The sequence below is a fragment of the Solanum lycopersicum genome, chromosome 9 (assembly GCF_036512215.1).
Source record: "Solanum lycopersicum chromosome 9, SLM_r2.1".
Taxonomy (NCBI): domain Eukaryota; kingdom Viridiplantae; phylum Streptophyta; class Magnoliopsida; order Solanales; family Solanaceae; genus Solanum; species Solanum lycopersicum.
This window is the reverse complement of record NC_090808.1, coordinates 7,315,922-7,387,369: the sequence shown is the minus strand read 5'-3', so window position 1 is coordinate 7,387,369 and position 71,448 is coordinate 7,315,922. Positions and strand designations below refer to the sequence as shown.

Here is a 71,448-nt window from a genome sequence, read left to right as displayed (position 1 = left end):
CAAAAGGCCAAATCCACCTTTTGTTACAAACCTCACCAAAGCCCAACTCTACAAGAAGCCAAACCCACTTCTTGTACAAAGAATCGTAACTAACACTCAAGAATGAAACAAGAAAATAGTTTTACACGTTCAAGACTTTCTAACTCAAGAACTTCTTGAACTTAGCAAACCTATCGATCTTGAAGACTTCTACTTGATGAATAATTCTCACTTTTCTCTCTATATGAAGTCGTACCACTTCATCTGCGTTTTTCCTCTTTTTATAGAGTTTTCTTCTTCCTTGAATCCTTATCAAATATGGTAAGGAAATTGTAATTGTATTTAAACAAGGATTACTAATTTTACCTTATATTGTACAATCCTTTTTATATACAACTTTCTTCCTTAATATATTAAAGTTTCCTTATTTGTATCAACTTGTATCTTTAATAATTAAGGTTTCCTTATTTGTATCAACTTGTATCTTTAGCATTAATTGGACTATGTCAATCTGTTGCATTGAATTGTTATGTGACAATTACTCCAATATCTAACTGCGTTATTTTACTGCATCAATTTGCTGACTTGTATATTTACTTGCATTTCTTGTCTATCATCAAAACACCAATTGTATCAACTTGTAGAATTACTCAGATTCTATCACATATTATTTATGCACATTTAAATGGGAGTGTTATAAAATAATATAATATGAATGTCCATTACACACAAGAAGTTACTATGTTACTTCCCTCCATTATGGAGATAATCCACTACACCAAGAAGTCACTACATTACTTTCCTCTATTATGATAATTATTCTTGTAACCTTTAACCTCCATAACCTCTTTCTTTATATTCATGTTTAATGTCATGTTTATGACGAACCTTTTGTATGCACCTCTATGTTATACTATAAATAGAAGCATACGAATTCCTATTGAATACACTTGAAGAGTTGGTAGTATATTTGAAAAAAAAAGTTATCTTATATTGTTCCTCTTCTCTTATATTCTTCTTGTCTTCATCTTTATATTGTTCTTTAAGTTATACAACAATCATATTATTAAAAATATGTGAAACAATTATATACGTATATATTATATAACATATAACGGTTAATAAATGAAACTAATCGAGTGATTTCATTTATATGGTCATTTAATTATTCTCAGCATCTTTGTAAACTATCCAACCAATTCAAAAATTATCACTAAAATTCAAATTAGACCTAGCTTGACAATTTAGAATGCTGAATTTGATTTCTCAATCTCATTCGATCACCATAAACATTTTAATCCGTGTTGCACAGGTGTTTAATAACATTAATTTTGTATCTATAATTTATTTAAATCATAATTATAATTTACATTTAGTTATAAAATTTAAAAAATTTATTTAATTTTGTGAAATTAGATGTGTCGTGTGAAAAGATTATTAATCAAAATAAGATTCATTTCCTCCACAATATAATATTCAAATGGTTATAAAGCGATGTCTAAATATTTTCTTGTAAGCACTGTGCTTTTAAATGTAGATTAGCACATGAGAGGGGAAGGAGAAAAGAGGATTATTTAGGTCATTTTAAATATAAATTTTATAAGAAAATAATGTTTGAATATGCAAATTTAACTTAAAGTTATTTTTAAATATGGAAAATTATAACTTATAATATATTTTCCAAAATTCAATTTCAGAATTGAAATCGTATTTTAATACATTCAAATAAAAAAATTATTCTAAATATTTCTTTTTTTTAAAAAAATATAACCACACAGAATCGTATCGCCAAATTCGTAAACTTAACTTTGTAGTAATAATGTGCATTGCCACACCAAAGTGCAAGACTTTGATACTGTCTTGGTCAAAAGGAGACATTATTTTCTATTCCGCACTGCGTGCAGATATTTTGGCCATACATTAGCTCACATTAATTTAATTAATAGTAATAAAAGAGATATTTTAAAATCTTGATATATCAATATATTTATAGTTTAATATCATAATACTCTCCCATTCGGTATTAGTTAATCATATTTTTTAACACCTATTAATAAATCAAATATAAAAAAATAATTTACTAGTTTATCCCTTAAAATACTTCTTGAAAATTTTATAAATAAATGTGAATACTTTAAAAAAAATTAATTACAACAATAATATAAGAAAAAAATTTTATTAATACATTTTTGATTCAGTAAGATAGACAACTAATATGGATGAAGAGAACATTCAAAAATCTCCTTTAGTTTCTTTAATTTTCGTGTTAAATTGAATCAAATTTAAACGCATGAAGCATAACATACCGAAGCAAACAACAACCCCAACATTTCTTTTTCTATATAACTTTTAGTTTCTTATATGACGTTATCTTCATTTTAGTCCTGACTATTCCTAATTGAAGAAACCTTACCCCAGAACACGAACCAGGTTTGTGTAAGTTGCTTTTAAGTAAAGACAGAATAGAAACACAAGCACTTATTGAATTAAAAACCTTCCTCACTCAAGGAAGGAAAAACCTCGTTTTATTAATTCAACTATAAGATTTTGTGATTACAACTCAATAATCAAAAGTCTTATCTCTACTACTCCCTCGATTGACTCCAATCGATCTCTCCAAAAGGCCAAACCCACATTTTGTTACAACTCTTACTAACACTCAACCCTACAAAGAGCCAAACCCACCCTTTGTACAATAAACTGTAAACTACAATTAAGAACAAAAACAAGACAAATAGTTCTTCACGATAAAACCTTCTAACTCAAGAACGTTTTGTCCGTGGCAATCCTATCAATCTTGAAGACCTCAGTTTGATGATTAATTCTCTCTTGTTCTCTGCGTGAAGTCGTGGATATTTTCTCTGCCTCACGTGCTTCTTATAGAGTTTTTGCCTTGTACAGTCCTTACTAATAAGGTAAGAAAGTTATGTTTAAACAAGGATTTTTTTTAAATTAGAATCCTTATTATACACAACTTCCTTCCTTAATAATATATTTAAGGTTTTCCTTATTTGTATTGACTTGTACCTTTAATATATTATTTTGACTTTTACAAATAACTCTATTTTACTTGATCTTGGACTTCTTTCGCCGCGTACATTTTCTACTGTTCTTTGCGCTTTTTGTCTATCATCAAAACGAATTAACGATTCTATCACATTCTATCATATTCTCCCTTTTTGATGAAGACAAACATGTAACGTGTGATGCATGCGCAAATAACTCTTCCCCCTTTTGACGAATCAAAAAGACATAAGCAGTGGCTAATCAACACTAATCAATATCCATTGCAAAAAAATACGCCCAGCCAGGTGAGCAATGTAAATTGTTCTGGCAACAAAACAAGGAACAACAATGCAGAGTGAAACCAGCTAAGAGAACCAGGTTCAGACAACATGCTTTATCACTGTGGAGGCTGACCAGGCTTAGTTGAAGCTGAAGCCAGCATATCCAAAACTCTGTCAACTCTGGCATTGTTAGCAAGTTGCTGCTGCACCAACTGATCCTTCAACCTATGTATTTCAGCATTTGAGGAATCGAGCTCAGCACGTAGCTTCTGATTGTCTGATTCAAGAGAGGCGTTCTTCTCTTCAGCTACTTTAAGCTCCCTAAGTAACTGAGCAACAGGACCAGATGTACGTGGAGACGCAGTTGCAACCTGCTCTGACTCCATAGGAATGCCACAATCAGCAAGGATAGTTTGAGTGAACATGTCTGCACGAGTTAAGATCCTGCCTTCACCCAGTGGTACTTCAAAAGTATCAAACACCCTAGTCAATAGGTTGCCAAAAGCTAACTGATGGGAGCCTAACTGAGGATCCACAATTCTAGCAAGATGTTTAATAATCAATGTAGGCCAATCAATGCGCTCTTTGCACTCAAGTGCACTCATAAGTCCCATGTCTCGTATGGAGGCAATGTGACGTTGGTGACCTCGAGGCAGTATCACCTTATGAACTATCTCAAAAAGAAGCTTATGCAAAGATCACATTATTCCCTTTAAAACAGTTTGAACCCTGGAATTGACTCTACCTTGCGAGAATCGAGCTGGCAGACTTGAATACTCATCAAAACTCCAATTGTACTCATTTATACCTACAGATGGTATATGAAATATTTCCCCAAGCTTGGTTGCATTAAACACAATATCAACACCCTTTACACTAGACGACACCACATCTCCTTCTAAGATTACCAAGTTCGTGTAGAAATCGACCACTTCCTTTTCATAAATTAAACTAGGTTCTAGAAATAACTCCTCCCACCCTTGAAACCTTTGGAGTTCACAGACCTGCTTCACTAAATCCATTGACAGTATATCAGGATGAAAGGTTCTATCCCTAAGCACTGATTTGGTTTGGAAGTACTTTTTCCTTCCCACTTTTAGAAATTTATCTGCATTTCTTTTCGCAGATTTTGTTTTGGATTGAGGGGTTGCAGAATGTTTTCCCTCAGACATGGCATCAGTATTAGAAGCAAGATCCATTGGGGAGACTGATGAGGGGACAGGAGACTTACCCAAACGTCGACGCTTCACCCCAGATGTTGTATCAGCAGCTGGCTTGACCGCATGCGCACTCCTTGTTACTGGCCTGTGTGGACGAGCCTGTTTGACGGCAATATGCTTTCTTGGCCGCCGTGGTTTTGTAGGGTGAAGGGAACTCAAAAGAATATCATCATGGGTTTGAGAGGGTGGTGGGTTTTGAGGAGTGGTTTGGTGAGATGGTGAAGAAGGGGGGATGGTTGGGACAGTGGTTGTGGGAGATGTTGGGTTTGGTGAAAGTAGGGTTTCGTGGACCGGGGATGCTGGGGTTTCTTGAACTGGTGATGGGGGAGATTCGATGATGGGTGGTGATGGGGAGTCAGTAACGACAGGTGAAGATGCTCCTTTAACTGGTGATGATGAGGGGGTTACTTGTGGTGGTGGAAATGTAGCTTTTGGTGGTGGAGATGGAGTTTTTTGTGGTGGTGATGGAGCTTTTGGTGGTGGAGATGGAGTTTTTTGTGGTGGTGACGGAGCTTTTGGTGGTGGTGATGGAGTTTGTGGTGGTGGTGATGAGGTTTTTGGTGGTGGTGATGAAGATGTGGTTGGGAGTTGGGTTTCGTCCCCAAGATCGGGCACACCATCAACAACTTGGTTTTCTCCCCCCTGAAAAGATGCACTATCAGACGAGCTGTCGTCATCGGAGTAAGCAACAAGTGGATTAGTCATGGTTATGGAAGGGATTGTGGTTTCTTGGTTTTCTGAAGAATGAAGATGAGAGAAGGGTGGTTGCTAGTTTAGAGAGAGTGCTTTATTGGGAGTGGGTTTAGTGTGGTTATCAAGGGATTGGAGTAATGATGGGGGATTGACATCGAGGGGACGTGCACCGTGACGGTTGCACCTGCTTGTCAGGGGGCATGGGAGAGAGAAGATGAAATTGATTTCCCCCCCTTTTTTTTGACAATTTTTTTTTAAATATAATTAATTTTTTTTTGTAAGAAAAATTTAACAATTTTTTTTTAAAAATAAAGATTATGTGGAACCATCTTGACTGAACCTGGTTTATACCTCAGTAGAACTTGGTTGGGCATGGTTCATTCCAAGAAGATGAGCCCTAACTCAAGTCTATTTTTCTGAAATAACTCTCTTCCTAGTGCCTTGGTGAAGATGTCCGCAAATTGATTCTCAGTTTTGCAGAACTCCATAATTATGTTTCCTTTTTCAACATTATCACGAAGAAAGTGATGTCTAACATCTATGTGTTTGGTGCGCTTGTGTTGAACTGGGTTTTTGGCCATGTTTATAGCACTTGTTTTATCACATAGAATAGGAATACAACCTGTTTCTATACCAAAGTCTTTAAGCTGCTATTTTATCCAAAGAAGTTGGGCACAACAAGAAGCAGCTGCAACATACTCAGCCTCTGCAGTAGATAGAGCCACTGAATTTTGTTTTCTTGTTGCCTAGGATATCAAACATGGTCCTAAGAAGTGTGCCATCCCAGAAGTACTTTTTCTATCAACCATGTGTCCTGCATAATCAGCGTCAGTAAATCCCTTTAGATCAAAAGAATCACCAGTTGGATACCATAGAACCAGGTTTATTGTACCTTTCAAATATCTCAGGATTCTCTTGACAGCTTTTAGATGTGATTCCTTTGGACACGACTGAAATCTTGCACATAGACCAACACTAAACACTATATCAGGTCTGCTGGCAGTGAGATATAGGAGTGATCCAATCATACCTCTATATCTAGTGTCATTGACTGGTGAACCTGATTCATTTTTATCGAGCTTTGTTGTTGTCCCAATGGGGGTATCATTAGTCTTATCTTCATTCATATCATACTTCTTCAGTAATTCCTTGATGTACTTTTGCTGATGAATTGATGTTCCAACTGGAGTTTGCTTAATTTGGAGTCCCAAGAAGAAATTCAATTCTCCCATCATACTCATCTCGAACTCACTATTCATTAGTTGAGCAAATTCTACTCCTAGTGAGTCATTGGTTCCTCCAAATATAATGTCATCTACATATACTTGGAATATGAACAGATCTTTACCTTGTTTTCGAAGAAACAGTGTATTGTCAATCTTTCCTCTTGTATATCCATGTGTGAGAAGGAAGGTAGACAATCGATCATACCATGCTCTTGGTGCTTGTTTCAACCCATAGAGTGCTTTGTCTAGTCTGTATACATGATCAGGATATCTGGTGTTTTCGAAACCTGGAGGTTGTTTTACATACACCTCTTCTTGTAGGTAACCATTTAAAAAGGCACTTTTGACATCCATTTGGTAGAGTTTAAACTCCATGTGAGCAGCATATGCAACCAGTATTCTAATTGCCTCAATTCTTGCTACTGGTGCGAAGGTTTCATCATAATCTATACCTTCTTCTTGGTTGTATCCCTGTACAACTAGCCTAACTTTGTTGCGCACTATTTGACCTTGCTCATCGAGCTTGTTTCTAAACACCCACCTAGTTCCTATTACTGTTCTGTTTTGGGGCTTTGGAACCAGGTTCCACACTCTGCTTCTTTCAAATTGGTTGAGTTCTTCTTGCATAGCACCAATCCATTCAGAGTCTAGTAATGCTTCCTTTGTATTTTTAGGCTCAATCAGGGACACATAGGCAGAGAATGCACACATACTACGTAGTTTGGATCTTGTAGATATGCCTGAGTTAAGAGGAGTAAGAAGATTTTGCAGAGAGTGAGAGCTTTGATGTTTCCAATTATGAGTAGGAATACTTACTAGTTCTTGAGGTGCAGATGAACCAGTTTCGTTAGCAGACTTATCTCCTATTTCAGATGTTTTGTCAGATGGTATGGGTTCTTTTTCCCGTGTTTTTGGGTCTGACAGCTTGGAGCAGGTTCCCTCATCTTGTTCATCCTCTTAATTTCCTTCAACTTCACTAGTATGTTCATTAAAGACAACATGGACACTTTCTTCTACACGGTTTGTTCTTTTATTCAGTACCTTGTAGACCTTGCTTTGTGATGAGTACCCTAGAAAGATTCCTTCATCACTCTTGGCATCGAATTTTCCCAAATTGTCTTTGTCATTGTTGTGTATAAAACATACACATCCAAAGGCCCTAAGATATGCTAGATTTGGTTTTCTTCCTTTTAGTATCTCATATGGTGTTTTGTTTAACACTGATGTGATCATACATCTGTTTATTAGATAGCATCCTCTGTTTACTACTTCAGCCCAATAGAATTTTGGAAGTTTGCTTGAGATTAACATTGTTCTTGCAATATCTTCCAGTGTTCTATTTTTCCTCTCAACAACACCATTTTGTTGTGGTGTTCTAGGTGCTGAGAAGTTATGCTCAATCCCATTTGTAGTACAAAATTGTAGGAATTGTGAGTTCTCAAACTCCAGTCCATGATCAGATCTGATGCTGATTATTTCTTTGTTGAATTTCTTCTGAACCAGCTTTGCAAAAACTTCAAACATAGTGAATGTCTCGTCATTTGTTGCAAGAAACAATGTCTAAGTTAATCTTGAGTAGTCGTCAACTATTACAAACACATATCTTTTTCCACCCCTACTTTGTACACGCATTGATCCACACAAATCCATGTGAAGCAATTCAAGTGGCTTAGTAGTACTTACTGTCAACTTTGGTTTGAAGGATGACCTAACCTGTTTTCCTTGAATGCAGGTTCCACATACTTGGTTGTCCTTGAAACTTTTGGTTGGCAGTCCCCTAACCAGGTCTTTAGATATGAGTTTGTTTATAGTTTTCATGCTAATGTGTCCCATTCTTTTGTGCCATAGCATGGAGCAATCTGAGAATGCACTCAGACATTTAAGATTATCTTCCTTGGAGTCAACAATTCTTACTTTGTACACATTCTTGTGTCTCTTTCCTAGTAGAACCAGGTTTCCAGTCACTGAGTTTGTTACTCTGCATTCTTTTTCTGTAAAGAGAACGTTGTTTCCTTTATCACATATTTGCGATACGCTCAAAAGGTTATGTTGTAGACCATTTACATAATATACATTCTCAATTGCATGAGTATCCATTGTTCCAACCTTTCCAATTCCTTGAATTTCTCCACTTTTACCATTTCCAAAGGCAACATTTCCTCCTTTGATGTTCTTGAGTGAAAGGAAGCTTCTTTTATCTCCAGTCATGTGTCTTGAGCATGCACTATCCAAGTACCATTGTTGCTGCTTCCTCTTCACTGATCCCTGCAATTTATTGTTGGATTTTAGATTTTGGTACCCAAATCCACTTTGATTTAAGCTTAGGGAATGGGTGAATAAGATTTCTTCTGGCCCATCTAGGAAGAGACTTGTCTATAGAGATTTGTTTTTGCTCATTGGGTTTATCATGATGAGGTTTTCTCAAGGATTTCAAGTTTTTGTTATGAGTAGTTTGTTTCTTTTGACAATCCTGACTTTTATGTCCTACCAGTCCACAGTGCATGCATAAACAGTCTATGTTGGGATTTTTTACTTGAGAGCTGGTTCTATCAAAACCTATCCCATGTTTCTCAAATGTGCGATTCTTGTGAATGTTGTCAAGCAGTATGGAGGACCTGGTCCATCTCATTCCATTTTCTGCTTCAGTTTTAGTCACAAGAAGCTCTTTGGAGAGTGTTTCATTCCTTTTAATTACTAGTTCTAGATTTTTACTTAGTTTGGTATTCTTGGATAAGAGATGAAGATTCTGTTTTTCAAGACTCTTGTTTTCTTCTCTTAGTGATGCATAGTCTTTCATTATCAGTTCCCTTTTTGAGTCTATGGTTTTATATTCATCAATGAGTGTAGAGTAAGGATTCTAGCTCTCTTTTTTAGTATGAACCTAGATTGTCTTGTAAGTTATGAAGACTGACCTTTTCATTTATGTCTTCTTCTTCTTCTTCCTTTTCAGAATCTGATCCAGCCATAAGTGCTAGTATGGTTTCTTGTGATCTGCAAGTTTCCCTTTCTTCCTTGTTTTCCACTGCTACAAGGGCAAGAAAGTCATAATCATCTTCTTGTTCTAGTGCAAGAAGAGACTGGTTTTCTATCTCATCACCCTCAAACTCTTCATCAGATGAATTTCCCATTACTGCAAAAGCCCTCTTCGTTGACATGTCTGCCTCTTGAATTGTCATTCTTCTGTTTGAGGGGATAAACTTATTGTTGTGCGGAATTTGAGATAATACGAGAAAATATAAACGCGAAAAACAAGACAACAGATTTACGTGGTTCACCAATAAATTGGCTACGTCCACGGGAAGAGAGGGAGCAGTTTTATTATGGAGAGGCAAAAACAGAATTACAGAATAGGGTTTCCCATAGCGTCTATATATAGTGCTAAGCTACGCCCTAACAGGCTTGGGCCCAACATACAGAATCAACAGAAAATTAAGGGCCCAATACAACAACATTGTATACCGTCGGCCCGGGGGCGTCTCCGCCCCCCTGGACCCCCCGACTCGCTGACCGGGCAGCGAGACCCCCGTCCTTTCTGTTTGTAGCGGGTCCGATTCAAGGCATTCAACACTTATCCTTTTTGATATCTTTCCCTTTCTCATAGTTTACCTTTTTCTGTTCTACGGCCCAGAGTGGACAGAATTTGATGAAGTGATCTGGACTCCCACACTTATGACAAACCTGGTCTTTAGTGTTTTCAGATGGTTTTTGAAAAGCTTTCTTTTGAAAGGGTTGCCCTCTCTTTAGCATTCTGGTGAACCTTTTAGTTATGAGGGCAATGTTTTCATCTTCAAAATCATCTGATGCAGTAGCCTTTAGAACCAGGTTCCTTTCCTTTCTTTTTCCTCCAATTTCCTTTTCTTGGTTTTTCTTAAGTTCGTAAGTAATGAGATTACCAATTAACTCATCCATTCCCAGCGAGTCTAGGTTGCGGGCTTCAGTGATAGCCTCAACTTTGCTTTCCCAGGTTTCAGGAAGGACACTCAAGAGTTTCCTTACTGCTTTTCCATTAGGCACTATCTCTCCTAAAGAGTACATTTCATTGATGATGGAGGTGAACCTGGTGTGCATGTCTTGAATAGTCTCTCCTTCTGCCATCCTGAACAGCTCATATTGCCTGTTCAAGTTATCAATCTTAGACTTCTTGACTTGTGTTGTTCCCTCATGAGCTGTCTGCAGTGTTTCCCATATGGCTTTGACATCTTGACATGACGAGATTCGATTGTATTCGTCTGGTCCTATGCCACATATCAGAATTTTTTTGGCTTTGGCATTGTTTTGAATTGCAAGCTTGTCTTCAACATTCCATTCCTTTCTTTCCTTTGGGATTTTGGTGATTCCATCAGTTGCTGTTTTCATAGGTATGGTTGGGCCATCTAGAATTACTCCCCACAGATCAGGGTTTTCGCCAATAAGATGGTCCATCATACGATTTTTCCACCATCCATAATATTTGTCATTAAACAGTGGTGGTCGTGTTTGTGAAGCTCCTTCTTGTGGGGTAGGTGGTGCTGCCATTGAATCTTTTCAAGGTGTGAATCTTTTAACGAAAAGACCCGCTCTGATACCAATTGAAGAAACCTTACCCCAGAACACGAACCAGGTTCGTGTAAGTTGCTTTTAAGTAAAGACAGAATAGAAACACAAGCACTTATTGAATTAAAAACCTTCCTCACTCAAGGAAGGAAAAACCTCGTTTTATTAATTCAACTATAAGATTTTTTGATTACAACTCAATAATCAAAAGTCTTATCTCTACTACTCCCTCGATTGACTCCAATCGATCTCTCCAAAAGGCCAAACCCACCTTTTGTTACAACTCTTACTAACACTCAACCCTACAAAGAGCCAAACCCACCCTTTGTACAATAAACTGTAAACTACAATTAAGAACAAAAATAAGACAAATAGTTCTTCACGATAAAACCTTCTAACTCAAGAACGTTTTGTCCATGGCAATCCTATCAATCTTGAAGACCTCAGTTTGATGATTAATTCTCTCTTGTTCTCTGCGTGAAGTCGTGGATATTTTCTCTGCCTCGTGTGCTTCTTATAGAGTTTTTGCCTTGTACAGTCCTTACTAATAAGGTAAGAAAGTTATGTTTAAACAAGGATTTTTTTTAAATTAGAATCCTTATTATACACAACTTCCTTCCTTAATAATATATTTAAGGTTTTCCTTATTTGTATTGACTTGTACCTTTAATATATTATTTTGACTTTTACAAATAACTCTATTTTACTTGATCTTGGACTTCTTTCGCCGCGTACATTTTCTACTGTTCTTTGCGCTTTTTGTCTATCATCAAAACGAATTAACACATTCTATCACTAATTCAAAGCTGGACCTTATTTAAAGTTAGTGCTTTCTATTACAAATTTTTCCATATCCAAAACTTGATTTTGAAATCGTTGATTAAGAAAGTAGTAGCCCATCTATTACCCAAAACTCGAACTTCAAATCGTTGATTAAGAAAGTCGCAGTCCATCCATTAAGGTTTTTTAATTTCTAGGAGTACTTAATCAGTCCAATATATTGGAAATAAGTTGTGTATACATTCCTCCAAAATTACTAACCATGCAACTCAAACAAATTGCTCTGTTTTTTTCATTTACTTGCTCTGTGTTAACAATCTTGACATCAATCTCCGCCCATCCCACGGCGGACAGTCCTGTATCTCCTACTACAATCACAAAAGCCCCAAATATCGCGAAACCAGGATGCCCAAAGCAGTGCGGTAACGTTACAATTCCGTATCCATTTGGTATTGGATCAGATTGTGCAATGGACTCAAGTTTCGAGATCAACTGTACTGCAGGGTCTAGTGCAACACTCTATAGATCTAACATCAAAATCTACGATATCTCAGATTCTGAAATACGCGTATCAAATATGCTGTATCAGAGATGTTACTCAGAAACTGGGCAACTTTTAGTACCAGATAATCCAACATGGTTACGTTTCGGAAAATTAACACCATACAGTTTCTCAGCACTCAACATGTTTACAGTAATTGGATGTGATGAAACAGCTATAATGAGAGGAGATAACTTCCGTAACGGATGTTACGCTTTCTGTACTAATTCAAGTGGTGTAAATGTTGTTGAAGGAAGGTGTATGGGCACGGGGTGTTGTCAAATAGAAATACCTAAAGGATTGAAATACTTCAACACGACGATGGATAGTGTCGAAAATCACACAGGAATTTGGTCTTTTAATCGATGTGGATATGCGTTTTTAGGTGAGGCAAGTCGATTTCAATTCAGGGGTGAACATGATCTTACAGATAATGATCTTAGAAACAGGATTTTGGATCATGTTCCTATTGTGTTAGATTGGGCTATCGGAAATAATCTTACTTGTGGTGACGCACAAAAGCGCGATGATTATGCTTGCCTGGTTAATAGCCACTGTGTTGATTCGGATACTGGTCTTGGTGGATATAGGTGCCATTGTGACCAGGGATATGAAGGCAATCCATATATCCGTCCAGGCTGCTCAGGTAACTTGATTTCATATGAAGTCGGGATTATCACTAACGATTTCAAAATATTAATTAAGTAAAGAATCATTTTAAATATGCAATTTTCTTTTGAGGGGTTCGGATGAACCCTTTAAGCTTAAGTTGGATCCGCTCTCAGGCTGAGGCAAGCTAGATATCCGTCTAGTTTGCTCAGGTAACTTGATTACTTAGATCGAAGTTAGTGACAGAGTCGAATACTTATTAAAATTGGCTCCGCCCCGTGCTGAGGCAAGCTAGATAAACTTCAACGAATTATATTATTTGCATCTCTTTACTATAACGGTGATATTCTTTTCAAATATATTACTCCATCCATTTTCGTTTGGTATTTTTTAGTTTATTTTGAATAGAATTTTTTAATTTTTTCGGATAATTCTTTGATTTCAATTTTCTATACAATATTTCTAATAAGATCAATAAGGACATTTCAATACTTCCCCTACATATCTTGATCTTAAAATCAGAAAATTCAATTTTTTTTTAAAATTTTGTATCAATGCAAAATATATAAACAAGGGGAAAAACTCTAGTATGCCATTGAATTCTGAGAAAAAACTCATCTATGTCATCCGTTAAAAGTTTGTTCATCTATGTCATTTCTGTTTGAGAAAAAACTCATCTATATCATTAATAGTTAATTGAAAAGATTTTTGATTTCGCGATACTATTTTTTAAGGTGGTCAGATTATGATTGGTCACATAATTAATTATATTATTTTAAAAAAAGAAGGCTCAAATATGTCACAAAATTTTGAGAAAAGGTTCATCTAAGCTATCCGTTAAAAATTTAGCTCATTTATGTCATTTCAGTTAACAATTAATGACATGGATGAATCTTTCCTCAAATGAAAATTACACTAATGAGCCAAACTTTTACTAGATGATACAAATGAATATTTTTTAAAATTCGATGATCTATTTGAGAGTTTTCACTTAATTGAAATGGATGAATTAAAAAAAGTAAGATGTATAAATTGAAAATAAGGAAAGAAATACTTTAGTAGGTTGGTTGTCAAGAAGGGTAGGATATCAAAATCATAGGGACATTTATATTTATTGTAGGATAGTGAGTGCCTCTTTAACACCACATACTAGAAATTAATGAATTGAAGTATCTAATTATCTGCCTGATTGAAGCGTGGACATAACGATAGAGGTGAAATTGACTCCTCACTAATGTATTGCTCCCACATTCAAAATTTGACTAATTCAAACACTTACCAATATATAGTAGTCATCCATGAACTTGACTTGTGTTATAGTAGGGAGGTACTATTTCGGTGTTAGAGATTTTAAGTTTGAAATTCTGAGTATAAAGAAAATTTTACCTTAAAATGGGCCTTGCGATGCATCGTTTAAATTTAATCAGAACTCTAATATAAAAATCGGATATCAAATTTAAGAAGATATTTTCTTTATCTTGTATTTAAACTAAGTTAATGCATGTAATTTTACCAAAAAATTTTTGCCCACAAACTTTACAAGAGTCTTATATCACTTCTAATTTTTTTTTAAAAAAGTAGAATTACTCTACATTTTTTTATTTTGAGAAACATGGTTGTCCATCCTTTCTAAATGTGATTTATATGTTATGTATGGCCGTGCCTTTGGATATTTAAGTAGATTCTGAAAAAATTCCCTGTTTGGCATCATATTAGATATTGATGAATGTAAAAATGCCAGTACGTGTGCACACTACATGAATTGTATAAACAAGCCGGGGAGTTACAAATGTTATTGTCCAAAAGGATACACTGATGGTGGTGAAAACAATGGTCCTGTCTGCATTGCAACAAACTCCGAGTTCCCATGGATCAAGTTTTCTGTTGGTAAGTTTCTCAGATATATATATATATATTGAAGTGATCAAAGGAATTTGTGAAATTATAATCACCGATGCGAGACTTTTGTCATTTTTTAACACTCCACCTCATGCCTTTCTGCTCTCATACCATGTAAAATTAGGTATTAGGCCTAACTCACACCCCAAAAGCTAGTGGGGAGGAGGATTGCCTAAAGCCAAATATTACTAGCTCAAAGGGAGGAGATTGCCTAAGCCTTATAAGGAATCCACCCATCTCTTTAACCGTCGATTTGTCATTTTTTAACAGAATTCACTTACTTTAAATTTTTTTGTTATAAAACACAGGCATGGGAGTTGGCTTTATATCTTTAGTGGTTGGGACAATGTTGCTCTATTTTTGTATCAACAAACGAAAACTCATTAAAAATAGAGAGAAGTTCTTCCAACAAAACGGTGGTTTACTATTGAAACAACAAATCTCCTCTAAAAAGGGTGGTGTGGAAGCAACCAAAATTTTTACATCTGACGAGTTGAAGAAGGCAACAAATAACTATGCTAGTGATAGAATTCTTGGTCGTGGTGGAAATGGAATTGTCTATAAAGGTATTCTACCTGATAATCGCATAGTTGCAATTAAGAAATCTAAGATTGTGGATGAGAATCAAATTGAACAGTTCATTAACGAGGTACTTATTCTTACTCAAGTCAACCATAGAAACGTTGTGAGACTCTTTGGATGTTGTTTGGAAGCTGAAGTACCTTTACTAGTTTATGAATACGTTTCTAATGGAACTCTTTACGAGCATATCCACAACCAAAATGGCGTGCCTTGGTTATCTTTGCAAAATCGGTTGAGAATTGCTTCAGAGACAGCGAATTCACTTGCTTACCTTCATTCATCAGCATCGATGCCAATAATTCATAGAGACGTCAAGTCTAGTAATATATTATTGGATAATGGTTACACAGCAAAAGTGGCAGATTTTGGAGCTTCAAGATTAGTCCCTCTTGACCAAACACGTGTTGCTACATTGGTTCAAGGAACGTTAGGGTACTTAGATCCTGAATATTTCCACACAGGTCAATTGACTGACAAAAGTGACGTTTATAGTTTTGGAGTAGTTGTTGCTGAACTTTTAACAGGGATGAAACCTATTTCGAGGGACACAATTAGTGACAAGGACAAATGTTTGGTGGAGTACTTTGTTTCGTCGATGAACAAGAATAGCTTATTTCAAATTCTTGATCGTCGAGTTGTAAGAGAAGGAAGTCTTGAGCAACTTCAAAAGATAGCTGAGATCATTAAGAGATGTCTTCACTTGCACGGAGAAGATAGGCCTACGATGAAAGAAGTTGCTATGGAAATTGAGAGTTTAAGAAAGTTGACTAGCCTTTGGAGTAATGGAAAAGAACACGAAGATGAGAAGGAAGTCGAATTAACAGATCTTTACACCACTCCAATTGATTCTAATATAGGTATCGACAACTTCTCTGGACAATATCCGACCTCCTACACAAATAGTAGCATCTTTTCTGGACAATATAATTCGGATAGTTCTTCATTACTACACAATACAAATATACCGCGGTGATGAAGGTTTTTCTCTGGTTTTGTAAGTTCCTTTTTAGCTGTCTTTTCTTTCTTGTTCAATGTTGTTATTTGCTTCTGAATTTAATCATCAATATATTGTTGATTGTATTAGTGACAAGAACTCATGGTTCGAGTATTGAAGAACTACACTAGAACAAAACAAAAGATATCTTTTGTGGCAATAAATTTTCCTTTAGCGGTAATAGTAGTTGCCACAAAAACATTTACCTACCTTATAATCACCCTAATTTTGACCATGTATCGTCAAAAGCTAGCATGAATGAAGTAATTTTGTAAACTCATAGGTGCGTCATTAGACCCTGAAATAATATAAATATTAAGAATTAGGTGATATTTAAATTCATGCATCAAATAAGTTCTTAATGTAATCATATATTCATGAACTAATTGTGGGTAATGAAGAGTTTAATAACCTTCAATTTTAATTTGTAAGACAAGTGAGGTAATGAAGGGCCTATCAACCACATTCACCCAACATTATTTATATTTCTTTCTTTCATTCAAATTTATGATCATCTTGCATTCTAATTAGGTTAGTTTACATCATTTGTAAAATTTTCATTTCTAATTTGTAGTTGTAAGAATTATTACTGATACATTTATTTGTATTTTTTAAAATTTCATGTATATTCATCTTCTTTTTATTGAGAAATTAATATGTAAATTATCATAGTTACGAGATAAATATTCTCCAATATATGAAGTTGAAGTGAATTTTATTTTTCATATTTTCATCTTTTTTAGTTATCAAATATAGCTTCATACTTGAATAACATATTTTTGTATTCTTCATTTCTTCTATCTTTAGGATATAAATATAATAAAGCTAATTTCAATTTATATTTATAGTTAATTATTTTGAAGGTAAGTATTGTTGTGCGGAATTTGAGATAATACGAGAAAATATATAAACGCGAAAAACAAGACAACAGATTTACGTGGTTCACCAATAAATTGGCTACGTCCACGGGAAGAGAGGGAGCAGTTTTATTATGGAGAGGCAAAAACAGAATTACAATATAGGGTTTGCCATAGCGTCTATATATAGTGCTAAGCTACGCCCTAACAGCGAGACCCCCGTCCTTTCTGTTTGTAGCGGGTCCGATTCAAGGCATTCAACAAATCTCCACCTTGACTTGAATTCTCCGAACAGATTCTTCAGACGCACTATGATAGTGCCAGGCCTCCCCCTCTTCCTCAGAGTTGCCCCGCAGGGCAATTAACAGCTTCTGATGTTGAGCAAGTCCAAACAGTGTTGAAACTTGCTCTGTGGAACCGGCTTTGTGAACATATCAGCAGGATTATCAGCAGTTCCTACTTTCTTCACCTTGATTCTCTTCTCACTTCTCAGAAAATGATACCTTACGTCAATATGCTTGGTTCTCTCATGATGGACTTGATCCTTGGCTAGACAAATTGCGCTCAAACTGTCACAATACACCGTAGCCTGATCATGATGCAGACCAAGATCACTAACCAGCCCTTTCAACCAAATCCCTTCTTTTGCAGCCTCTGTCAAGGCCATGTACTCCACTTCCCTAGTAGACAAAGTCACTGTAGGTTGCAAAGTTGCCTTCCAACTGACGACAGATCCTCCAAGGGTAAACACACAGCCAGTCATCGATCTTCTTGTGTCAACATCTCCAGCATAGTCTGAATCAGAATAGCCAGTAACCAAGCACTGAGTATCACCTCCATAAATGAGACCAACGTCAGATGTACCTCTAAGGTACCGGAAAATTCTCTTCACAGCCTGCCAATGTTCTCTCCCTGGTTGTCCCATGAATCTGCTCACTACACTGACTGCATGTGCTAAATCTGGCCTTGTACAGACCATAGCATACATCAAACTTCCTACGGCACTGGCATAAGGGACTCGTGACATATACTCCTTCTCTTCTTCTGACTGTGGAGCGAATATGGCAGTGAGATGGATATTGGCAGCACTGGGGGTATCAATGGGCTTAGATGAAGACATGCCAAACCTCGCCAAGACCTTCTGAATGTAGCTTCTCTGTGACAAGAAAAGTTTCCTTCTCTCTCTGTCTCTAATGATCTCCATCCCTAAAATCTTCCGAGCGGCTCCCAGATCCTTCATCTCAAACTCAGCACTAAGTAAACCCTTCAGCTTCTGAATGTCATACTTCTTCTTTGCAGCTATCAACATATCATCTACATAAAGCACTAGATAGATGAATGAATCATCATTGAGCCTATTGTAGTAGACACAACAATCATATGAGCTTCGAGTATAGCCCAACTTCACCATATAGCTGTCAAACCTTTTGTACCACTGCCTTGGAGACTGCTTAAGTCCATATAAGGACTTCTTCAACTTGCAGACGTGATTTTCCTTCCCTGGAACTTGGAAACCATCCGGCTGAGTCATGTATATCTCTTCCTCCAACTCTCCATGTAGAAACGCTGTCTTCACATCAAGTTGTTCAAGCTCCAGATTCTGATGTGTAACTATCGCTAGTAACACTCGGATGGAAGTATGTCTGACCACTGGTGAGAAGATCTCATTGTAGTCCACTCCCTCTCTTTGGTTGAAACCTCTGGCAACAACCCTGGCTTTATACTTGACTCCTTCTGCTGGTGATATCCCTTCCTTCTTCTTGAAAACCCATTTGCAAGTAATAATCTTTCTCCCCGAAGGCTGTATGACCAGATCCCATGTCTGACTCTTGTGTAGGGACTCCATCTCATCTCCCATAGCAGCAAACCATTTTTCAGAATCAGGACTTAAAATGGCTTCTTTGTAAGTAGACAGCTCAGATGTATCTACCTCTTCAGCAACCTGCAGTGCATAACCCACCATGTCCTCAAAATCATACCTCGTAGGTGGCCGAACTCCAACCCTCCTTGGCCAATCTTGAGCTATACTCTGATGGATATCTGATGGCATAGATTCTGGAATATCAGTTTCTGTCTGTGGCTCTTGATCCTCCTCTTCAGGTTCCTTTAAATCGCTCTCGTTCTGAATGACTTGAAACTCCACCTGTTTGTCAAGACTCCCAGTTTCTGACGTAGTTTTAGGCTTCACAATGGTTCTAAGCAGAGAACTTTCATCAAAGACAACGTTCCTGCTCATAATAACCCTCTTTTCTGCTGGAGACCAGATTCTGAAACCTTTCACTCCATCTCCGTATCCCACAAATACTCCCTTTTTAGCTCTTGGTTCTAACTTACCTTCACTGACGTGATAGTAAGCCGTACAACCAAAAGCTTTCAGATTTGAATAATCAGCAGCTTTTCCTGACCACATCTCCATAGGTGTCTTGCACTGTATGCCTGTATGTGGTCCGCGGTTAATTAAGTAGCAAGCTGTACTAACCGCTTCTGCCCAGAATCTTCTATCTAGCCCAGCATTAGAGAGCATGCACCTTGCTCTCTCCAGAAGTGTTTGATTCATCCGCTCAGCTACACCGTTCTGCTGTGGTGTATTTCTGACTGTACGATGTCGAGCAATCCCTTCATCCTTACAGAATTGATCAAATTCAGACCAACAGAATTCCAGCCCATTATCAGTTCGCAACCTCTTGATCTTCTTCCCTGTTTGATTTTCCATCAAAATTTTCCACTCCTTGAACTTCTGGAAAGCTTCACTTTTATGCTTCATCATGTACACCCAAGTCATCCTTGAGTAGTCATCAATAATGGACACAAAATATCTGCAGCCTCCCAAAGACTCAACACGGCATGGACCCCAGCAATCAGAATGGATATAATCAAGTGTGCCTTTTGTTCTATGAATGGCCTTTGGAAACTTGTTGCGATGTAGTTTTCCAAAAACACAATGTTCACAAAACTCTAGGCTCTTAACCTTATGACCAGCAAGAAAATCCTCCTTTGACAGAATTTGCATCCCTCTTTCACCCATATGACCAAGTCTCATGTGCCATAACTTAGTCATATCCTTCTGGTGAAATTCTGACGATGCAACATGGGCTGAACCTGTAACCGTGGAACCTTGTAGAAAATACAAAGTACCACGCATGACACCTTTCAGAATCAAATTTGAACCCTTCCAAACCCGCAAGACTCCATCTTTTCCCGACCAGCTGAATCCCTTGCTGTCCAAAAGACTGAGAGATATCAAATTTTTCGTCATCAATGGAACGTGCCTGACCTCGTTCAATGTGCAGAAGCTACCGTCATGTGTCCTTATCTTGATCGAGCCTGTCCCAACCACCTTGCAAACAGAACTGTTGGCCATTGAGATGCTGCCTCCGTCTACCTGCTCATAAGTCGTGAACCACTCTCTCCTAGGACAGATGTGATAGGATGCCCCAGAATCGAGAACCCACACATCTGAATGATGAGTGTGCTCATCCGCAACTAGGGCAATATCTTCTTCAGAATTGGTGTCTTCTTCAGCAACAGCAGCAGACACTGATTGTTTTTCCGATTGCTTCTTCTTCTTCGGACAATCAAATTTCCAATGTCCCTTCTCCTTGCAGTAATTACAAACATCATCCAGCTTTGCACCCTTCGACATCGGCTTATTTTTCTTTCCGCCATTTTTCCTTCCCTTTCCGCTACTGGTGAACAGACCGGAAGGCTGTATGTCCGTACTTGTGCCGTTAGCCTTATGCCGTAATTCCCTGCTATGAAGGGCCGATCTGACTTCTTCCAGTGACACAGTATCTTTCCCAACAATGAACGATTGAACAAAATTCTCAAACGACATTGGGAGAGATACTAACAGAATCAGGGCAGCATCTTCATCCTCGATCTTCACATCGATATTACGCAATTCTAATAACAAAGTATTCAATTGCTCTAAGTGTTCCCTGAGTTGTGTACCTTCAGCCATTCGTAAACCGAATAGACGTTGTTTCAGAAGCAGCTTGTTGGTTAGAGATTTTGTCATGTACAAACTCTCCAGCTTCAACCACAGACCAGCAGCAGTCTCTTCATCCGAGACCTCCGTGATGACGTCATCCGCGAGACACAGCATGATCGTCGAGTGCGCCTTTTCCTCCAGAATCGCCATCTCAAGAGTAACGACGGCGTTCTTGTCTTTCGACAACGGCGCCCAGAAGCCTTGCTGTTTCAACAAAGCCCGCATCTTGATCTGCCATAAACTGAAACTGTTCCTCCCTGTGAATTTGTCGATTTTCACGTTCAAAGCAGACATCTCGAATTCTCCAAGAACACCGATTAACCGAGAGGCTCTGATACCAATTTGTTGTGCGGAATTTAAGATAATACGAGAAAATATATAAACGCGAAAAACAAGACAACAGATTTACGTGGTTCACCAATAAATTGGCTACGTCCACGGGAAGAGAGGAAGCAGTTTTATTATGGAGAGGCAAAAACAGAATTACAAAATAGGGTTTGCCACCGACTCGCTGACCGGGCAGCGAGACCCCCGTCCTTTCTGTTTGTAACGGGTCCGATTCAAGGCATTCAACAAGTATGTTAAAACCCGTAGAATATTTTCACACGCATAAAATAATAAGTCTTTGATAAACATTTATAGTTATGCCTTCTTCGTTGTTTGATAATCATTTATCTTTTAAAACAACATATTTTTTATCTGTACTCTCAAATTTTTAGAAAATTCATGTACTTAACTATTATATACAGATACAAAAATTACTGCAAAAGTAAAAATATAATAAAAAAATATGAATTAAAAAGATGAATAAATGTTACATTGGATTTTATTGTATTAGAATTCATATTTAATTTTTTATATACAGTTTCTTTAATATATAGTTCAATAAATATAGTGTATATATTTTTAACATAGTCATGCTTCATTTTTTGTTTTTTTTAATGATTTTTATTTTTAATACATATGAAACATTTTGTTTATAGTAAATCGACTTCTAACAAAATGTAATATTTTTTATATATATGAAACATTTTGTTTATAGTAAGTCGACTTCTAACAAAATGTAATTCAATTAATATGATGATATTTTTGACTATATATTTTAATTCGATATCTTTTATTAATTATGATGCCATGTCTTTATTTACTTAAATTTTCTTTCTTTGTCGTTTAAAACTTGTATTTTTTTCTATAAATTTGATATTACACCACCTAAACATCTTGTAATATATTTTTTATAGGCATCTTTTTTATAGCCAATTTTTTTTTGATTATTAAACTTACCTTTAGTAATTAAAATATGTTAATTCCTTGATATGATAAAAAAACTTATTTTTCATGAAGCATTAAAAATATTTAACTTCCATGCTATTTTTTTTTTATGAAGAACTATATTCTTATGTCAAACGTGCATATAAAAGTACTCAGCTTTAAACTTAGCGATGAATTTTTTTACGCTCCACTATAATACATTTACTTCTATAAATTAATTTTTCTATTATCAATTAGGGGACAAACGTGAAATGCACATTTTTAGGACTAGTATATATATATATATATATATATATATAGGGTGTCGATCAACACCCTTTTGTTGAAAAATTACATTGTACAACTAGAAAGAAAATATCTCCTTGACTTTTATACGATTTTATTTCTTTACATTTTAACATCCTTTGAGCAAAATTATAGCTCCACCGCGATATAGACACATTATGAAACAGGATGTTCTCAAACAATTTTACAAGAAAGTTGGATTAATCAAACTTAAAAAGCATTACAAAACTTCAAATTGGTCAATCACAGCCAATATATATTTCCATATAAACGCGTTCTCTTTAAAAATGTTTGGAAGTGGTGTTCCATGACATGTTGTGGCAATCATGATGGACATAACGATAAAATATACTCTCACTGCTTTAAAAAAAACTTTTTTTCTTTTTTAGTATGATTAAAAAAAAGACCTTTTCTTTTTTTGACAAATATTTCAATTTCAATTTTTCATGTAATATATTTAAAATCACAAAATTATATAACATTTTAATGTATTTGACATAATTTTAATTTAAACTTACAAAGTTAAAAAAATTTAATATATTTTATTTTTTTAAACTCTATGTCGAATTAAATTAGATCATTTGTTTTAAACTATAGAAATGACAGACCTAATTTTGACTAAACTTTGGTGGGCAAATTATTAGATCAAATAAACCTCTAATTGTCAACGTCTTTGAACTATTTAACTAAGAATATGCTGTTAGTTGGCAATTACATTATACTAAACATAAAAATAATTAAATTTTTGTATCCAAATAGCAATATCAAAGTTTATTGTCAAATTCTTTATTCTATACTTCTATATATGATGAAATTAATTAAACACCTCAAATGAAATTAACTTTTTCAAAATGATGAAGCAATGTCAATTGCTTCTACTTCATTTCTTTCTAATATTCTTGACATTAGCCAATGCTCAAACCACCACCAACACCACCATTACAAAAGGCGCGAATATCACAAAACCAGGATGTCCAAAGAAGTGTGGGAACATCACAATTCCGTATCCTTTTGGGATTGGGTTAGGTTTAGGCTGTGCTTTTGACTCGAGTTTTGAGATTGGTTGTAACAAATCGACAGGGACTCCAACACTCTATGCATCGAACATCAAAGTATACGACATTTCAGACGCAGAAACACGAGTATTTAATTTCATAGCGGAAACATGTTACACATCAGCTGGAGTTAAGCTTGTAGAATATCCACTATGGGTTACTTTAGGAAGATCAACTCCTTATAGCTTCTCTACCCTTAACAGGTTCAACTTAAATCCTCCTTAAGAGCCTCATATATTTCTAACTTTGCAATTTAGAACTCATATATATATCCTTATTGTTATGCAAATGACTCACATATGCACATAAGCAGGGGCGAACCCACGTGGTCCCCAAGGTCGGTAAGAAATTTATATATATAAAGTAAATTTTTTGTATTTCTATACATATATATATAGAACCTCCTCAATAATAAAGAGAACTTGATAGTGCAGTGACAAGTTCCCCGAAAATTAAGTTGTGTGTCACTGGTTTGAATCCCAATGAAAACATTTTATTATTTTCAGTTTCATTTTTTTTTAATTTTCAGTTCTGTCATTCATTTTTTTTATTGTTTTTTTAATTATAGAAAACGTACTAGAAGTGTGATTTTAAACCCAAAAAAGTTCAGGGTTTCCATTTCTAAATGCTTATTACATGTTTATATTTTTATTTTAGAATTTCTGAACGAAAATTCTGAATCCGCCACTGCACATATGTAAAAATAAATACTACTCTTAACTATTAGATGTTTGTTGCTTTTGATTTATTTCATGTGACAATATCACTATTTGGAAGTGATTTTTTTTCACGTGACATTATGATTTATGTTAGGACCTTTTTATGTAGTATGTAAAATTTTATTTCAAAAAACACAAAGGAAGTTCTCATGTTTGAATTGAAATGAACTGTTTCACTTTAAATTCTGAATTTGTTTCTGACAGATTTACGGTAGTTGGATGTGATGATAGTGCTATAATAAGTAGTACTAAATTTATCAATGGCTGCCCCACAACCTGTATAAGCTCGTCTCATGTAGTCGATGGTTCATGTATGGCTTCGGGTTGCTGCCAAATACAAATACCAAAAGGGTTGAAAAATTTCAACACATCAATGCAAAGCTCGAGAAACCACAGTAGAATATGGCCGTTTAATCCATGTGGCTACGCGTTTCTTGGTGAGGCTAGTCGTTTCCAATTCAGAGGCATGGAGGATCTAAATGATTTGAATTTCGTTGAGAAGATTGTCAATAATGTCCCCATTGTGTTGGATTGGGCTATTGGAAATCTTACTTGTGTTGAAGCAAAAAAACGCAATGATTATGGTTGTCGAGTTAATAGCCAATGTGTTGATTCTGACACCGGCTTAGGTGGATATCGATGCAGATGTAACCCTGGATATGAAGGAAATCCTTACCTCGGCTGTCGAGGTACAATTACACGTCCTAGTTGTGTGTTTATAACTCGAATTCATAAATGAATTCGAATTGATGTAATCCTAGTCACTGACTCTTGCTTTTATGGTAGATATTGATGAATGTGCGAATCCAAATACTAATTCGTGTGAACAAAATTGTATAAACATACCGGGGAGTTACAATTGTTCATGTCCACAAGGATATACTGGTGATGGCAAAAAGAATGGCCGCGGTTGTAATGCAATAATCTCCAACTCTGAGTTTCCATGGATCAAGTTTTCAGTTGGTAAGTTCCTCATCATGAAAGAATTCTTCGAGTTTAAATTGTGTATTGTAGTATCTCAAAAAGAAGTATTCATCTTTGACATGCCTCAAAGTCAAGAGAATTTCCTACAACATTTCATAATAGAGTATTTTTTCCAAAGATTTTCAACAAATTGTGTGTATCAAAAGGAATTTGATACTCCCTCCGTTTCACAAAGAATAACCTAGTTTGACTTGACACGAATTTTAAGAAAATAAAAAAAACTTTTGAATCTTGTGATCCTAAATCAAAATTATGTTAAATGTAAAAAATTGACGTTTAATCTTGTGACCATATATGTCACGTGGAAAGTTAAAGTAAAATCTTACCAAAAAAAGAAAAAAAGATAATTTTTTTAAAACAGACTAAAAAGAAAAGGAGATCATTCTTTTTTGAAACAGAGGAAATAATGTTTGATCATCATATTTGTAAAGGTTTTTTTATATTTTCAGGAAGATTTAACATCTGTTCTATTAAGTGCAGGTATGGGAGTTGGCTTTATGTCCCTAGTGCTTGGAACAACTTGGCTCTATTTTAGCTTCAAGAAACGAAAACTCATGAAACTCAGGGAGAAATTCTTCCAACAAAATGGCGGATTCCTCTTAAAACAACGAATCTCCTCTAACGAGGGTGGTGTGGAAGCAACCAAAATTTTTACAGCTGAAGAGTTGAAAAAGGCTACAAACAACTATGCTAGTGATAGAATTCTTGGTCGTGGTGGAAATGGAATTGTCTATAAAGGTATTCTACCTGATAACCGCATAGTTGCAATTAAGAAATCTAAGTTTGTGGATGAGAATCAAGTTGAACAGTTCATCAATGAGGTACTTATTCTTACTCAAGTTAACCATAGAAATGTAGTGAAACTCTTTGGGTGTTGTTTGGAAGCTGAAGTTCCTTTACTAGTTTACGAATACGTTTCTAATGGAACTCTTTACGAGCATATCCACAACAAAAATGGAGCGCCTTGGTTATCTTTGGAAAATCGGTTGAGAATTGCTTCAGAGACAGCAAGTTCACTTGCTTACCTTCATTCATCCGCGTCAATGCCTATAATTCATAGAGATGTCAAGTCTGCCAATTTATTGTTGGATGATGTTTACACCGCGAAAGTGGCAGATTTTGGAGCTTCAAGATTAGTCCCTCTTGATCAAACACATGTTGCTACGATGGTTCAAGGAACATTAGGGTACTTAGATCCTGAATATTTCCACTCGGGTCAATTGACTGAGAAAAGTGACGTTTATAGTTTTGGAGTAGTTCTTGCTGAACTTTTGACAGGGTTGAAACCTATTTTGAAGGAGGAAAATGAGAAGGACAAATGTTTGATAGACTATTTCATCTTGTCCATGAACACGAATAACTTATTTCAAATTCTTGATCGTAGAGTTGTAAGAGAAGGAAGTCTTGAACAACTTCAGAAGATTGCTGAGCTTGTTAAGGGTTGTCTTAGTTTGCGCGGAGAAGATAGGCCTACGATGAAAGAAGTGGCAATGGAACTTGAAAGTTTGAGAAAGTTCACGAAGAATAACCCTTGGGCTAATGGACATGAAGACGAAGAAAATGAAGATGAAGTAAAAGATCTTTATACAATTGATCCAATCGACTCTAATGCAGATAACGAATTTTCTGGACAATATAGTTCGTATAGTCCCTCACTAATATATCATACAAATATCCCGCGGTGATCCAGATCGATCAGAAGGTGATGATGATAATGATGATTGATGAAGATTATATTTTCTTATACCATGCAGTACTCGTTCTTCTTTATTGAAAGATTTGTATTTTCTTTGATATTATAAAACTATTTTCTTTCAAGTGCCTTGAGAATCAAACTCGAACTAAAAGTTTTCAAATGTTTTGTTACTTATTTCATAAATAAATTTGAGAAAATTATCTTTTGTTCATTTAACACTTTTTAGATATACACATTGAAAAATGAAATTCACTTGTGATCAATTTAGGGTGTGTTTGGAAGATTTGACAACATTTTTTTTGTAATAGAGAGGGCAATAAAGTTGATGATATACTAGCTAATTTTGGACCTTAATGTAGTCATGAGTTAAATCATATTTCAGAGGTTCAAATATAACAAAAATATATTTTTTTGTAATTAGCTAATCTCATATGATAAATTGACTAATGAATGAAAGTTCTATTATGGTGATAGGATTGTCAACTCTGAAATTAGCCAAATATATGACTTTAGTTATTCAAACGCGGTATTAGCCAGGACAAAGTGGCATACATATTCTTTTCAAACCAGGTTCTATTGATTTTTGCACCTTGTCTTATTAATTAATAATTATATATTATTTTATTAATTAATAATTTATAATTAAATTTTGAGACAACAGGGAGAGAGGCAAGTGAGAAAGGAGAGTGACGAGCGAGATATGAGAGAGGCGAGTGAGAGAATCAGATACATGCGAATTTACTTGGATACAATATATCTAGAACAAATTACACTTAATTTTGACATCATATATTCGAGATACATGTATTATCTGACCTCAGTAGATATATGTATTTGAAATTCAAAATCTGATAAGATTCATAATCTTGCAAATTAACTTGAATTTAAATAATTAGTTCATAAATAACTAGTGAAATATTGTAAAGTATCCTATTCTAATTGCTTCTTTTAGTTATGAAAAAATTAAAATGAAAGTTACATGCTCTTTCTTACAGAAAACACAAAGGAATAAAAGAGAGTGATAAGTAAAACACAACATATGATCATATCTTCATGCTAATTATGTTAAGAGCTATAGGAAAGTGGTATGCTTTCCTTCTACTGCTACCAAACGATAACAAAAATAATTTTAGTTGAATCAGAGGCAAATTTAGAATTTGGAGGTCGTGGGTGTCACAACGTTCAAGTAAGATGAAAGGATTGATTGCTTTAATTTTAGGTTACAACTCAGATTATTAATTTTATTTATTTTTATAAATGAATCAATCAAATATGCATGTCTTCTTCGCTGAAACTTTCAAGAAAAAAAAAAGATTTTTCACATTAAAATTTGAGTTTGTATAAACTATCTAATATTATTAATATGATATATTCATCTTCCATTGACTTTATGTGTTATTGGAAATATATAGTTGAGAAAGAATAAAAATTAGAGTTTCAGCCTAATCAATCTTACATAGCAAAAACGTCGGTGAAGATCGCAAGAACCTTTAAATTAAAAAAATCATTTTTGAAACTTATGTCTTTTTTAAAACTACTATTTAAATATATTCTTCATAATATTTATTTGATGCTTATAATTCAGTACTCACTAATTTATATAAAAAAAAAACACGTTACACTCATATAAAAATATTAACAATTAGTGCAAGAGAAATTAAAAAAAATCAAAATTAATTATGAAAACAAAAAGAAAAACAAAAAACAGGGGTCAATTTAAATTAATAAAGAATAGTCATAAATAAATAAGAATGAAAAGAGAAAAAGAAAAAAAAAAGAAAAGAAAAAAATGAAGTGTTGATGGCGAGGTTTAAACCTGTATAGCCTAAGTGGTAAATCTGCTCCTTTGCCAGCTAAGCTATTTCAAAACACATTTACTGGGTGGCAAAACGGATATATATATAATTAATCTATATATATATATAAAGCTGAATCTCAATTTGCTGATGTGGCATGCCTCAATGGCCATTATTAATATTTATCAATTTTTCCATAATTTTCAATTTTTTTTCATCTTTTTTCTATTAAAAATCTGTTTTAAAAAAAAATTCCCCTTATTATGAGCATTTAAAGCATTTAAAACATTTAATCCTTCCTTCCAAATTAAGTTGTGTAATGATTAAAAAGGAATGTATCTACCCTTCCATTTTTTCAATCAACCGTTACTTTTTTTTAATTTGGACATGTAATGACTTTTAATATGTATTAATTTTTGAGTTATTATATGTTAATTAATTTTGTGTCTTCCCATAGTCTATGTTTTTGTGCTATGTATATAGATTGGGATTTCTTTTTTCTTTTTATGATGTAACTTACTTACTCTATTTTGCTTTTAATTAGAGTGTTAATCTAGCATATACTTTTTTTAATGATATTAATCTGATATAGATGGTTTGATGATAAGGATTTTTTTTCTTTTTATATTGTAGCTTGCTTACTCATTTTGCTCCTAATTAGATTGTTAATCTGACATTCTTTTTCTTTTTTCAGTGTTGATCATTACTGATATGGATGATTTGATGATACGGGATAAAATTTGAAGAACGTGAAATGTAATATATTTCAAGAAAAGTTGCAAATTGATTAATCTGAATATAATTTTTATTGACTAAAAAATATCTTATATAGATTGGGATTTCTTTTTTCTTTTTATGTTGTAACTTGCTTACTCTATTTTGCTTTTAATTTGATTGTTAATCTAGCATATTTTTTTTACGGTATTGATCTGATAAAGATAATTTGATGATAAGGAATTTTTTCATCATTTTTATGTTGTAGCTTGCTTATTCATTTGCTCCTAATTAGATTGTTAACTGACATATCTTCTTCTTTTTTCAGTGTTGATCATTAGTGATATGGATGAATTTATGATAAGGAAAAAAATTTGAAGAACGTGAAATGCAATATATTTAAAGAAAAGTTGCGAATTGATTAATCTGGGTATAATTCTTATTGACTAAAAAATATCTTATTACATATTTTTGTAATACTAAATGTGTAGACCTGTTGAAATCTATATATATAAACTAAAGTGAAACATAGACGAATTGATGTCATACTTTCTTGTAATATTGTCATTATAATTTATCTTTATTTTTACTTTTCATTTTTTTCAATTTTAAATATATAATCAATCTATTAAGTAAAAGGACTTATAATGACTATGAATTTGTATATTAATATATGAGTAAATACATTTTAAATTATTTTTTTGTCTTTTCGTAGTCTATTATTTTGTGCTATACATAGATCAGATGTGTATGCTTTCCTAATGTAGCTTTCTTAATTTATATACCTTGCTTTCAGTTGGATTGTTAGCATGCCATATTTTTTTTTAGAATTAGATTACACATAAAGACAATTTGATGATAAATTGTTAGGATTTACAAAATGTAAAATGTTATTAATTTCAAGAACATGACGAACTAATCAATTTGAACAATTTTTTTGTTGACAAAAAGGAATCTTGTTCCATGAATATTAGTTTTTTCTACACATTCTTTTTAAAACATTTTAAATTCTCAAATTACTTATGATTATAATTCAATGAATCATATGGTCAAAAGAAATTAAGTTAGCAGGTTCAAATCAAGTTGATTGAAGGTTTTTTTATTGATTATCAAAAACTTTAAAATTGTTAAAGTATTGACAACTATCACATGTAAAAGGATTCAAAACTTTTCTTGAGAGGTGAAAAATTAAAGATGACAAAGTTTGATTTTACAACACATGCAAAGAAGAAAAAGACTCTACTGAAAATCATTCAAATTTTAGTTAATTATCCGCCATATATTATTAATTACGATATCTTTTACCGATTTCTCTTCGGATGCTACTAATTTAGTGTTACCAAATAATTACTTTCTTGGTGAAGTATAAATTAATTTCAAGCATTAACATTTTTCTCTTTTTAAGCTACAAACATTTGTCATATAACATTTTTTTTAAAAAATAAATAATTATATAAAGGATAAGGTACAGTAATACTCATTGACAAAATAGTAGATGAACAGACCCACAAAATAGCAATATGATAAAATTATTAATTTGTAATGTTGTAATCAATAAAATATATTATTTTGTGGAGATACTTATTTATTTTGAAAAGGAGCAGAGAAGTAACGGTAAAAAGAAGGACGCGAAAAATGAAGGTAAAGAAAAAACAAGGATTAATGCTTTGTTTAGTGTGAAAATTGTGAATTTTATAAAGAATAATTATTTCAAAGTTATTAATCGTTTAAATTTTTTTTATGAGCACAAATAAAAGTTTTTTTTTTTGAATTATAAATAATTTAAAGTGAAAAAGTGAAACATAATTTTATTGATTTTTAAAATTTTAAAAGTCAACTTTAAAGTGAATTTACTCAAAAATAATTTTTTTTTACTTCCAACATCATTTTCTTTCATAATATAACTCTCAAGAAAATAATATTTCATGAACAAAATGGTAAAAGGGCGATGGATAAAAAAAAGTCAACAAAAAAAGAGAGAAAACAATTTAAAAATATAGAAAAAAAAAGGAAGATAAAAATTATATAGCAAAACCCATTAGAAATGCTGTGAAAAAATCAAATATTATTGTTTACTTTCACATGCTCAAGTAGAGTAAATATATTTTTATTCCATTTGATGACATAAGGTAATATAAGGGATCAATCTTTCTTCAAATTATATCACACTTTTAAATGATACAATTTAGTGGAAAGCAAATATTAACAATCGATTAGATTAAAGTTTGAATTTTAATAAGTAATAACTATATCAAAAATTATCACCGCGCGAAGTGCGGTTAAATTCACTAGTATACTGTTGACACCCAATTTTTGACCCACGTTGATATAACTTAATTATCGAGCTTCGTGATTTTTTCAAATTATTTAAGTTAATTAGTTTTATAAATCTTGCGAAAATTAATATATATATATATATATATATATATGTATATGTATATGTATATATGTATATCTTAAGTTTAGAAAGTATTCTATTAATCTAGTTTACTTTAAATCACAACTATATTTTGAATCATTATGTTATAATTTAAATAATTATGTTACTAAATAAATAGGCTCGTTAATAAATTTATACCAAATTCATTTTTAAATCAAGTGGCTATTATTCAAATTTGAACTCTTTTTCCATTTAATTTGGAAGAGCCAGATTTGGGCCTCTATCCAATATTCAGGCGGCCCACTCCCCTCCCTTTCCAACATTTTCTCTAGGCTATTAATTCCCCCAAGCCCATTTACACTCAACAGCCCAAAACACTTAAATACCCGACCCGAACCCGACTTCCCCCTTCTTCTTCCTCAAACGACCCACACCAAAATTCCCAAACAGAAAACGCAGAACAAACAGAACCCAGCAATTCCCAGAACCCGCGTCTCCCCCACGCTCTCCCTCCCCGTCTCTTTCTCCTCTCTCGCGTCTCCCTCACGCGTGCGCTTCTCTCTCCCTCTCTCTCTCTCTCTCTCTCTCCTTTACTCTTTGTTTACGTGCTTTTGCTTGAATATCGTTAGTCTAGGATTAGAAACTCCAAACCCCGTCGACGCCTTTTTTGTTTTATCAAACTTGGAAATTTTAAAATCAAGCTTAGAAGCGATAATATTTCAAAATTCATAAAGTTTGTTTAGATAAAACTTCAAGGAAATTGAGTTTCGGAATAACTTCACAAAAGTTGCAAAATAAACTATGAATATTTCCAACCTTGAAAATTTGCCTAAGTAAATGTCTAATAAGTTTAATAACAAAAGATTCGCAAAAGTTAAAACAAAATAGTCAAATAAGTTAATCGTTGGAAAACCGTAAGTTAGCGGAGTGTCTTAGGTGCCTTTCACCTTCCTAAGACACTAATAAGAATCCCGAACCCCCTAAAATATTTTCAAAATGATTTTTTCTGTTTAAATTGTTTTGAGAATGAGTTTTCTTAATTTTTCTTAAAAATTAAGTGGCGACTCCTAAAAGTCGAAAATACTTCTAAAAATAAACAAACTCTTTTCGAAATCACATTTTTCGATAAACAGAAATGGCGACTCTGCTGGGGACTATTTGGAGGATTCTAACCCTAAGACTAACCTATTTGACTACTTGTAATTAATTGTTTAGTTGTTTAAATACTTAGTTTTCTAGAAATTGCATTTCATGGCATAAATTTCGCCAAACGGCAAGTAGTTGCATTAGGAAATGAAAGTTACGCGGCTTACCGCGACTTTCTTCAGAAAAACCCAAGAACTCATTTGGGAGTATCGAATAAATAGTCGGAATGCGGTCATCCGACGTTATTCGACAGCTCCACCCCGATGTTTGTCCGACTCGGGTAACCGTCTATTTGAAAACAATTCTAGAAAGCCTAAGTTAGAGCGAAACCAAAACCAAAATTAGGCATCAGCCTAGGACGACTTAATACCCAAGGTGTATTAAAGTCCATTTTAGTAGAAAAACCACCAAAATCGCGTCTAAGGTCTTCGACCTCACGACGCATCATGTTATTTGACATTCGAAAATGTATGTGTGAAAAAACCAACTTGGGGGTAGGGGAAAGTCTAACGGGTTTCTGTTTTGCAGTTATGGTCCGCTTCCCGAAATTCAACATGGTCATCTCCGCGCCACCCCAACTAACAATGTGGCACAACGACTTAGACGGAGATCATAGGCGGACTCTCAACAAGTATGTAGGGGCCTTAACCGAGCTAATCAACATGGACGGTTGGCCAGAGTTGATCGAGGTTCTTACAGGGTACTGGGACAGCCAGAGAATGGTTTTCCGTTTCGGAACGGCCGAAATCACCCCTACATTGGAAGAAATGAGAGATTGCATAGACACTGTGGGCACGAGTCTAGAAAGAAGAGTCCGAAAGCAAGAGGACGTGTTTATCCCCAACAAACCTTCCGTTGAGAACATCTCGGATTGGTTAGGATTAAGAAAGGATTTTACTTATTGGTGTCAAGATTCCCACATAATGTTCAGAGATCTCTACGTCAGATTTGGACACGCGAGTTTCTATGCCGCGTATAATCGAGAATTTAAGATTTCCTACAGGGAGTGGAACGAGCTCCGCCCGTTGGCATTTGCCATAGCTTTGTTGGGAACGATGGTCTTCCCGCACGGCCCGAGCCTGAGCATCAACACCAGAGTCGTAACACTTGTCCAGACGCTGTTCAAAGGGTACGAGATCAAGGGACGACAAAGTACTACTCCGTAGCCCCGGTCATATTGTCAGACATATATCGCGCTTTGGGTAAGTGCAAAGAGGGACATCGGTACTTCCAGGGTTGTAATCTGCTCCTCCAATGGTGGATTCTCAGCCACTTGGCGAAGGGTGCCGGAACTCGAGAACTGCACACTCTCGACAACAAGAACACCCTCAAGGACTTGAATGACTTGTTATTTTGGGCAAACATGAACAATCGGAAAACGAGAGGGAGATGGGCCCAAATTTTCTCCGAGTTGAGAGAAGAGGACCTCCAATGGATGCTCGACCGCTTCATATCCAAAGAAATTGTCGTAGAAAGTCGAAGATGTGCCGTGCTTCCTCTACCTGGCATTCGAGGAATTCGCCCTTACGCGCCATTCCGAGTCTTGCGACAGTTCGGAAGGAGGCAGACTGTTCCTAGAGAAGCGTATTATGGCGCTTATGTATACGATATTGGGGATGACAGGGTGGACGACGCTACAGAGATGCTCAGAGAATGGAAGAATGCCAAGCACATGGGCAAAGACAGTATCGCCCCTGACCGATTCAACGCTGGATGTGACGAAGGCTACAAAGCATGGTTGAAGAGGGATATACAAAACATCTCCTTTCAAATTCCGCGTAGCTTTCGCAGTGTGACAGACAAAGAGGCCAAAGCAGAGGCCGAATTACGAGAATTAAAGGAAGAAGCTAATGAGGTATACACCAAATTCGTAGAGAATCAAGACGCACTCGAGAGGGAACTCGAGAGATCGAGAGACTGAAGCAAGGGTATGAAGAGTTCGACAACTGGATCCAGCAGAAAATTGAGAGGATGCGATACGAGAGCCTGGAAGACAAAGGGCGTCTGGGAGAAGGCTTTCTGTTGATGCTGAGGTACATGTTCCAACAGCACAAAAACCAGAAAAACGACGACGGAGCGGGATCGTCCGGAGCAGCATAGTGGATATCGCCCCTACGCAGGTTTTTCCTTGTTGTATTCGCATTATTTTAGCCCCTGCGTGGGCCTGATATTATCGCACTTTCTAAATAGCCCCTGCGTGGGTTTGTCTATTTCTCTTTTCGAACATTTTACTCATTATTAAGTATTATTTTGGGGGGATTATTTTAATTTGGTTTAAATTCACACGTACATCATTCGAATGTGCTAGGCCCACCCTTGGCACAAAAGGGTCCCCATGCATGATTAGGACGCGATATATGTGTATGCTTATATGTTACGTTGCTTTGAATGAGGATATCGTAAACCCACTCCTAGCCAAATTCCAAAAAGTACACAGAAGTCACTATTACAAACGTCCGACCAAATTCCCAAGTCTCAAGTTTCTTACGAAAAATCCATCTCCCATACCATAAATCCTAAATACTGCCCTATCATCTCAGGAAAGTTGAATCACCGCTATGGACAAAGGCAAGAACGTCCAGACGGAGCTCACTGAGGAGAAATTGCGAAGAAAGATCGAGCGAGTCACTCGAGAAATTCAGAAGATTAAGGAGGAAGGACTTAAAGTAGACATGACCACGGCAATTTACAAAGCTGCGGTCACGACCTTGGATGAAGATCTGGCGTCACAGATAAGAAGAAAGAATGAGGTTGAGATGGAGACCGAAAGCCTAAGAAAAAGGCTGCACTTGCTTCGTTTGGAGATACGCGAAGGAAAGGCGAGAGAGGCGAAGATAGACATCGACACTGCCGTGTTGTTGGCCAGAAGTGCGGCACTCGACGAAGAATTGGCGACCCATAGCAACCTAAAGGGCGGAAAATACCTCGCCAGTGATCAGGGAGCAGATAACAGTAGCCCCGGCCGTGGAGTGATTGAGGAGGGTGATGAAGAAGAAATCATCTACAAGCCTCCATTTCCGACTGTCTGAAAGGAAAGGAATGACGCAGCCACAAGACAAGAAATCGCCAAATGTTGTCTTCTAGAAATTTCAATGTTGTTTTCCAATTCCCTTGTAATCAAAATGAGAGAATGAATGAAAATGTATCCGAACTACGTTTGGCCTGAATTCTCCTCGTGAGATACGTAGGCAGCCTTTCCCGGCCCGGCCCCTATCACCAAAAATTTTCATTCTCCTCCATGTTTCGGAGATGCGAAGATGAGATCAACGGACGTCGAAAAGCAGCTTCAAGAAGACCATAGCTCAACGTGATTCATCTTTCCCGAGATGACGTCAAAACAAACAAATTCCTGTTTGTTCAGAATATATTTTCGTCCTCATTCGTGGGTTAAGATATCCTCAAACAAAGCGACCTGTGTGTTTATCTGTTTTATGTGCGATATTATGCATTTTGTACTCCGGATATGCACTAACAAATTTGCCTTTGAGTTGTTTTTACCTCTCAGGTACCTCTTACTGATCTGTGTCGATAAAGCTGGCAGATCATCACTACTTCACCAGATCAAAAGGTCGGGCAGATTCCTTCCCCGGATTAAACACAAATACAGACATGGGCGATAACAATGAACAAATCAGCCTCACAGATGTCGTGGTGGCTCAGCCAACTGTGGCAGAGCAGAATGAGCTTATTGCGCAGTTGATGCAGCAAATAGCTGACATGAGGGTAGAGATGCAACGGAGGCAAGACACCCCTCCGCTCGGATTCGGCCCCAACTTTCTCGACGCAAGACCCCCTACATACTTCCCCTCGTCCAGCTCGGATCCTACTCAGCAACGTCCACCGACACCCGTGCACAACCCGTCTGGGGTAGACATGACAACCCAAAACCCCCAATACGCGTCGGTCTCCTATCAAACTCCCTCCCCACTTCCAAACAATCCTCCACAAATGCCACCACATCCCCAAAATACTCAAGCAGCCCCACTACCCCAAAATCAAACCCAAAATCCCACTGCCTTCAATTCCCAAACACCACACCCCCACTTAAACCAAAATACCAATCCCCAAAATTATCCGCAAAACTATCAAACCGCACAGAATGTCCCAAGCCCTTCCATAGCTGCACCCCTCCCCAAAAGAACTACTTTCCAAGTCCCTGTCCCGACCTAGCATGAGGTGCACGGCTCCGAGTTGGACCATTATGAGGAGTAAGAAAGAGAGTGGAGGGCGAGGGAAGAAGCGAAGGTAGACATAAAGGAGGAGATTAAGAGGGCGATGAGAGAATTGCAATGTACTCCAGACGTCGCCGGGTTAAGCTACGCAGAACTATGCATCCACCCAGACTTGAACCTACCTGAAGGGTTCAAGATCCCGAAGTTTGATACCTTCGGAGGGGTGGGCAACCCCATGGCACACCTGAGAGCATACTGTGACCAACTCGTGGGAGTTGGTAAAGATGAAGCCTTGCTGATGAGGTTATTCAGCCGGAGCCTATGCGGTGAAGCCCTGGAGTGGTTCACGTCACATGAGACTCGACAGTGGCCCAGTTGGAGTGCACTAGCTAAGGATTTCATCGACAGATTCGCATATAACGTCGAGATAGTTCCTGATCGGTACTCCTTGGAGAAGATGAAGCAGAGGCCCACAGAAAGCTATCGAGAATTCGCGTAGTGATGGAGGAAAGAGGCAGCAAGGGTGAGGCCTCCGATGACAGAAAAAGAGATTGTGGAGGTGTTCGTGCGGATGCAGGAGCCCAAGTATTATGACAGGATCATCTTGTTAATTAGCGCCAAGTTCGCCGAAATAGTCAAAGTGGGCGAGACTATTGAAGATGGCCTGAAGTTGGGGAAGATAGCCCGAGTGTCTGCATCGCCTGGATCTTCCGGACTGGTAGGAAGAAAAGAGAGAAGGTTAACGCTATCTCGCACGGGGGAAGAAAAATCCCCAGAAACTTACCACGTCCCCAAGGCCGCTCCAATCCTCCATCAAAGCCTCATCGAGCCTACCATCCACACTCAAGTCACTCCGGCCACTACAATGCTGCCCCCATTATCCAGATGCCCATATTGTGTCGTATCAAAATCCACCCCCGATTCCCCAAAATTTTCCCTCCACATATCCAAACTACCCCCAAGCTTATCAAGTCCCTCCCCATTACCAAAGTGTCGCTCCTAGCTGCGCTAATGTACAACCAAGCTATCGAGCACCGTCTCCGACATATCAAATACAAACCCCAGCATATCAAAACCCCCATCCGAATTACCGAGCCCCAATGCCAAACTACCAAACAAATCCCCATCCCAGAGCCCAAGCTCCACGACCAAATGCCCGCAGTTATCAACAAGTCCCTCCCCCACAACAGGGCGGGTATGATCCCCCTCGCCCCAGGTCTGAGAAGAATTCCTCCAGAAACTTCACCGTATTGGCGGAAAGCAGAACTAAATTGTTCGAAAGATTATCCGCGGCCGGATACATCCACCCTGTGGGCCCTAAGCCCGTGGATGTCAATTCCAGATTCTACAGACCGGAGCAGAGATGTGCTTACCATTCCAATGGTGTTGGACATGATACAGAAGATTATATCAATCTCAAGCACAAGATCCAGGACTTGATTGACCAGGAAGTGGTCTCTCTTCAGCCCGCGGCGCCAAACGTCAACACGAATCCGTTGCCAAATCGTGGGGGTGGAAACATCAACATGATAGAAACTGACGAAGATGAGCGTGAAGCCAAGAGAATTACTCCTGTTGTTCAGGAAGACTTGGAGAGGGCTGTCGCTTCTTTGAGCGTCATGGAGAAAGGAGAGTTTGTCATTCTGACACCTGCAAAGGTTGTTTCCTTGGTGCCCGCAAAGACTCTCGCCAAGCCCAAGTTCGTTATAGAAACGGCCGTGGCTCAGGGCATGACTAGATCTGGAAGTTGTTACACTCCTGATGAGCTTGCTCACGGAGGACAAAAGAAAGATCATGCCAAGAGACCGATCAGCGAAGCAGAAGCTGAGGAGTTCTGGAGGAGAATGCAACCCAAAGACTACTCCATCGTCAAGCACTTGGAGAAAACTCCAGCCTAAATTTCGGTGTGGGCCCTGCTGATGAGCTCCTGGTCCCACAGACAGGCATTGATGAAAGCCCTGGATGACACATATGTGCCCTCGGGTACAAGCAGCGACAATGTAGCTGCTATGATTCACCAGGTCATTCGGGGACACCGTATCAGTTTCTGCGATGATGAAATGCCGGCCGAAGGGAGGGCCCACAACAAAGCTCTACACATCACCGTGATATGTCGCGGAAAGGTCATCAACCGTGTTCTGGTAGACGAAGGATCTGGTTTGAACATATGCCCCCTGTCCACATTGAAGCAGCTAAGGTTTGACCTCGGAAAGTTGGAGCAAAACCAGGTCAATGTGAGAGCATTCGACGGTGTGCAGAGAGACACGTTGGGAGCTGTGAACCTGACCATCCAAATGGGCCCCACAGAGTTCAAGGCAAAGTTCCAGGTGTTGGACATCGACACCAGCTATAACTTTCTGTTGGGAAGGCCATTCATCCACGCAGCTGGGGCCGTCCCCTCCACTCTCCACCAAATGATAAAACTGGTGTGGAAAAATGAAGAACTGGTGATTCATGGTGAAAAGGGTCAATCGGGAAGGTAAGTGCCGGTCTCGGATGAAACACCACAAGGTTCGGACTTCTACACGGTGGAGTTGGTAAATGCCACCGATGAGGGCTTGGCCCCGCAGACCCCCATGCCAGCCGTGTACAAAATGATCGCCACGGTAATGCTGCAGAGCGGATTCGAATCAGGTTTCGGATTAGGAAGGAATGCGCAAAGGATCATCGAGCCAGTTCCGATCCTTGCTACAGGATCAAGGTATGGTTTGGGGTACATCCCCACAGATGATGATATGAAGATGAAGAGGAAAAGGGATCAAGGGTTGACTAAGCCGATCCCGCATCTTTATCAATCCTTTCCAGTCCGGGAGCGTGCCGAGCCTGAAGACGATGGGGAAGGAATCTGTGACCTTTTCTAGGAGATCAATGCCATCATCGAGGAGGAGGCTGAGCCAGCTGGCATTCGTGACGCTGAACCAGGGGAGGTGCTACTGAATTGGACGTCCACGCCAATCCTGATGTCCCGAACTCTGTGGTAGAAAGGAGTTATTTTGTGCATATTAAAATCGGTGGTAGTCCGGAAGAGGCCCGAGACCCACCATTTCTGCATTTTCTTGATTTTGAATTTTGTTATGATGTTTAAAAGGCAACATGGCCTCGCGCCATGACCCAAGTTTGCATTTTTGAATCAATTTAAATGAATAAAATGAGTATTTAACAGGAACAAGAAAACTTACAAAATTGAAAACTTCTTTATTTCAACACAAGAGCAAACATGATTACAGAGAGAGAGAGTCTTTCTTGAAATTTCTTAGTGATAGAAAATTTCGGATGCCCTCCAGCATTTACAACAAGTCTATTTTATAGACTTCAAAAAGTAAAAAGCAATGGAGATAAGAACGAATCTTTAAGAGATAAGAGCGAATCTTTTGCTTTTTCTTTTGCTTTTCTTTTGTGATAATGGTCTGAGCCATGCTTTTGATAGTGGTGGGTCCAGATACCTTTCTTTCCGGATTTGAAAGTATCTTCACGTGATAACCAGCTTTTAATATAATAGAGGGTCCTTCTGGGGTCCAAGTGTTAACCAGTAAAGATTCCGTTTCTTTGAAACTCCTTTACTTTCTTCAGAGATAATTCCCATTTTTAATGTCTATCTCGAAGACTAATTATTCCGCTTTTTGAAAGCTCAATTAGGGTTAATCAAATGGATTTAAGTAAGATTGTGCTAAAGCCTTTGGAATTAGCATATCACCATTATCGTCACTTTGTGACGAAGCTTGTTCAAAAAGTTGTTCAATAGCCTCTTGATCTGGATTATCCTTTTCATTGTCTAAATCAGACAATGCCTTCTCAAGTCTTTTCTTTAGTTCACTCTTAGATGGTGAACTCTTGATTTGTGGCTTCTTTGAAGGAGATTCTCTAACCTTTGGAGACCATCCTTTAATTCTGGTTTCTTTGGAGAGATACTTTATCCTGTCAAATTCAGAAACGCAAAATGTCCAACTTACAATATAAGATAGACGTCTCTTAAAGAAATACTTACATAGCTTTATATGATCTGGAAGGGTGGAGATGTTCTCTTCAACTTGAAATTGTAGGTATCCATCTCTAAACCTTTTAGGCATAACTTGTTCATTTCCCCCAAAGTAACTCCACCACTCGTAGAACCACCTGGGGATAACAGAAGTCGAAGCTTCTATACAATACTTAATAAACCAAGAATGAGTATTTGGTCTGACAAATAAAAAATTCATCCACGCATTCTTGTAATCGAACCAATTGAATGTCTGAGACGGTGAATTTGGGCGATTCAGAATATGCCAAAGAGGTTAAGATCAGCACTCATTTGAATGACACTCAGAAGGAGAGCCTGGTTCGCCTGCTTGCCGAATACCATGATGTGTTTGTTTGGGAAGTCGGTGACATACAGGGTTGAGTACCGATGTCGTGTCTCATAAGCTGCCTATCAATCCAGGGTTCGAACCGGTGAAGCAAAAGACTCGAAAGTTCAAGCCTGAATTGAGTTTGAAGATTAAAGAGGAAATCACCAAGCAGATAGAGTCCCGATTGGTGGAAGTGACACAATATCCAACCTGGCTGGCCAATGTTGTTCCGGTCGCCAAGAAAGATGGAAAAATCAGAATTTGTGTTGATTACAGGGATCTCAACAAGGCTAGCCCAAAGGATAATTTTCCGTTGCCAAATATCCATATTTTGATAGACAACTGCGCCAAACATGAGATGCAGTCATTTGTGGATTGTTACGCGGGTTATCACCAAATTTTGATGGATGAGGAAGACGCGGAAAAACGGCCTTCATCACACCTTGGGGTGTATATCATTACAGGGTAATGCCGTTTGGTCTCAAGAATGCCGGTGCTACTTACATGAGAGCCATGACGACCATCTTTCACGACATGATTCACAAGGAAATTGAAGTGTACTTGGACGACGTCATAATCAAATCCCGCGAGAGTTCGGATCATTTGACACACCTGAGGAAATTCTTTGAACGTTTGCATCGGTACAACCTAAAGCTAAATCCCGCCAAATGTGCTTTTGGAGTCCCAGCTGGGAAGTTGTTGGGGTTTATAGTCAGCAGAAGAGGTATTGAGCTCGACCCTTCCAAGATTAAAGAATTTCAGGAGTTACCTCCGCCGAAGACGAGAAAAGAGGTGATGAGTTTCTTAGGGAGGTTAAACTATATCAGCCGGTTTATAGCACAATCGACGGTGGTATGTGAGCCTATCTTCAAGTTGCTGAAGAAAGATGCCCCAACTAAGTGGACTAAGGAGTGCCAGACCGCTTTCGACGCTATCAAGAGCTACTTGTCTAACCCACCAGTATTGGTTCCTCCGCGAGAAGGGAGTCCTTTGTCGCTATATTTGTCTGTTTCAGATAACACCTTTGGATGTGTACTTGGTCAACACGACGAGACAGGGAAGAAGGAGAGGGCTATCTACTACATAAGCAAAAAGTTTACTCCGTACGAGTCTCGCTACACTTTGCTGGAGAGAACATGCTGTGCTCTGACGTGGCTTGCCCAGAAGCTGAGACACTATTTGTCGTCGTATACTACATACCTTATCTCCAGGATGGATCCGTTGAAGTATATTTTCCAGAAAGCGATGCCGACCGGGAAGCTAGCTAAATGGCATGTTGAGTGAGTTTGACATCGTGTACGTGACTCAGAAGGCAATAAAGGCACAAGCTTTGGCTGATCATCTTGCGGAAAATCCCGTTGATGAAGAGTATGAACCTCTCAAGACATATTTTTACGATGAAGAGGTGTCATTTGTGGGTGAGGATATCTCTGAGGCTTATCTAGGTTGGAGATTATTCTTCGATGGAGCGGTGAATCACCAGGGTAAAGGTGTTGGAGCGGTCCTGGTATCAGAATCTGGTCAGCACTATCCTATGGCGGCTAAGCTACGATTCAACTGCACGAACAACATGGCTGAGTATGAAGCTTGCATTCTCGGTTTGAAAATGGCCGTCGACATGAATGTTTACGAGTTACTGGTTATTGGAGATTCAGACCTCTTGATTCATCAGGTTCAGGGAGAATGGGCTGTGAAGAACCCGAAGATTGTACCTTACGTGCAATATGTGCAAAATCTGTGTAAAAGGTTTCGCAAGATCGAGTTCAGACATACTCCCAGAATACAGAATGAATTAGCTGATGCTCTTGCCACCATCGCTTCAATGATCAAACATCCAGATACTGATTACATCGACCCGTTGGATATAGACTTGAGGGAACATCCAGTCCATTGTTCACATGTTGAATCAGAACCAGATGGTTTGCCTTGGTATTTCGACATAAAGAGGTACCTGGAGTCTGGGACATATCCAGAAGACGCCACATCTAATCAAAAGAAGTCGATACGTCGTATGGCTCTCAATTTCTTTCTGAATGGAGAAGTCTTGTATAGGAGGACTCCAGATTTGGGTCTTTTAAGATGTGTAGACGCTGCTGAAGCTGTGAGGCTTATTGAACAGATACATGCTGGAGTTTGCGGTACACACATGAATGGGCTTACTTTAGCAAGAAAGGTTCTTCGAGCTGGTTATTTCTGGATGACTATGGAGAATGACTGTTGCAAATTCGTGCAAAAATGCCACAAATGTCAAGTGCACGGCGATTTGATACGGGTGCCACCTCACGAACTTAATGCTATGAGTTCACCTTGGCCATTTGTAGCTTGGGGAATGGATGTCATCGGTCCTATAGAGCCAGCCGCTTCTAATGGACACAGATTCATTTTGGTTGCCATCGATTATTTCACCAAGTGGGTGGAAGCAGCCTCTTACAAATCGGTAACCAAGAAAGTGGTGGCCGACTTTGTCCGCAACAATCTGATATGCCGATTTGGAGTTCCAGAATCCATCATCACTGATAACGGTGCAAATCTCAATAGTCATCTGATGAAAGAGATATGTGAACAATTTAAGATTATTCACCGAAGGTCCACTGCTTATCGCCCTCAAATGAACGGAGCTGTAGAGGCCGCCAACAAGAACATCAAGAAGATTTTGAGGAAAATGATTGACAAACAGTGAGGTTGGCATGAAATGTTGCCATATGCTCTACTAGGTTATCGAACAACGGTCAGAACATCGACCGGGGCTACTCCATACTTGCTAGTATATGGAACGGAAGTAGTCGTGCCTGTTGAAGTCGAGATACCGTCATTAAGGATCATCCAAGAAGCTGAGCTAAGTAATGCTGAGTGGGTTAGCAAACGGATTGATCAGTTAGCTTTGATTGATGAGAAGAGGATGGTCGCTGTTTGCCATGGCCAATTGTATAGACAGAGAATGACTCGCGCTTTTCACAAAAGAGTAAGAGCCAGAAATTTTGAAGTTTGTCAGTTGGTTCTTAAGCGTATTTTTCCTCATCAAGACGAATACAAAGGAAAGTTCGCACCAAACTGGCAAGGTCCTTACATGGTTCGCAAGGTACTATCTGGAGGTGCTTTAGTCTTGTCAGAGATGGATGGCGCTGTATGGCCCAAGCCTATCAACTCAGATGTTGTCAAGAGATATTACGCGTGAAGTTTCGTTTTGCATTTTCTATCATTTACTTGTAATCTTCTGTTTGCTTGTATTTGTTCGAATTTGAACTCTTATCCCTCTTGTAACGAACTACGTCTGACCTGAATTCTCGAGAACGAGATACGTAGGCGGCCTATGTCAGCTTCGGTCACCCCATTTACCCCTTTAATCATTTCTTTGTATTTGAACTACGTTCGACCTGAATTCTCAAGAATGAGATACGTAGGCAGCCTTTGTCGGCCTCGGTCGGTTTCTTTGTAAATCTATTCTTGTTAACCTTTAAGGGGAACTACGTTTGACCTGATTCCTGCCTCAACGGGATACGTAGGCGCCACAAGGGCTCGGTCATATCTCTCGTAAGATTTCTATTCCCCTTTACATTAGAACAGGGACAGAATTTTTGAGAGGGACTCAAAAATTCTCCAGAAGAACCCTCCTCTTCAGCAAGCCAGACAAAAAAACATTTCGAATTTGCGACTGGGACAGAATTTTTGAGAAGATCTAAAAAATTCCGCGATCTATTCGGTTACAATGGAAAGATGAGCAAGATACTAAACTGGGACAGAAATTTTGAGGATGGCCTCAAAATTTCGTCATGGGTCTTCCCTACATGTCCGGAATGCCTCTGAAATTCATTCAACAAGCGTCGGACTCAAAGAAACTCGTTAAGCCTGACACGACATGACTTGGCAGTGAGTTTTTCAAGATACTATTTCTTAAAAAATTTCTTGTTTCTCTTAAAAATTTCCCTTTTATATTTCATCTGTTTTGGCATAAGATATTTTCTTATCTATCAAGAGTCGGGAAATCGGGAAATCAACCGGAGATATCAAGATAAGGAGCAAACAATCGAAGGGATCGACACAGATCAGTATGTTTAAAACTGACAATTTTTCTGTGGATGCAGATTTATAGCTTTGCTTCGAAATCGACCGAATTCTTTTGGCTGATGAATACGGAGAAAGAGAAAACTATCTACAAAACCAGTGATTTTATTGAAAGCAGGAATATCGTTTGTATCAGGAGGCTTATGAATGTATTTGTTTATTTCAAACCATTCTCAACAATGGGAAATTTACAAAGTATCCAGCCAGATTCAAAGGGGCGATATAAATATTCATGCATCGCAGAATCATGCATCGCGGAATCATGCATAGCGGAATCATGCATCGCGGAATCATGCATAGCGGAATTTATACACTGAAGAATCATGCATAGCGGAATCATGCATCGCGGAATCATGCATAGCGGAATCATGCATCGCGGAATCATGCATAGCGGAATTTATACACTGAAGAATCATGCATCGCGGAATCATGCATAGCGGAATCATGCATCGCGGAATCATGCATAGTGGAATTTATACACTGAAGAATCATGCATCGCGGAATCATGCATAGCGGAATCATGCATCGCGAAATCATGCATAGCGGAATTTATACACTGAAGAATCATGCATCGCGGAATCATGCATCGCAGAATTTATACACTGAAGAATCATGCATCGCTGAATCATGCATAGCGGAATCATGCATCGCGGAATCATGCATCGCGGAAGTCATACACTGAAGACTTCATACCTCGCTGGAATTTATGCATCACGAGAAGAATCCATGCCTCGTTGAAAATCATGCATCGCGAGTCATTAATCATGCACGACGAGAAGATTTCATGCCTCGTCAAAATTTATGCATCGCGAGAAGACTTCATACCTCGCTGGAATTTATGCATCACGAGAAGAATCCATGCCTCGTTGAAAATCATGCATCGCGGAAATCATGCATCGCGAGTCATTAATCATGCACGACGAGAAGATTTCATGCCTCGTCAAAATTTATGCATCGCAAGAAGACTTTATGCCTCGCTGACAATTATGTACGACGAGAAGATTTCATGCCTCGTCAAAAGTTATGCATCGCGAGAAGACTTTATGCCTCGCTGACAATTATGTACGACGAGAAGACTTCATGCCTCGTCAAAATTTATGCATCGCGAGAAGAATTTATGCCTCGCTGGAATTCATGCATAGCGAAAATCATGCATCGCGGAAATCATGCATCGCGAGTTATTAATTATGCACGACGAGAAGATTTCATGCCTCGTCAAAATTTATACATTGCAAGAAGATTTTATACCTCACAGGAATTTACGTATCGCGGGAAGATATTCATGCCCCGCAAGAGGACGTACATGGATAAAGAAAGAGCAATACTTATCCATTGGCCTCGCCTGCATTCTGTTATTTCTTATAAAAGTAAACCTCAAGGAGAACATCGAAGATGACAACAAAAGAAACATCAATATCGCATCAACATTTATTTATTTATTTTAGCATCAAATGAAGAATACACTGAAGATTTTATTTACAAAGCACAAGGCATAAGCTTTATTTGCTGAACGTCAGACCGATCGAGTCGACGTCAAGTATGGAGGAGAACAATGAAGTGTCGACATGGTAAAAAGACACTGTCTCCCATCCTAATTGCATTTTTAAGCTGACGAGTTTTATCTCAGTCTTTGTCGAGAGCATCCGAAAAGGATGAATTCTCCAAAAACCACAGGTGCGGACGACATCAAAAAGGATGCAGCACAACGTGGAACTTTTTCTTAGCAGCGAACTGGGACATAGTCCGGAGAGGAATGTCAAACTCTTAGGACGCGAGCAGAGGAGCGACTTCCACCACGATCGAACCACCCTCTCGAGGCATGTAGGTCTTTCTTTAAGTTCCGTCAGTTTCCATCTCGCATCCGGAAGTTTCGAGCTAGCGAAAGCAAGTTTCCAATCTGAGTGACAATGCGCCAAGAGCTTTGGAAATTATGTCTGTGTAAGTTCTTACCTAGGGATGTAAAGAGCTCCACATTCATGGCTAAGAGGTTACAAGCCTCCTTTTCATGCTCGTTTAACTTGTCACTTATCCAAAACCGAAGGTTATCTAGCATAATAGGTGTCCTTCTCCACAAATTGAGTCGAACTACATACAGCCTGATTCCGAAGGTTTAAGGATATGTAGGCGAATTCAATGTTGAAAACTCGGCTGTATTCTAACATTCACTTTCGAATTCTACTCTCGAGCATTTCGATACCTTCATAATTTGGTATCGAGATGGCTTTTGATTCTTTCAAATCATGCGGTAAATCAAGCTTATCGAACTACAAGTGGCCTGAATTCTCATATAGCCTGAGATATGTAGGAGACCCGTTTCAAGGGTTCGGCCATAATTCCTAAACTCTTTATCAAAACCTTCTTTTTTTTAAAAAAAAAAGTAGAAACGAATAGAGTTGGTCAAAATTGGTTCGGTCAATTTCATTTTCCTCGAGTTGCTTGCATCAACCCAAGTAAAATGAGGGACAGTTGTTGACACCCAATTTTTGACCCACGTTGATATAACTTAATTATCGAGCTTCGTGATTTTTTCAAATTATTTAAGTTAATTAGTTTTATAAATCTTGCGAAAATTAATATATATATATATATGTATATCTTAAGTTTAGAAAGTATTCTATTAATCTAGTTTACTTTAAATCACAACTATATTTTGAATCATTATGTTATAATTTAAATAATTATGTTACTAAATAAATAGGCTCGTTAATAAATTTATACCAAATTCATTTTTAAATCAAGTGGCTATTATTCAAATTTGAACTCTTTTTCCATTTAATTTGGAAGAGCCAGATTTGGGCCTCTATCCAATATTCAGGTGGGCCACTCCCCTCCCTTTCCAACATTTTCTCTAGGCTATTAATTCTCCCAAGCCCATTTACACTCAACAGCCCAAAACACTTAAATACCCGACCCGAACCTGACTTCCCCCTTCTTCTTCCTCAAACGACCCACACCAAAATTCCCAAACAGAAAACGCAGAACAAACAGAACCCAGCAATTCCCAGAACCCGCGTCTCCCCCACACTCTCCCTCCCCGTCTCTTTCTCCTCTCTCGCGTCTCCCTCACGCGTGCGCTTCTCTCTCCCTCCCTCTCTCTCTCTCCTTTACTCTTTGTTTACGTGCTTTTGCTTGAATATCGTTAGTCTAGGATTAGAAACTCCAAACCCCGTCGACGCCTTTTTTGTTTTATCAAACTTGGAAATTTTAAAATCAAGCTTAGAAGCGATAATATTTCAAAATTCATAAAGTTTGTTTAGATAAAAATTCAAGGAAGTTGAGTTTCGGAATAGCTTCACAAAAGTTGCAAAATAAACTATGAATATTTCCAACCTTGAAAATTTGCCTAAGTAAATGTCTAATAAGTTTAATAACAAAAGATTCGCAAAAGTTAAAATAAAATAGTCAAATAAGTTAATCGTTGGAAAACCGTAAGTTAGCGGAGTGTCTTAGGTGCCTTACACCTTCCTAAGACACTAATAAGAATCCCGAACCCCCTAAAATATTTTCAAAACGATTTTTTCTGTTTAAATTGTTTTGAGAATGAGTTTTCTTAATTTTTCTTAAAAATTAAGTGGCGACTCCTAAAAGTCGAAAATACTTCTAAAAGTAAACAAACTCTTTTCGAAATCACATTTTTCGATAAACATATACATATATATATAATGTTTTTTTCGAGATTACTGGGTGTCATGGCACCCCCACGAGGCCATGTAGATCCGCCCCTGGCTGTAATAAATATACATATATATAAAAAATGTCCAATTAGTTAATTATCAAATGTCGTGATAAATTTTAGGAACATTTACAAAAAATATTAATATCATTAATTAATTGCTAATAAAAATTATTTTTGAAATTGTGCTTAGTAAATCAAATTTGACTCCTATCAAATCATTAATTAATTGCTAATAAAAATCTTTAAAATTGTGCTTAGTAAATCAAATTTGACTCCTCTCCAATTAAAAGTACAAGTGCAACTCATTTAGGATAACATTGAACATGGGGAGAGGCCTCTTATAACCAGTTACTATTTAAATAAATGAAGATAACTATACATACATGTATGTAATTTATTTATCAATATTTCACATTACTCTTTACAAATCACCTATGAGAAAATAGTCGTGAACTATTTTAAAAATATTTTATGATGAATCATAAAATCGTTGTGGCTATTATTTTATTTTTTTAACTAGAGGCCATTTGAAATTTGAATACACTAGATTCAGAGGACTTGCTGAATACAAAAATGACTTGAAGAAATGGCACATTGGTAAAGAAGAGGAATTGAGTTATCTGTTATTTTTCAAACAATCTGACAAGAAAATTGTATTAATCATCAAGATTAAAAGAATGAAATTTCTTAAGAGAAGTTAATATAAAAAAACTGCAAAAATAAGGCCTAGGGTTGTTCATGATCGGGTTGGTTCAAAATTTTCAAATATCAAATCAAATTATTTGTGTCGAATTTTTAGATTTATAAACCAAACTAAATCAATAGAACTTGGGTTTTTCAACTTCAGATTTTTTTCGGATTACTTTGATTTTTCAGTTTTTCAAATTTTTTCGATAAAGTATTCATACAAGCATATAATTTACCTGTATTTCAAATATTTCTTTAGTCCTATCAAAATGCAACTATCTAAGTTGTTTCTCAAGAAAATAGCAAAAAATATGATATGATTAATGACACTAAAATATCCAAAATAATAATAATAATAATAAAATCGTGTAAAAGAAATATTGCAAATTAATAAGTCATAAGGAAATTGATCATAATTTAAAGTACTAAATTATAATAAAATAAGTTAAGTAAGTATTAATTACATGACTAAATATTAAAAGAAAGTAAAATTAGATCATGTATTTTAATTGTCTAAATCTGTGTAAAGCTAAAAACAAATGTTCAATATTATTGTCATTCTTAGTGTTGAATTGATTTTCTTTTTGCATTAGTATTAATTTGATTTTTATTTAAACTTTATTATAATTACCGACATGTATCGACTATAATCTTTATTAGATCTGTTAGTTCGAAGCTAAGTTAAGATGATAGCTCGAACTTGATATGAAGTTTTGATGATTTAACAAACTTATCGATCTAACAAGGAATCAAATCCTTGTTATTGGAACTGCTGACAATGAATGATAAACTCAGTATGAGGTATATTTGCGTGCAATTATCAAAAAGGAGAAAAATGTTATATTCTAAGTGTTTTGATGATCCTCACAAATACGGGCACCTGGTTCCTGCCAGAGTGCTCTCGTCCAGATACAAATGGGGTATAGTCGTAAAAGCTGTCATGTCAGGTGGTAGGTGAAAAGTGCAGTATCCTACACCAATAAGAAGAGCGGACGAAATTATATGTTTCAGTATCTCACAAATGCAGGGACATGGTACCAGGTAGAGTTTTCTCCATCTAATACATGATTGGTTACAGCTGTAAAGCTGTCATGTCAGAGGTTGGTGAGGCGTCAGTGTACTACACCAATCAGAATGGAGGAGGGTGTTTATCCAACGTATAATAATTCTTTATGTTTGATACTTTTAGCATGACAAACACTACATTATATTCATTCATCCAAAGAAGGAAGTCAGCCAGCAAGCCTTTTCTAGAACTCACAAAGAAGTTTGCAAGGGACCTACTCCCCGTAAGACTGCGACGTGAAAAGGTGAAAAGACAGCTGTCAGAAAAGTTGTCACCTCTGATGCGGTATGTGCACAACTTTTCCAACAAAAATAAAACTCGGTTATAAAAAATGTGAGAAAAAGTTTTTAATCTCACCAACAAGCAATATCTTTATTGCTTGATGAGCCTAAGTGAATACAACGCCGCCCACTAAGCTACCACCCCTAGATAACTTAGACTTTGCTAAGCGAATACCACACCGCCCACTAAACCACCTAACTCTAGATGACTTAGAATTTTACTAAGCAACAAAATAATGTTGTCCACTAAATCAGGTAACCTTAATTGATTTAGACTTTCAATAAACCAAAACAATCTGATTCCTTTATAAATTAGGATCAGATTTACAATGTAAGAGCGTAAGACACTAAGCTCTAAATACAACAAGACTCTTTAGCACTTTATTTGATTCCTTGCTGATGAGCAGTGTTCTCCTTTGAAGATGACCTTCAATTTTCAAGCTTATGAATTTTGAGAGAAAATCCAAGTTGAGTTTGCCAAATCTTTAATTTGTGTTTGATGAAAAGAGATAATATAATTCACCACAAATTCGTTGAAATCATCTCATTGGCTGAAGGACTGCTGTTGGAAAAGCTGTGCATCTACCGCATCAGAGGTGATAGCTTTTCTGACAGCTGTCTTTTCACCTTTTCACGTCGCAGTCTTACGGGGACTAGGTCCCTTGCAAACTTCTTTGTGAGTTCTAGAAAAGGCTTGTTGCTGACTTCCTTCTTTGGATGAATGAATATAATGTAGTGTTTGTCATGCTAAAAGTATCAAACATAAAGAATTATTATACGTTGGATAAACACCCTCCTCCATTCTGATTGGTGTAGTACACTGACGTCTCACCAAACTCTGACGTGACAGCTTTACAGCTGTAACCAATTATGTATCTGATGGAGGAACTCTACCTGGTACCAGGTCCATGCATTTGTGAGATACTGAAACATACAATCTCGTCCGCTCTTCTTATTGGTGTAGGATACTGCACTTTTCACCTACCACCTGACATGACAACTTTTACGACTGTACCCCATCTGTATCTAGACGAGAGCACTCTGTCAGGGACCAGGTCCCCGCATTTATGATGATCATCAAAACACTTAGAATATAACATCTCCCCCCCCCCCTTTTGATGATAGCACACAAATATACCTCACACTGAGTTTATCATTCATCTCATTGTCAGCAGTTCCAATAACAAGGATTTGGTTCCTTGTTCGATCAATAAGTTTGTTAAATCATCAAAACTTCATATCTAGTTCGAGCTATCATCTTAACTTAGCTTCGAACTAACATTTTCCCTCTTTTTAATGATAACATACTTATTCACCAGTTCCCCCTATCAAAAAGAATTCTTAGGGTAACTAGGGTTGAATCATCTCCAAAGTTTGTTAAATCATTAAAACATCAACATAGCAAGATTACTAAGAATTCTAACTTCCAAATATGAAGATAAATATATTAAAAGATAAAAACTATGAAAAATGTAAGAGATATTTAAAAACTATATTAAATTAAAATAAGTATTTACACATATAAAATAAAATTTTAAAATAATATATATAATGTCGGATTGGTTTGATCTCGAATTAATTTTTTTTAAGTTAATTCCAACCCAACCCAAATATAGTAAATTTTTTTTTTCAATACCAAACTAAATCAAATCAAATTACTAATCAATTTTCTTTTAACTCGATTTATAATTTGATTTGATTTTCAATTTGTTTTTGTAGGCATGGCCAACCAATATGTATTGCCATAAGAATACTTTGAAATGGTGCATGCATTGACTTATTGTGGCAGAAAGGATAAAAAGTTGAACGTTGACTATAAAATAGTTTATAGACTTCATACTAACAAGATAACGTAATTGTTAGGAGTTCAAAATTTATTTTGAGTGAAATATTGTATCAGCTTATCTCAGAATTTTTAAACAGGACATTTTTTTTAATGTAGTAATTACTCTCTTCGTTCACCATGTATTTTTCATTTTTAGAGTTAAAATACAAAGAAATTAATTAATATTTTAGGATATATTTTTTTTATCATATTAATATGTAAAAGTTTGCAATATATAGTACTTGTCTCATAGTTTTTAAATATCTAAATTTTTTATTTAAATTATTAAATTAATGTAATGTAATCTAATTTTAAAAATAAATCAAAAATTAACTTTTGAAAAACGTGAATAGATGGAGAGAGTTGTAAACAAGTAATAGTGGTAGCAATTTCTAACATTGCATGCATTTAAATGATTCCTTGTCGACTTTGATTTAGTCAAAGTCTTCGTTGTTTGGTGGACACATTATTATTAAGAAGACAAAACTACGATTGTCAACGCCTTCGAAATTTTTATCAATTATTGCCTTGTTGTCATTCCCACTAGGCCACTAGAGATCTTTTATTCTCACTACCTAAGGCCATTTTCGCATAGTATATTATTTAGATAAATATTATGAAAAATGAAAATTATATATTATTTAGATAAATATTATGAAAAGTGAATATCGAAGATAGGAGTGGTGGGAATAGGAGCTACGGAAATGAGGTGGAGATAAAGTGTGTTTAAGAATGAAGAGAACAAGATCAATGTGAAATATAATTTGTGGAACTTATTTTCTTTATATGTTAGAGAGGTTTCATTGTTAAGTAATTTATTTTCGAAAGAAAATATTTTTGATATCATAATTAAGAAATTTAAAACATATGTGCTTTAGATAATCTAAATATATTAACAAGTATGGGTAAGGACAAATGAAATTAGCACTTTCTACCGTATGAAGTAGAGATATATTGAAAATGTCGAAAATTTAATGTAAATCATTAGTTTTATTATTGAATTATTGAGTCTTAAAAATATTTATTTACTTGATTTCTTCGAATTTTGCAATGTGTAAAATACATCTTTAAATTCTTATCAAGTTTAGGGTTTTTTCAACACTTATCTTGAAGATATATCTAAGTTTAGTCCGTCAATTAGAGTTAAGTTTTTTTTCAGGTTGTCAGTGATTCGATACGAAACTAATAATTTGCTTCAAATTCAGAAAGTGTTTTCAACAAAATCTCTCTAAATAAAACTACAAATAGGAAATAATCCAAAGATACTATTGTACGAATCGGTTCCCCTTAAGCCCTATATATGGAACCTTTTACTCAATAAGTCCTTTTAATTTCCATAATAATATTTTTTCAAAACCATGCAGCATTATCAAGTTGCTCTGTTTTCTTTCCAACTCCCCTGTTTTATGCTAATCTTAACACTAGCCACCGCCCAAATTATCCCTTCTAACACCACATCTCCGCCCACAAACTCCACTTCTCCGCCAACGAATGCCACCGCCCCCGCCCCCTCCCCCACCAACACAATCACCAAAGCTGCTAACATCACAAAACCAGGATGTCCAAAACAGTGTGGAAACGTTACAGTTCCATATCCATTTGGAATTGGGTCTGGTTGTGCCTTAGACCCCATGTTTGAGATCGACTGCAACGTTACAACACCATTCATAGGGAATATTCAAATTTACGATATCTCAGACGCTGAAATGCGTATATCAAATTTTATAAATACAAAGTGTTACTCACAAACAGGAGTTTTAATTCAAGATATTCCTTCTTGGATAACTTTAGGAACAAAAAGTCCTTACACTTTTTCTACCCTCAATAGGTACTGTCGATTCAATTCAAACCGAACTTATTATTTTCTGCTTCAATCATATATTTATATTTATATTTGGATTGCAGTTCAATTTGTTCGGTCAAGTCACCGAAACTTACTGACTCTAAATTGTAAATTTGCCTCTGCAGATTCATCGTGGTTGGTTGTGATGACGGTGCTATAGTGAGTGGAAATAACTTTGCTAATGGTTGCCCCTCTCTCTGCACGAGCACCAATGATATAGTTAAAGGAAAATGTATGGGTTTTGGTTGCTGTCAAATTACAATACCAAAAGGCTTGAAATTTTTCAATACAACTATGGTAACCACAAGAAACCATAGCTTAATTTGGTCGTTTAATCCATGTGGACATTCGTTTCTTGGTGAAGCTAGTCGATTCGAGTTTCAGGGTATAGAGGATCTTAGTGATGTTAATTTTGCAAACAAGATTAGGAATAATGTGCCTATTGTGTTAGATTGGGCTATTGGAAATCTTTCTTGTGTTGAAGCACGAAAAAGTAACGATTATGCTTGCCTCAATAATAGCCAATGTGTTGATTCCGACACTAGCCTTGGTGGCTATCGGTGTAGCTGTAACTCGGGATATATAGGCAATCCATACATCGGCTCTGGCTGCCAAGGTACCTTGTCTCTTTTTCTCCCTCTGATTCAATTTGTTTATTATACATTCTCTTTTAGTCTGTTTAAAAAATAATGTCTGTTTCATTTTATAAAAATTCTTTAATTCCAACTTTAGTAGTAAGTATCTAAAATAAAAATTGATAAAAAGGACAATGAGTCTGGGATTAATTTTCTCTGTTTTTCATGTTAGATATCGATGAATGTGCGGATCCAAATACCAATTCATGTGAAAAGATTTGCACAAACATACCTGGGAGTTACAATTGTTCTTGTCCAGAAGGATACACCGGTGATGGCAGAAAGAATGGCCGTGGTTGTATTGCACCAAATTCGAACTCAGAGTTCCCATGGATCAAGTTTTCTGTTGGTAAGTTTCTATCAGGGGTGTCTAATGGGGGGTTGGGTTAAAAATGAAAATATTCAAACGGGTTCAATAGAAATTGAGTTGGGTCTTGATTTGTCCAACTTTACTTTGCCCTCAAATGGGTTGGGCTGAAATGAATTAAAAAAATGGGTTGGGTCTTGATCCGCGTAATTTGACCCGATTAATCTCAATAATTTAACAAATTAATATTTAACTTTTATAATCACAATTTGAATTCTCGATCAAGATTTTTTTGTTAAAAAAGTAACAAATGGATAGATAAATTCTAAAAGATGTTGAATAAATAATAATTCATACCTTCAATATAGGAACATATCTTAGTAAAAAATTTTAAAACGGTTTGAAATTGGAGATTAAATTTGGCTCAATTAAGAATTCTCTTCAAATGGGTTAAGCTTAAATGAGTTGAGAACAGTGACGGAACTAGAATTTTATTTAAGGGGTGTCAAAATATTAAGAAATAAGATGGTGTAGAAGCCAAGGAGTGTCAATATGTAATATATATACATAAAAAATAATTTTTATTCTAGCTACACAATATAATTTTTCGAAGAATGGCTCCGCCACTGGTTGACAATGAAACCAATTCAAATTATGTTGAGCCCTACCCTTAAAATTCTAGACGGATTGGACGGGTTATCTATGTTTGGATTCATTTTTAACGCCCCTAGTTTCTAAGATATTTCAACTTGTCTCTACTCTCATATGTCCCTTCTCTTATATTTCTAATTCCAATAAATTCGTTCCATAAACACAGGTATGGGAGTTGGTTTTATGTCACTAGTAATTGGGACAACTTGGCTCTATTTTTTCATCAAAAAAAGAAAACTCATTAAACTTCGCGAGAAATTCTTCCAACAAAATGGTGGTTTGCTTATGAAACAAAGAATGTCTTCTAACGAGGGTGGTGTTGAAGCAACCAAAATTTTCACTGCTGCAGAGCTGAAGAAGGCTACAAACAACTATGCCAGTGATAGAATTCTTGGTCGTGGTGGAAATGGAATTGTCTACAAAGGCATTCTATCTGATAATCGCATAGTTGCTATTAAGAAATCTAAGTTTATGGACGAGGAACAGGTTGAACAGTTCATTAACGAGGTACTTATTCTTACTCAAGTCAACCATAGAAATGTTGTGAGACTCTTCGGATGTTGTTTGGAAGCCGAAGTTCCTTTACTTGTCTATGAATACATTTCTCATGGAACTCTTTACGAGCATATCCACAATCGAAATGGAGCACCTTGGTTATCTTGGGAAAATCGGCTAAGAGTTGCTAGTGAGACAGCAAGTGCACTTGCTTACCTTCATTCATCCGCGCAAATGCCTATAATTCATAGAGATGTCAAGTCTGCCAATTTATTGTTGGATGATGTTTACATCGCGAAAGTGGCAGATTTTGGTGCTTCAAGGTTGATCCCTATTGATCAAACACATCTTGCTACAATGGTTCAAGGGACATTAGGATACCTAGATCCTGAATACTTTCGGACAAGTCAATTGACTGAGAAAAGTGATGTTTATAGTTTTGGAGTAGTTCTTGCCGAACTATTGACAGGGATGAAACCTATCTCCAAGGACAGAAATGAGGAGGAGAAGAATTTGGCAGAGTATTTTGTTTTGTCGATGAGAAGGAATCAATTGTTTCAAATTCTTGATCGTAGAGTTGTAAGAGAGGGAAGCCTCGAACAACTCCAAAAGGTGGCTGAGCTAGTGAAGAGCTGTCTTAGTTTGCACGGAGAAGATAGGCCTACCATGAAAGAAGTAGCAAGTGAACTTGAAAATTTGAGAAAGTTCACCAAAAATAACCCATGGGCTAATGGAAACGGACATGAAGAGAACGAAGATGAATTATCAGATCTTTATACAATTCCAATCGAGTCTAATACAGACATCGACAATTTCTCTGGACAATATAGTTCTAATTCCTATACAAATAGCAGCAACTTTTCTGGACAATATAGTTCAGGTAGTACTTCTAACACAAATAGCCCATTGATGAAAAACAGAAGGGCAATTTGATGATTGATGAAGATTATGTGCTTTGAATTTTTTTGATGTAATTTTCTTGTTTGTGATTTGTACTTTCATGATTTTTTGTTTACATTGGAAACTATCCTAATTGAGCTAGCTTTTAAATTGAACATAAACAAATTTAACAAATATATACAGATTATACAACAATAGAAATATAAACAACATGTTTTCTCATATTAAAATGAGAAACTAAAAATTTAAAAGCCAATAGATTCTGGAAGAAATAGTTTTCTGTCAACCAAAATCCAAAGAAAAAAATACAAATCAAAACAAAAAATTTACATTAGAAAATTCAACATTGAAGAAGTATTTTTACCTTCTTTAGATCACCGCGGAATATTTGTCTTAGTATATATCAGTGAAGAAAACATACTGGTATTTGTGTTGGAGATGGAACTGTTTTGTCCAGAGAATTTGTTGATACCTGTATTTGAATCAATTGGAATTGTATAAAGATCTGTTGATTCATCTTCGTTCTCTTCAGGTCCATGTCCATTAGCCCAAGGGTTATTTTTTGTGAACTTCCGCAAACTCTCAAGTTTCATTGCTACTTCCTTCATTGTAGGCCTATGTTCACCGTGCAATCTAAGACAATTTTTCACTAGCTCAGCCACCTTTTGGAGTTGTTCAAGGCTTCCTTCTTTTACCACTCTTCGATCAAGAATTTGAAATAATTGATTCTTTCTCATGGACAAAATGAAACACTCTGCCAAATTCTTGTCCTTGTTATTCTTATCCCTCGAAATAGGTTTTATACCTGTTAAAAGTTCTGCAAGGACTACTCCAAAACTATAAACATCACTTTTCTCTGTCAATTTACTTAAACGAAAATATTCAGGATCTAGGTATCCTAATGTTCCTTGAACCAATGTAGCGATATGTGTTTGATCAAGAGGGATTAATCTTGATGCTCCAAAATCTGCCACTTTCGCGGTGTAAACATCGTCCAACAATAAATTGGCAGACTTGACATCTCTATGAATTATTGGCATTTGGGCGGATGAATGAAGGTAAGCAAGTGCACTTGCTGTCTCACTAGCAACTCTTAGCCGATTCTTCCATGATAACCAAGGTGCTCCATTTTGGTTGTGGATATGCTCGTAAAGAGTTCCATTAGAAACGTATTCGTAAACTAGTAAAGGCACTTCGGCTTCCAAACAACATCCAAAGAGTCTCACCACGTTTCTATGGTTGACTTGAGTAAGAATAAGAACCTCATTGATGAACTGTTCAATTTGATCCTCGTCCACAAACTTAGATTTCTTAATAGCAACTATGCGGTTATCAGGTAGAATACCTTTATAGACAATTCCATTTCCACCACGACCAAGAATTCTATCACTAGCATAGTTGTTTGTAGCCTTCTTCAACTCTTCTGCTGTAAAAACTTTGGTTGCTCCCACACCACCCTCGTTAGAAGATATTCGTTGTTTCAACAGCAAACCCCCATTTTGTTGGAAGAATTTCTCGCGCAGTTTAATGAGTTTTCTTTTCTTGATGCTGAAATAGAGCCAAGTTGTCCCAACTACTAGGGACATAAAACCAACTCCCATACCTGTGTTTATCCAACTTGTCAAATTAAGATATACAAATTGAAAAGGAGGGAGTAAAAAGTAAGAAGAACGTTTATATATATGCAAGTAGAGATTTACCAATGGAAAACTTAATCCATGGGAACTCTGAATTCGAGTTTGGTGCAATACAACCACGACCGTTCTTTCTTCCATCACCCCTATATCCTTGTGGACATGAACAATTGTAACTCCCCGGTAAATTTATACAAATTTGTTCACACAAATTGGTATTTGGATTCAAACATTCATCAATATCTGGTACAATAATTAACCAAATAACGTGTCACCCAAAAATAAAAGCATGATTAAACGATCAATAAAGTGAAATAAAAATCATGACGTTAGATAGTAATTTCTTTTTATCAGTCAAAATCGTAGCATACATGAATATAATATTAAATTGACTGGTGGATCAAATAAATTAATTTGTGAGACTTAGTTTTTTTTTTATACGTATTTACTTGTGAAGTTGTACGGTCTCAACTTTATATTGTAACTAACTGCAAGTAGGAGTATTTAAACTATATTCATTATCATATATCTCAAATATTTTAAAAGCTAACAAACATTTGTACAACTTTAAATATTTAATCATTTCTATATATAATAAAAAAAGTTATATAAGTTTATGGCGACCTCATTGCTAGACTGATTCACCTCAAAAAAGTCTCAACTCAAATTGTTATTTTCCCCCAATAAAATAGTTTTATTCTCTTTATCCAAATTTATAATAATTGAGAAATTAAGTTACCTTGACAACCTGGGCCGATATATGGATTGCCTTCATATCCCGGGTTACAGGCACACCTATAACCACCAAGGCCAGTGTTGGAATCAACACATTGGCTATTGTTCAAACAAGTATAATCGTTACTTTTTCGTGCTTCAACGCAACTAAGAGTTCCAATAGCCCAATCTAACACAATAGGAACATTATCCAAAATCCTCTTTTTAAAATTAAGATCGCGTAGATCTTGTAAACCCTTGAATTCAAATCGACTACCTTCACCAAGAAATGAATATCCACATGGATTGAATGACCAAACTCCAGTGTGATTTTGTGGCGAACTTTGCATCGTTGTGTTGAAAATTCTCAAGCCTTTTGGTATTGTTATTTGACAGCAACCAGTACCCATACAGCTTCCTTCTGTTACCTGACTCGTATTAATACAGATCGCCGGGCAGCCATTAGCAAACCCACCTCCAAATATTATAGCAACTTCATCACAACCAACAACAGTGAACCTGAATACGTAAATTCAAAATTCAAAATTCCTACCCAGTGAATTTATAAGATTTAAGACGAATATTTTGATAATCGAAACTAATTATAAGATACCGATTGAGGGTGGAGAAACTGTAAGGACTCGAGGTTCCTAAGTTCATCCAAGAAGGATCATTCCGAAGCAACCTGCCCGTGGATGAATAACATCTCTGATTTATGTTAGTGGATACACGCATTTCAGCGTCAGATATGTCATACACACGAATATTTCCAATGAATGGTGTTGGAGAATCTATCGTATCAGTGTCACAATTTATCTCGAAATTTGGGTCCAAGGCACAACCAGACCCTAGGCCAATCCCAAAAGGGTACGGAACTGTTAGGTTCCCACACTTTTTTGGACATCCTGGTTTTGTAATAATCACAGCTTTAGTGATCGTGGTGGTGGCGGCGGTGATTGGCGGAGATGTGGTGTTTGTGGGTGGCGGAGGGGTGGTGTTAGAAGGGATAATTTGGGCAGTGTCTAATGTCAAAATTAGCATAAATGAAATAAAAAAAGGAAGTTGCCTAAGCTGCATGTTTTTTTGTTTTTTTTTTTAACAATGAAAATTAAAAACACATATTGAGCAAAGGGTTTCATATATAGAACTAAACATGAAAATGACGTTACATATACAGTGTGAATAATTATCAAAAAGATGATTGAATTTTTCTTTACTAATGCAGTTACACATTTTTTTTATAATTCTAAAGGGATGCAAATTTTGTAGAACTTATCTTAATAGTTATGTCTTATTTCTTTTATTTATTACTATTACAAATGTATTATATAATAAGACATAATACATAAATATGTCCTTTTACTTGACTTCAAATCACTTTTATGTCCTTCAATTTGGGAAGTATATAAATAGACACTTAAACTTGTATAAAGTTGAATAAATAAACACACATGTCCTACATGAAATCCTTTGTCATTTTTCCTCGTGGTGTCCTATGTCTATTGTACCATTTGTGACTTGCGTGTTTACTTGTTCTATTTTATACAAGTTTAAGTATCTGTGTATATCCAAAGTTGAAGGACATAAACATAGAATAAGACCAAGCTAAAGACACATTTATATACTTACGTATACATAAATTTTTTAGATATGAATTCGAGTTGACTTACATAAATGACCCGTCCAATTTTCTTGATTGTGAGATTCTAATACAAAATTTCTAGTGGTCACTAACCAACAAATTATAATTTGAAAGAATCATTTTTTTTCTGTTGCGGTTTGAGAATAGAAATGAAGCAGGACTAGATGATGTGACGATGTGACTAAATTGATAACCATAGTTTTGTCTTTGGGAAAATTAAATAAATATTAGTTACTTATTTAATATAGCTATAATGTAAAGAAATTACTTTTCATCATTAACATATAACATATATTTACGTGAGCTACGTTCAAAATTCATACAACTCGGCTCCTAATGGTACAAATTCAGAATTTGTACACGTTTTTCCTAGCTATTTATATACGATTTGTTTATCCCGTTTGTATATGATTTGTTGATTCATTTGCTTTGTATATGCATTCTTACCCAGTTTGTATCCTTGCTAGCACCTGCAAAATATTGGTTCACAAAACTACTCAAAAACTTTTTCATGATTTTGTTCCGATCCTATGTCAAGACTTTTACTTGGTCAAGAGAATGCCCTTAGATCAATTTAAGTTAAGTGATGATCTTCTGTTAAACAATTTTATTTCTTCAACTTCTCTATGTTAGGTAAATTTCCTAAGATTAATAGTAGAATGTTAGCAACTCATATTTGTTTCAATCAGGATGTTGAATCAGTTTCAGTTGTTGTGATATTAAATTTAGTTTCTATGTATATTGGGGTTTTGATAGTTTAGTTGGTTGAAAGAGTTCCTTTGAGATCATTTTTCTCATTCTCATTATGATGCAATAGAATGTCTACAATTTTGCAATAACAATCTTGTGGGGCTATTTAACCCCTGCAAAATGAGTGTTAAAATTTTTTATTACGGAGGTTTTGAAACCCAACAAATTAAAATTGACACAATACATAAATATGTCATTTAAGTTGGCTTCACCTGACATCTACACTCTTTAACTTTGGGTGTGGACAAGTAGACACTTAAATTTGTATAAAAGTGAACAAGTAGACACGAATATTGTACGTGACATAATACACATACGACGTCAGATAGGACACAAAATTACCATGTACGATGCCACGTAGGACCTGTGTGTCTATTTGTTCAATTTTATATAGGTTTAAAGGTTTACTTGTGCACACCCGAGGCGGAGGTACACTAAACCCTTCGTCGGAAAATTACATCGTATATATAAGTAAAATTACACCTTAAATGCTTAAATAATACATTTTGGACACCCTTAAACACACTAAAGTCTCCTAGCCTAGTGGTATCTTGGCTTGCACATTGCAAAATGTGGCATGCATACGTTCGAATCCTAGTTAAACATTAAAATAAAATTTAAAAGTAATTATTTAATTAGAAAATTCTAATTTTTTTTCTATACCGCTCTTGATTTTTCATATCTTGTTGTTAAGTCACGAAAGGTTGGTGAAATCTTGAAGTATAAAAGTGATTTCATCATAATCTGAATTTTCTCATTCTCTTTTTCTTTTTCGTTCACTTAATGATTAAATAAACATAAAAATTCAAGCTAAATCTTACATTGTTTGATTTTTAAAAATTTAGTATATTTTTTCATTTAAAAAATTTAATTGTTAATGTTACATAGTTCGATTTCAAAATTTTAGTGCATTCATCATCAATTTTTTTTACGTAGAGGGCATATATAAAAGTTGAGGTCAAGTTAAAGGGCATGTTTATGTATTATGTATTATGTCTTTAAATCTAATTATTTGTCAAAAAAAGATTTCGGAAGTGATAAACCTCTGCTAAATCAAATTTATATAATTAATCAAAAATGATTATTGAATGAAATATTTGTGAGGGTTTCTGAAACCCTCCCCCCCGCGCAAAATGGGAATTTATTTTTAATGATTTTAATTAGGCACAATACATAAACGTGCCCCTTAACTTAGTCTCAGCTAATATCTATGTCCTCTAATTTTTAGTGCACACAAGTAGACACTTTAACTTGTGTGAAATTGAACAATTCAATACATGCGTCCTACATGAAATCCACGTAATTCCATTTTTATATATCACGCATATTGAAAAGAATGATATATTCTACCTCCTATCGAGGAAAGATCTACAATTATGGTTCATGAATCACACAAGGAAAGAGCTAATTAGTTGGTATCAAATCTTATTCAATGAGTTGGCTGCCATATCATAGAGATTTCTTTTCTTACGATTTTTTTTCAGGCTAAAAGCTTATTGAATTACTTTCAAATATGTTTCAGTTGTCTATAAGACACCACTACATTAGTTACTGTCACGCCCAGAGTCTACACCTCGAATGTGACTGACACTCGAAGACCATTACTGATCCCCAAGTGAACCCTTGGCCTGACTTACTTAACTCAGCGGAAAACTCTTTTGATGATTACAATGATCAACTGGTCTTACTCAAATAACTAAATAATATATATAACTCAAAATGTTAAAAGCAATAACATTCAACTTGGCCAAAAATGGCAACCCAAGTCTTTAACATAGAATGATAATGTAAAGACAAATGAACTACTATCTGTCTACGAAGCCTCCAAAAACAACTGAGATGGATGTTGGGACAAACCCCACAACATCCTAATGATTTAGAGTAGAAAGCAAATAGAAAATCTCCCTCGGAATGCAAGGAGGGTCACCAATAGACTCTGAGTGCTCAAGCTGGATCAACGAGGCGCTGGATGCTAATCCTTGTTATTTGCGTTTGCATCATAATATGATGCATGCCAACTGACATCAGTACATTGAATGTACGAGTATGCGAGTTGGAATGCTAAAAACAACTTAAGCTTGAAAAGAGTTAAAAAGATATATATATATATATATATATATATATATATATATATATATATATATATATATATATATATATATATATATATATATATTTTTATATATATATATATATATATATAAACAACTTAGTTCGTTAAAGGAATGCAATAAAAATCTCAACTTTACTTTAAAAATAAAGTAATGTAGTTTCTATGGGAGAATTTCAAACCCACAACCACCACTATGAGCCTAAGTGGTGATACATCATCTTGCCCACGCTGCAAGAACTGTCTTATACTTTGTCGTCGCATAGAACTATTTAACTTAGTGGATCCACTAGCTTAACTTATGTGATCATCTAAAAAGTATGACCCATTAATACGTATGATGATTACATGGTTTATAGAGACTTGAGTTAATATGAATTTGCACACCCATGTCGGTGCTCAATACTACTTCCAATATATACTTACCTCATATGTTTTTAAAAACAACTTTCTTTCTTTGATTTGAAATAATTACTCAAACTTAGCTTAAAATTCTTTTGGATCAATGTTCTCTTTTCTTGCTCAGAACTCTTTTGGAAATCTCAGTTTCCTCTTATCTTAAATGTGAAAACATTTATAAATCTTTGGGAATACTTAGTCCCCTATAGTTTGAGAAATGCACTCAACTTTTTTATTCTTAGCTTAGCTTGAACTTTTAACCTTAAAATAAAGTTAAAACATTCGTAAAAGACTCTTGGAAACTTTGATGAACTTCACTTGACTTGACTCTTAACTTTGATCGCAACTCTTTCTTGAATTTGACTCTTAATTGATCTTTGAATTGAATTATGGATTCAAGGATTTTGATTTGTGTTTGGAAAGACCCCATGATGTTTAGGAATGATTCTAAATAGCTAAACTTGAGAAAAGCTACTAAATCACCGTCAAGGAATAAGTCTGCGGCACAGAGATGGTCCTAAATAATTATTTACAAAATCAGATTTTGAGACACTGGAGTCCGAGTTATGTCAGCGATGCGAAGTAACTTTTTATTCACAGAGGGAACAAGTCGGTGACACGACTTGTTAAACGGAAGCTCTCCGACTTTTTCCTTCTTGGTTTTTCAGCCCTCATTCATCTAAATTCAAATATCCTTCTTAAAAACCGATAACCCAAAATTAATACTCATGAACCTAACTCAAAGAAACTCTAAAACTCAACATTAAAGGTCTCAAAACTCCAACATTCAACCCAATTCAAGAGCACGTTTAAATTCAAGAATGATAGTCAAGAACATCAACTTTCAATTCTTTTTAGGACAAATTTCACTAAATTAAACACGTTTAGCGCGTGGATGAACGAACCCAACCTCTATGAGATACTCATATGCCATTTTAGGGATCACTCCCGAAGAAATCCACAAGCAAACAGTCGTTCTTGGAAATTCTTGCTTTTCCTCTTCTCCTTTTTCTTGCGTTCTTTCTCCAAAAGCCCTAACCTGAATTCTCAATCTTTCTAAACTAAAACAAATCTGGTTTTTACCCAATTAAGTCACTAAATGAATTAATTTAATTGGATAAGAAAAATACCAATTTATCCTTATAATTCCCGTATTGGACATTTCCTTAATCTAACAGCCCAACATCCAAAGGACATAACTCACTCATCTGTACTCAAAATTTTGCGAACTCGGCGGTGTTGGAAATATTATTCCAAGGGATTTCCAACCATATATGGAAGTACTCCTAACTCATTTGGAGAGACAAGTTTGATAGTTTGGAGTTGATCAAAAACTCACATTTTCTAACTTAACCAAATTTTCAGATTTTTTATTCTTTCCAAAAATGACTATTTCCAAATTTAAGTTTCTTCCTAGTTATTTCAATTTTTGTGAGATGTTACAATTACAACACATTTTGGGAATGCAAAATCTCAAGTAATCCTACACACAAAATAATTTTTTTTAGCTAGATTATAAGCTAACACATTTCATATTCGGGGAGTACATATAATCTTTTTTTTCCCAAGGACTTTATCAATCAATAGACGTCCTCACAAATGGTCTCCATTTCTCAAGATATCATTGAATGGTTGGAATTATGACCTCCTTAATTTTGTATAGGACCACATTCTTAATACTTGTTCTTTACTGTTTGCAAGTTGTTGTAACTAATTTCGTAAAATAACAATTGTTTCACAACCATGTATTATTTATCTCAACTTTAAATCACACAACGATTACACAATTATAATCTACAGAATTATAAACTTTATTTTTTAACTATCCAAGACAAAAACCCCTAGATTTTGTTCTTCTAACGTCTTTCAAGTTTCTCAAACTTGCTAGACATATCCTAAACACAACTTTCGATTGTATTGTTAGCAAAAAAGTGAAATTAAAAAAAGAAGAACAACAATATTTAACATGGTTTGGATCAAAATGATCCTACATCCGCCAACTTAACTGTACCAATATTTATTTTACTCTACAAAGAATACAAGTGAAATACTACTAGAGAGAGAGAGAGAGAGAGCAACAAATGCCTTAAAAGGTGAGAAGGCAAGTGAGAGGATGATTTGAAAATGAAGTAAGAGATACCTATTTATAGGAATGATTACCTCCTATTGATGTCATCCATTGAATTACTATATGTTAAAAATGTCAAGGTTAAACATGTGAAACCATTTTATGGTTTACCTAAATTTCACCTACCTAGATACTATCTTGACTTTTATTTTGTACTAATTATCTTCCTACCAAATACTCATGTTAATTCATCTTCCATTGAGTTTGATTTCACAAGAACCAAACCAACTCTTTCAATCTCAACCTTGGTTTGCGTTCCAAGCATGCGTATAAAAACTACGACCAAAACTTCTTAGCTTAATGGGCAATCCCATTGTAAGAAACAAGAAGGATCAAACCTTTGTTGAACATACTAGCTCTACCTAGCAGTTGTTCTCTCAGAGTTGCATCATTTGATGCATAGTCCCGCCAAATCCTTGCAGTGTGCAAAGTTGGCAAGCGACACTATCTAGGTCAACATGTCTGCTACATTATCGTCTGTGATAACCTTTTCAACCTTGATAGCTCCCTCTTCAACGACATCTCCAATAAAATGAAATTTGACATCAATGTGTTTGGTGCGCTCATAAATCTTTGATTTTTAATCAAATGAATAGCACTTTGACTATCACATCTTAGAATTGATTCCAGCTGAACCGAACTCAATTTTTGCCACCAAATCTTTCAACTAGATAACTTCTTTCACTGCCTCCATTGTTGCCATATATTCTGACTTTTTTGTAGACAAAGCGACAACTGATTTTAAAGTTGATTTCCAACTAACGAAACTACCAATGAGAGTAAAGATGTATTCCATTGTGGACCTCCATTGATCAAGATCCCCTGCATATTCAGAATCTACATAACCGAGAATTGAAATACTTTCACTTTTTCGGAAGGTTAGGCCAACATCAGGAGCTCCGTTGAGATATCTCAATATCCACTTGACATCTTCCTAGTGCATTTTTCTTGGATTTTCCATGTACTTGCTTACCACACTTACAGATTGGGCAATATCTAGATGTGTGCACACCAAAGCATACATAATGCTACCAACTGCTTTTACATAATGAACCTTTGAGATATGCTCCACTTCATCCATAGACTGAGCCATTTGTAAGTTTGAAAGCTTTAAATGAGAAGCTAACATTGTACTTACAGGCTTGCTCATATGCATATTGAATCTCTCAAGAACTTTTTGGATGTACCTCTTTTCAGAAATATGTACAATACCATTTTCTCTTGTAATCTCCATTCCAAGGATTTTCTTTGTAACTCCCAAATCCTTCATGTCAAATTCCTTGATCGACTATTTCTTCAAAATATTTATATATGTGATATTGTTAGCAGCAATAAGCATATCAACAACGTACATAAATAAGATAAATCATAGAGTTACCACAAATCTTCTTGTGATACACACAACTATCAAATGCACTCCTCTAAAATCCATGTGTAGTCATCAATCCATACAAAGAATTCTTTAATTGGCATACATGGTCTTCTTTTCCTTCGGCTTGAAAACCTTCAGGTTGATCCATATAGATTGTCTCTTCTAGGTCACCATGAAAAACAGTTTTTTCATCAGGATGTTGAAACTCTAAATCAAATTGGGCAACCAATGCTAGTAGCACGCAAATTGAGCTATGTTTCATGACTGAAGAGAAGATCTCATTGTAGTCAGTTCCCTCTTTCTGGCTGAAACACTTTGCAACCAATCTCGCCTTGAACCTAGTATCTTCCACTTCTGTAATACCCTCTTTCTTTCTATAGACTTATTTGCATTTAACTGACCTCATCCCTTTTGGACTTTTAATTAAGATCCATATCTCAATTTTATTGCCATTGTGCAACATCTTTGCAAGAAGTTACTTCAACATATGAAGAGAGTTCGAGATCCTTAATATCTTCTTCTACAACTATGAACGCATGTGCAATTAAATTATTTTTCTTTATAAGACGTTCCAATTTCCATAACTGCCTTTTGTCCCTTACCTTCACAATTATGCATGGCTCATTGCAACAAGTTCTTCAAGTTTTGCATCTTTTGACTCAGCAATTTGAGTCTCTTGATCCCGTTTTTTGGTAAGCTCTACTAGTAACTCCATCTGCTCATTGTTCTTATTTCTTGATTACTCCACAAAAACTTTACGAGGATCAAGTATAGGGGATTCATCGAAGGTAATATCTCTACTAACTACAAATTTAAGTAAAGAAAAACACCAGAGTTTGTACCTTTTTACTTTATCTACATATCCTACGAATATGGCCTTTTTAGCCCTTGTTTAAAGCTTTCCTTCATTAACATGATTACAAGCCAGACACCCAAATATTCGCAAGTATGAATAGTTAGAGGGTTCACGAGACTAGACCTCATTCAAAGTCTTAAAGTCAATTGCTAATGCTAGGGATCGATTGACAATATGAGAAGCACCATAAAATACTTCAACCCATAATACTTTGGACATCTTGGATTGTAAGAGCTTATAGCGATCCTTCTCTAGAAGAGTTTTTGTCATTCTCTTGGCAACTACATTCTGCTATGGTGTGTGCCTGACCGTCTTATGCCTTGCAATCACATGAACCTTGCAGAAATCATTGAACTCTACAGTGCAAAACTCCAAGCTATTGTCTGTACAAAGATACTTGATTTTTCTCTCCATTTTATTTTCAACCAAAATCTTCCACTCTTTAAATGCTCTAGAAACATCACCTTTTGTCTTCAGGGTACACATCCAAACATTTTGTGAAAAATCATCAATGAATGTGAGATGATACCTCTTTCTTACTCTATGATGGAGCCCCATAAATTTGAATCGATGTAATCTAGCACCCCTCCTGCTTGTGTGTGCCAGTGCTGAAGCAGACATTTTTCTGCTTTCCTAAGACGCAGTGATTACAAAATTCAAGTGTGCCGATCTTCTCACTATTCAAAAGGTTACGGTTGCTCAACATCTCCAGTCCTCGTGCGCTCATATGGCCTAGTCTCATGCCATAATTTTGCCTTATCATCATTAGATTACTGTACTCTAGATGTATTTTACAGAGCCAATAATGGTGCTTCCAGCAAGTGTGTAGAGGCCATCCTCCATCTTGGCCTTCAGCATGACTAAAAACCCTTTAGTCACTTTCACTGTTCCTCCTTGACTCATGTACTTATAGCCTAGTTTATCCAAAGTACCCAGGGAGATCAAATTCTTTTTCAGATCAAGAACATGGCGGACTTCTCTAATAGTTATCACGATTCCATTATGGAAAAAATCACGATCTGAACCAATTCCAACTATTTTACAAGTTGCATTATTACCCATTAGTACAATTCCTCCAGTTGTTTCATAAAAACTGAACCAATCTCTTTGGATGCCATATGCAGAGTACGACCAGAGTCTAAGACCCAATTGTTTCCATAGACTTCGTTATTGCATGATGTTATTAGTACATAATCATCATCATTATCATGTACTTTCTTAACAATGGATGCACTCGTCTTTTCTTTGGACTTTGACATAGGGAAATCTGGTTCAAAGTGCCACTTCTTGTGAGGGAGCCAACACTCTACATTCTTTTTATTCACATGAGACTTTAATCTGTACTTTGATTCTCTCCTTCCCTGTTGGCTAGTACAACCTCTTACAAAGAGTCCACTAGCTTCATCACTTTTGTCTCCTTCAAATACATCCTCACATCACAAGAGTTAAGTGCTTTCCACACTTGCTCAAGTTTGATAGGGTGTTTGCTATACATCATTGAATTCTTAATATCACGATATTTTTAAGTCAATGAAACTAGCAAAGAACATGCAAGCGTCTTCTCGTCCTATTTAATTCCAGCAGTTTTTAAATCCATCACAAGTTTTTTGAACATATCTAGATGGTCTTGCAACAAAGTACTTGAATCCATCTGAAATGTATGAAGACGCCAATGAAAAA

General features: G+C 36.1%; 6 protein-coding genes across 6 annotated transcripts in view; 5 read left to right on the top strand and 1 right to left on the bottom strand.

Moving 5' to 3' along the window:
* The first annotated feature begins 11,790 nt into the window (after positions 1–11,790).
* On the top strand, positions 11,791–16,439 carry LOC104649046 (wall-associated receptor kinase 2-like). Its single transcript, XM_010327482.4, has 3 exons — positions 11,791–12,905; positions 14,585–14,755; positions 15,076–16,439. The coding sequence occupies exons 1-3, from the start codon at positions 11,981–11,983 to the stop codon at positions 16,320–16,322; spliced, it is 2,343 nt and encodes a 780-aa protein (XP_010325784.1). The 5' UTR covers positions 11,791–11,980; the 3' UTR covers positions 16,323–16,439.
* Positions 16,440–23,522: 7,083 nt separating this feature from the next.
* On the top strand, positions 23,523–27,324 carry LOC101262650 (wall-associated receptor kinase 2-like). The gene is made up of 4 exons (XM_010327483.4): positions 23,523–24,006; positions 24,727–25,211; positions 25,309–25,485; positions 25,987–27,324. Exons 1-4 carry the CDS (start codon positions 23,600–23,602, stop codon positions 27,189–27,191), a joined length of 2,274 nt encoding a protein of 757 aa, XP_010325785.1. The 5' UTR covers positions 23,523–23,599; the 3' UTR covers positions 27,192–27,324.
* A 12,035-nt stretch (positions 27,325–39,359) lies between these two features.
* On the top strand, positions 39,360–39,893 carry LOC138338284 (uncharacterized). Its single transcript, XM_069289079.1, has one exon. It carries the CDS (start codon positions 39,360–39,362, stop codon positions 39,891–39,893), a length of 534 nt encoding a protein of 177 aa, XP_069145180.1.
* Positions 39,894–54,562: 14,669 nt separating this feature from the next.
* On the top strand, positions 54,563–58,304 carry LOC101263242 (wall-associated receptor kinase 2-like). Its single transcript, XM_004246782.5, has 4 exons — positions 54,563–55,160; positions 55,301–55,791; positions 55,983–56,159; positions 56,935–58,304. The coding sequence occupies exons 1-4, from the start codon at positions 54,691–54,693 to the stop codon at positions 58,194–58,196; spliced, it is 2,400 nt and encodes a 799-aa protein (XP_004246830.2). The 5' UTR covers positions 54,563–54,690; the 3' UTR covers positions 58,197–58,304.
* A 9-nt stretch (positions 58,305–58,313) lies between these two features.
* LOC101247359 (putative wall-associated receptor kinase 2) lies at positions 58,314–61,692 on the bottom strand. Its single transcript, XM_004246272.4, has 4 exons — positions 61,125–61,692; positions 60,537–61,030; positions 59,864–60,040; positions 58,314–59,766 (listed from the first exon to the last, which is right to left on the bottom strand). The coding sequence occupies exons 1-4, from the start codon at positions 61,586–61,588 to the stop codon at positions 58,538–58,540; spliced, it is 2,364 nt and encodes a 787-aa protein (XP_004246320.1). The 5' UTR covers positions 61,589–61,692; the 3' UTR covers positions 58,314–58,537.
* A 9,732-nt stretch (positions 61,693–71,424) lies between these two features.
* The window catches only part of LOC138338283 (uncharacterized), a 7,496-nt gene continuing 7,472 nt past the window's right edge, over positions 71,425–71,448 (top strand). The window contains exon 1 of the mRNA XM_069289078.1: positions 71,425–71,448. This exon is cut by the window's right edge and continues 93 nt beyond it. Coding sequence (XP_069145179.1) covers positions 71,425–71,448 — 24 coding nt within the window.

Excerpts from the sequence above, each read along its gene's own strand:
- LOC101263242 (XM_004246782.5), top strand. The coding sequence starts at position 54,691 with ATGCAGCATTATCAAGTTGCTCTGTTTTCTTTCCAACTCCCCTGTTTT. Across the intron at positions 55,792-55,982 it reads CATCGGCTCTGGCTGCCAAG|ATATCGATGAATGTGCGGAT; the intron begins GTACCTTGTCTC and ends TTTTCATGTTAG. Across the intron at positions 56,160-56,934 it reads ATGGATCAAGTTTTCTGTTG|GTATGGGAGTTGGTTTTATG; the intron begins GTAAGTTTCTAT and ends CCATAAACACAG.
- LOC104649046 (XM_010327482.4), top strand. The coding sequence starts at position 11,981 with ATGCAACTCAAACAAATTGCTCTGTTTTTTTCATTTACTTGCTCTGTG. Across the intron at positions 12,906-14,584 it reads TATCCGTCCAGGCTGCTCAG|ATATTGATGAATGTAAAAAT; the intron begins GTAACTTGATTT and ends GCATCATATTAG. Across the intron at positions 14,756-15,075 it reads ATGGATCAAGTTTTCTGTTG|GCATGGGAGTTGGCTTTATA; the intron begins GTAAGTTTCTCA and ends TATAAAACACAG.
- LOC101247359 (XM_004246272.4), bottom strand. The coding sequence starts at position 61,588 with ATGCAGCTTAGGCAACTTCCTTTTTTTATTTCATTTATGCTAATTTTG. Across the intron at positions 61,031-61,124 it reads AGTTTCTCCACCCTCAATCG|GTTCACTGTTGTTGGTTGTG; the intron begins GTATCTTATAAT and ends TTACGTATTCAG. Across the intron at positions 60,041-60,536 it reads TATCGGCCCAGGTTGTCAAG|ATATTGATGAATGTTTGAAT; the intron begins GTAACTTAATTT and ends TTATTGTACCAG.
- LOC101262650 (XM_010327483.4), top strand. The coding sequence starts at position 23,600 with ATGATGAAGCAATGTCAATTGCTTCTACTTCATTTCTTTCTAATATTC. Across the intron at positions 24,007-24,726 it reads AGCTTCTCTACCCTTAACAG|ATTTACGGTAGTTGGATGTG; the intron begins GTTCAACTTAAA and ends TGTTTCTGACAG. Across the intron at positions 25,486-25,986 it reads ATGGATCAAGTTTTCAGTTG|GTATGGGAGTTGGCTTTATG; the intron begins GTAAGTTCCTCA and ends TATTAAGTGCAG.
- LOC138338284 (XM_069289079.1), top strand. The coding sequence starts at position 39,360 with ATGAAAGCCCTGGATGACACATATGTGCCCTCGGGTACAAGCAGCGAC.